The sequence below is a fragment of the Phyllobates terribilis genome, unplaced genomic scaffold, assembly GCF_046119375.1.
Source record: "Phyllobates terribilis strain yellow unplaced genomic scaffold, ASM4611937v1 Scaffold_7__3_contigs__length_470593459, whole genome shotgun sequence".
Taxonomy (NCBI): Eukaryota; Metazoa; Chordata; class Amphibia; order Anura; family Dendrobatidae; genus Phyllobates; species Phyllobates terribilis.
The window spans coordinates 431,863,967-431,921,563 of NW_027362767.1; the positions used below are offsets into that span (position 1 = coordinate 431,863,967).

The window sequence follows — 57,597 nt, forward strand, 5'->3', positions numbered from 1 at the left end:
AAGTAAAATCCTGGCCACCTGGGAGGAAGACTGTCGCAGGGATACTAACCCGGCTGAAGGACACCTTTGATACCCGCACCTCAGCCGAGATTAAGCTTAGATTCTACGGGTGCAAGCAGCGAGCGCATGAGAGTATAAGGGACTATGCACTAAACCTACAAGAGGCCCTGAGGGCCATTAAGCAGACCGACCCTGATGGAGTGGGAAACGAGGACAGGCTGTTGACCGAACAGTTTATAGAGGGACTGTATTGTAATACCCACCGAACCCAGTTGCGGGCAATGGCCTTACAGGATCCCCATCTGGGCTTTGCACAGTTCAAGGACAGAGCCATCCGGGTGCTCCGAGAACCGGCACCGGGTGGCGTTGTGACCCACAGGCGCCCTGCTATCACTTACCACCAGGAGGCAGCGCCCTTGTCGGCAGGGCCTGTGGGAGCTGATGCGCAGGCTTTGGACAATGACCCGGCTCCAGACCTACACCATCAGGTCCAAGAGCTAGCTAAGAGCGTTGCTGCGTTAACCCGAACTGTGCAGTCTTTACAGGTTTCCACCCCAGGGAAGATCCAGCTGGCATCCGGACCGGAGGACATCCCGTGGCGTCGACCAAGGAGGACCCCACCGGCCAGAGGAAGACCCAGTGACCGATACAGCGAGGACGGACGACCCATCTGCCGCCGCTGCAATCAACCCGGACATATGGCAAGGTACTGTTCTTTAAACGGGCACAACCTGGGGTAGAGGGCCAACCCCCAGGAAAAAGATCACCAGGCCCATCGAACTGGCGCGACAGATATGTGGGAGGACGTCCAGTCTTGCCTGTGGTACTGGATGGCATTCCCATGAGTGCCCTACTGGACACCGGGTCACAGGTCACCACCATCCCGTACGTGCTCTTTAAGCAGTACTGGAATGACTCGGATATTACCCGCTACCCTGACGACGACTTGAGTATCATCGCCAGCAATGGCCAGCCCGTGCCACAGATCGGATTTAAAGAGGTGACCATCAAAATCGGTAGAGTCGAACTGGCAGCACAGGGACTGATCATTGTAGATATTGACAAGCATGAGAGTCACCCAAAAATAACTCTAGGAACTAATGTAATTGAAAATTGTCTTGCAGAGGTGATTTTCCTTTTACAGCAGGTTGCCAAGAACGCCAGCTCCGGCGAGCAGCGGGTGCTCCAGAAAGAGATCCGGGCACTGATGCGACGGCAACAGGTGGAACTCTCCGGCGGTGAGATTGGTAGCGTAAGAATGTGTGACCCTTTTCCTATTGCCATGCCCCCAAAAAGTGAAATGATGATTTGGTGCCGGGCAGCTATTGGTCTGAGAGGTAGAGATTACCAGGCAATGGTAGAACCAGTTTACTCGGACAGTAGGCCCACCATTTTGACAGCACGGGGGGTGGTTGATGTACGCCATGGGAGGGTGCCCGTTCGCATAATAAATATCGGGGAGAGGGAAGTGTACCTGCCCCGGTATGCCACGCTAGCCAAATTATATACCATTAACCAAAATTCTATACAATCTGTGGAACCCTTGCCTCCATCTCACCCGGAGGAAGGTAACGGCTCTAAGAAAAACATGGAGGACTGGTGTCAGCAACTACATCTGGGTACTGACTCCACTCCCGCACACCAGAAACAAGGAGTCTATCGGGTGGTTCAGGAGTACGAGAGAGTGTTCAGTAAACACCCGTTAGACTTCGGGCGAGTCAAGGGGGTAGAACACCACATCCCCACGGGAGACCATCCTCCTATAAAAGAGAGGTATCGACCCGTACCCCCTGCCCACTACCAACACGCCAAGGGGATGCTTAGAGACATGAAGGAGGCTGGGGTGATCAGGGATAGCTGTAGCCCCTGGGCAGCTCCACTAGTCTTAGTCCGAAAGAAAGACAACACCATGAGGATGTGTGTAGATTACCGGAAAATCAATCGTATCACACACAAGGATGCGTACCCCTTACCAAGGATAGAGGAGTCATTGGCTGCTTTAAGATCTGCTAACTTCTTCTCTACCTTGGATCTCACTAGCGGGTACTGGCAGGTTCCTGTAGCAGAGGCGGACCGGGAGAAGACCGCATTCACCACCCCGATGGGACTTAGCGAGTTCACCTGCATGCCGTTCGGACTCTGCAACGCACCGGGAACCTTCCAACGACTAATGGAGTGTTGTCTGGGCCACAGAAACTTCGAGACGGTCCTGTTGTACCTGGACGATGTCATCGTATATTCCAAGACGTATGAGGACCACCTGAAACACCTGGCGGAAGTGTTCGAAGCTCTGGCAAGTTACGGCCTAAAGGTGAAACCCTCCAAGTGTCACCTCCTGAAACCAAAGGTGCAGTACCTGGGACACGTGGTGAGCGCTGACGGAGTGGCTCCCGACCCTGATAAGATCACCGCAATTAAGGAATGGCCAAGCCCCTCCAGCGTAAAAGAAGTGCGGCAGTTCCTCGGGTTGGTAGGCTACTACCGAAGGTTTATTCCCGGTTTCACCAAAAAGGCAGCACCTATGCAGGACCTCCTGATAGGCCAGTCCCGGAAGGCCAAGAACCAGAAGCCGCCCTTCAAATGGGAGGAGCTGGAAGAAGAGTCCTTCCGCCAGCTGAAGATGGCCCTCACGGGGGACGAAATCCTGGCGTACCCGGATTATAGCCAGCCCTTTATCCTCTACACCGACGCCAGTAACATCGGGCTAGGAGCCGTACTGTCCCAGATCCAGCAGGGGAAGGAACGAGTAATCGCCTACGCCAGCCGAAAACTGCGACCCACCGAAAGGAACCCCGAGAATTACAGCTCATTTAAGCTAGAGTTCCTGGCCGTAGTATGGGCAGTCACCGAGCGCTTTAAGCATTACCTCGCTTCTTCCCGGTTCACCGTGTACACGGATAACAACCCGTTGACACACCTGGACACGGCAAGACTCGGTGCCCTGGAGCAGAGGTGGATGGCCCGTCTGTCCAACTACGAGTTCACAATCAAATACCGGGCAGGACGCTCCAATACCAACGCGGACGCCTTGTCCAGGATGCCCAACCTGCCGGACGGAGGAGAAGATCCAGAGGGACTGGAAGAAGTTGAACTCCCTGCGTTCCACCGTCATGGGACTATCCAGTATTCCCACCGGGTAAGGAGTAAGCAGGCTGCTACGTTGAACCCCTTACCCCACTACAACTGGGCGGAAACGCAAGACAGCGACCCTGCCGTCCGACTGGTGAAGGAGATGCTGACTCGCCCGGAGGCTTGCCTTGAACCAGACGCTCCGGAGGAAGCCAAACAACTATGGGCAGAGAGGAGTCGACTGTTCCTTTACAAGGGGAAGTTGTGCCGCAGAATGGTTAACTCCCGGACGCATGAACTACTCTGGCAAGTAGTGGTGCCACGAAGAGACGCAGCCATGGTGATGGAGGCCTACCACGACGGAGCTGGACACTTCGGGTGGAAGAAGCTGGAGTTCCTGCTGCGCGAGCGATTCCACTGGGTAGGCATGAGGGGAACCATTGAGAAGTGGTGCAGAGACTGTGGCCCGTGCAACCTAAGAAGGAAGGACCGTGCCAGCCAGAAGACTCCCCTGCAGTCCATCGTCACCCGGCAACCGTTGGAACTGGTAGCCTTGGATCATGTAAAACTGACCCCAAGCAGAAGTGGCTACGTCTACGCGTTAACCATCGTGGATCATTACTCCCGGTTTCTGGTTGTCGTCCCCGTCAAGGACTTAACGGCTCAAACAGCAGCTAGAGCCTTCCAGCAGCACTTTTGCCGTCCACACGGGTACCCGGACCAAGTGCTGACGGACCAGGGACCTGCCTTTGAAGCGGAGGTCTTCCAGGAATTCTGCAATCTGTATGGCTGCCGGAAGATAAGGACGACACCCTACCATCCGCAAACTAATGGACTTTGTGAGAAAATGAACCAGGTGGTAATGGATCTTCTAAAAACGTTGCCCCTGGAAGAACGCAGTCTGTGGCCTGAGAAGTTGCCCGATCTGGTGGACCTATACAACCACATCCCGGTAGGTTCCACCAACTGTACCCCGGCTTACCTAATGAGGGCAAGACCTGGTAAGTTACCTGTTGACCTGGAAATGGGAGTCCTGACACCCGAGGACACTTCACCAGAAACAGACTGGGACACAGAGAGGCAGCAGCAGTACCGGAGAGTACAGGAGAGCGTGGAGCGAAGTCTCTGTCAGGCTAGGGAAAGACAAGAGAAAACTTACAACCAGTATGCTCCCGCTGTTCCCCTGGTACCCGGAGAGCAGGTCTTGAAGAGGAAGAGACGGCTCCACAAGTTGGACGACCAGTGGGAGAAGGACCCGTACACCATACTGCCCTCAAGCCACGAGAACCCGAAGGTTTGTACCATCAGTAAAGACGGAGGGGAAACCACAGCCATTGTATCCCGGGACCACCTGAAAATGTGTCCCGAACAACTGAGGAACCCTGAAGAGGAACAAGAAGACCATCGACCCGTAGAGGAAAGGGAAGATATGGTTAGTACTGTGCTCGGGGACTTCCCTCGGTCTTGGACTCAAGTTAATGGTGCAGTTGTGGTACCCGTACTCACCTTCCTCCAACCAGCATCCCAAGCACCTACGGAGCAACAGGTAGAGCTGGAAGAACAGCCGGTCCAGGAGGCAGAAGACCCCACACCAGCAGACCAGGAGGATCAACCCTCTGCTTGCAGTGAGCCTGCCATATCCCTAGTGAGCCAAAGAGCCGGTAGACAGCTGCCCAGTTTACCCTTGACAGCTCCTACACCCTGTAGTTCAGGGCTAGACAGTCAGCTCCGTAGGTCCACTAGGGCCACTAGAGGCCAGTTACCCGCACGTTGGAGGATTTGAAGTGTATAAATTGTTTTATTTATGTTTACCTGTGTATTGTTGCTTGTGTATAATTTTGTGTTTCTAGTTATTTGTAGGAGTCCTTGGTGGATTTACCGGGAAACCCTTGTACATAGTTGGAGCGTAACCCAGGATGGACTAAAGACTGTTAAGGACTCGGGGCAGGACAAACCCCTACCTGGTTACGTCTCCCTGTTTTGGTGAAATGGACACCTTGCTTTTCTTCAAAGACTGCACCCGGTTACGGACATGCCGTGACCACCTTTATGTGTTTCTTCTTATTGTACTGTTATTGTTGTTATATCTTGTTATGTTTTTCTAAAATATGTTTAGTCCCGGAGTACTAAATTTCACTAGGGGGGAATGTGGCACCCCAGGGGTCTGGTTTTCCACAGTAATGTAATGTTATGTCTGAGAGCAGGTGGGAGGTCCTTTGGTCAGGGATCCTGTGCATGCCACACCTCCTGCCCAGTCTTGGGAGGGGAAGAACTTCCCCTGTATAAACCCTGGGCTGAGGCAGGGTTAGTCAGTCAAGGAGAGTAGAGACAGAGAAGCAGCATAGGAAGAAACAGCAGAAGCTCAGTGGGAGCAATATTACTACGAGTCAGGGGCTGGCAGCTGCAGAGCTCGCCCTGACTGAGAAGCTTTCTTACCGGACCCGGCGTCCGAGGCTGTGGGGACTAACTCTTACCCAGCAGCAGAAGCCGACCGGCAGGGGATTTCAGGTCCTCAGGCCCAGAAACCCGAAGGCACGGTCACACGCGTGGGACCAGCACCGCCATCGTGGAGCGGAAGCCATTAGAAGGCCCCGAGTCACCGGCCATACGGGTGAGCACCACACGGTACACTCAGGGACGTGGGCTACTTATATCCGCTTCTAGCAAGGTAGCCAGAAGAGTACAGTCAGTTTGGGAGGCCTACAACTCCGCCTGGCCAGGGGAGATCCCATCTGCTCAAGGACTGACCAGGCCCCGTTCACTAGCAAGTACTCCGGGAGGGTCTATCGTTGTTACCAGTAAAGACCCTGAATTACACCGCACCGTCTCTGAGTGGTTCCTGCTACCCCCATCATCCACATCTGCTGCCCTGAGGCCATACCCCTCCCGTTGGGGGTTATACCATCTACGCTGCACCATCCATCCACCGGCCTCAGCGGACTGTCCTGCAGCGGCAGCTCCATAGCTGCATTCAACGGGTGGCGTAGTCGTCCTGCATCTACCGCTGTTACATCGCCGCTCAGTTTGACTCCCTGGGCACGGACCGGGTCACCGCCACGAGACTACAACCCTCAAGAGATCCGGCTCCGGGTAAGCTCCCGCGTGCGCAACGCAGCGCGACACAGGCCCAGGGGCGCGTCACACACACCACAGAAGGATCTAACTGGTAAGAGTGGTGAATCCTTTCCTGTCATAGATTGTACTGGCCCATCCTATGTCAGGTATGGAACAGCCAAAAGAACGAAACCCTCTGTAAGCTGCACTGGCTGTTCTGGTCACAATTACTTTTAGACTAGACTTTCAGGCCTTGTTCACTTTAGTATCTGAGCTTCTACCATCTATTAAGAGGTGCAGAAGGCTCATATGTCCTTATCTACTGTGCAAATGGAAACCTGAAGACAAGACTGGTCCAGAACTGGTGCAAATCTAGGAATGGTCAGTTGTATGTAGGGTGCTGCTATTGGTGCTGAGAAAATAGACAGTGCCGGACTATTAAGCTTCCTTCACCACGGCTTCCACACTTGATAGATATGATGGACATGACAAATCACATCGACACGTAACGGATATGGCAAGTTATTACATTAAATTATGTTATTACAGGAGAAGTGAGGACCCTGACCGTAAGGGCTCACAGTCTACGAGGGATGGGTGAGGATACAGTAGGTGAGGGTAGAGCTGGTCGTGCAGCGGTATGCTGGAACGAGGGTTAACACAGGTTATAGGCTTGTCGAAAGAGGTGGGTCTTCAGGTTCCTTTTGAAGGTTTCCACGGTATGCGAGAGTCTGATGTGTTGGGGTAGAGAGTTTCAGAGTAGGGGGGATGCACGGGATTAATCTTGTTTGATATTGTGGGAAGAGGAAATAAGAGGGGAGTAGAGAAGGAGATCTTGTGAGGATCGGAGGTTGCGTATAGGTAAGTACCGGGAGACTGGGTCACAGATGTATGGAGGAGACATGTTGTGGATAGCTTTCTATGTCATGGTTAGGGTTTTGAACTGGAGTCTCTGGGCAATGGGGAGCCAGTGAAGGGATTGACAGAGAGGCTGGGGTATAGCGGGGGAACAGGTTGATTAGTCAGGCAGCTGCGTTTGTGATAGATTGGAGGGGTGCGAGAGTGTTGGAAGGGAGGCCACAGAGCAGGAGGCTGCAGTAGTCGAGACGGGAGATGATGAGGGCATGTACTAGTGTTTTTGCAGATTCGTGGTTGAGAAATGTGCAGATCCTGGAAGCATTTTTGAGTTGGAGTCAGCAGGAAGAGGAAAAGGCTTAAATATGTGGTTTAAAGGAGAGAGTAGAGTCCAGGGTTACCCAAAGCCAGCGAGCTTGCGGGACTGGGGAGAGTGGGCAGCCATTGACTTTGATGGATAGGTTTGTTGGGGGAGGTTGAGTGAGATGGTGGAAAGATGATGAATTCTGTTTTGTCCATGTTAAGTTTTAGCAAAGAAGAAAGATGAAATAGCAGACAGACATTGTGGGATTCTCGTTATTAAGGACGTGATATCAGGTGCACAGAGGTAGATCTGTGTGTCATCAGCATAGGGATGATACTGAAAGCTGTGAGAATCTATCTCCGAGGCCTAAGGTGTAGATAGAGAAGAGCAGGGTGTCGTAAAACGGAACCTTGGGGGACACCGACAGATTGAGGGCGAGATGAGGAGGTGGTGTGTGAGTGGGAGACACTGAATGTCCGGTCTGTTAGGTATGAGGAGATCCAGGATAGGGCCAAGTCTGTGATGCCAAGAGATGAGAGAATCTGTAGTAAGAGGGAATGGTCTACTGTGTCAAAAACAGAGGACAGGTCCAGGAGGAGGAGGTGTCACTTGGCTTTGGCGGTTAGTAGGTCAATGGTGACTTTAGTCAGGGAAATTTCAGTGGAATGATGCAATTGTGCAGTTGAAAGCCAGATTGTAAGATGTCAAAGAGGGAGCAAGAAGAGAAGTATGAGGACAGTTCAAGAAGGACGTGTTATTCCCGTAGTTTAGAGGCATAGGGGAGAAGTGATCTGGGGCGATAGCTAGGCACAGAAGATGGGTCAAGGGAGTTTTTTTTGAGGATAGGTGTGATCGAGGCATGTTTGAAGCATGAGGGGAAGACACCAGTTGTTAGTGATAGGTTGAAGCGATGGGTTAGTGTTGGGATGAAGACTGTGGTGAGGTTTGGGATGAGGTGGGACAAGATCGGTTCAAGTGCACAGGTGGTGAGGTGTGAACTTGAGACTAGAGAGGAAAGTTAATCTTCTGTAATGGCTGAGTAAGTATGAGGAGGGTCTGTGGAGGCTGTAGGCCAAAGCTTTCTCTGATGTTATCAATCTTCTGCTTGAAGAATGAGGCAAAGTCTTCAGATGAGATGAGACGGAGGAGGTGCTTGTGTGGCGCCCCTGAGGGTTCAGTCGCCACAGAGGTACTGCACCTCACCCAGAGGTGTGGTGTCTCCCTTCTCTCAGGTAAGGATGGAGTGAAGCACAGAACCCCAAAACACCTGCATCCAACACTACACTACTTCAGGCCGGCTGCAGGGGCAAGACGCAATGTATGTTTCGGCTGAGCACTGACCCCGGCTGGAGTGGGGGGAACCCAAAGGTAGGGGAAACCAGTTGTGGGTGTGGGTGGAGGAAGTAGACAGAGGAAGCACTTTTCATAGGAGTATAAATAGGGAAGCCATCTTAGGGTGGCAGTTCAGTTGAGTGGTGGAGTAGTCGTGTCAGTTCTAGGGAGCTGTTCAGAAGAACAGCTCGGGACTGTTCAGAGGAACAGTCCGGGAGCAGAGTCTCATTAGGAGATCTGCTCCGCAGTTAGGGCCAAGTGTGAAGGCCCCGGAGGTGAGCAGGTAGTAAGCTCCGTTCTACAGAAAGGATCACAGGGGGTACGGCGCGTGCAGGACGGCACCCGTACGCCCCGCATCTGTCAGAAGACAGAGGGATTGCTGCGGCATTCTAATCCCCCAGGAGGGTCAAGTAGGTCCCGGATCCGACGTACACGAAGAAATCTAGAGCACCCGAGCGGGATTGAGAGTGGGCAGCGCAGAGCAGGAGGGAGAAGGACCAGAGTAAAGACGATCAAAATAGGAACACGAGAAAGTGGTTTTCTGCCAGGTATTCCCAAGTTGCCTGAGGAAGGATTGAACCTCTACCCGGTGAACGCAGCGCGACGTGGGAGGCCTTTGCCTTCACCGTGCACCTGTGAAGTGTCTAAAGAACTGTGAATAAAATCTTGGATGACTGCACCGCATGCCTCCGTCCATTCTTTCAGCGGCACCATTGTTCCCCCTGCACTAAAACGCCCAGCGCAACCACCATTTACCTACACTGCCCTGAGGCCTGCTCCACCTGTGGGGAGCCGTCCCATCACTAGCTACCCTAACATCTGCCTCAGAGGACTGCTGCTGGTGGCGTCACGAAAAACCCCATATAAGAGTAAACCCCCCTTTTTGTTGACCGCCCTGGGCCACAGACCGGGCCAGCCACCGTGATATCCCCCGGCAACCAGAGGCCCGGCTGCCGAGTACCCCACGGCCTGGGGGCGCGTCGCTTGGTCCTTCTCACAAAAGGAGGAATTTTTAATTTTATTATTCAATGCTTGTTGTTACTGTTATCAGCCACCTCTGCAGTGTAGCATAATGACTGTGTATGTGTAGAGCTTCCAAGCTTTTTATAACAGAGCTTGTAAGCACTGATGTAAAGCTGTCTGGATCACTGATGTGCGTGATCCAACTACTTTTAGTATCCCTGCGCTCCTATTATGCTCCTGCAGGATCACAGTGCACAGTTCATTCCAGCGCCTCATCCATGCCGCTGGTGTGAACTGTCAATCTTCAGGAGTGCACCGCCCCCGACAAACCCAGGAAACAGGAGAGCGGTGTGCTCCCAAAGATGAAACTTTACAACAAACCTTTCATTATATATTTCTGTTACAACATATCTCTCAGCTGGAATTACACGCACAGATTTCTGACCAATTGAGAAATATCAGCCACAAAGATTTGGCTACGATATGATGAACATGTTTTTCTAAATTAAAAACACTTGTTAGTAAAGGTCCACACTCTTAGGAGACCTTTGCCCATATAAATGTATTTTATCCTAGGTCATTAGGACAGTATTGTAGTAAGAGACACAATTGTAGCATCAACCAATAATGAGATGCTGTGACTGAGAATTTCTAAGCCTGAATGATAACTGTTCGAACCGGAGGAGCAGATTTCCTCTGCTTGGAGCACATGGTTTTTCAGTGCCACAACAGCAAAGACGATCATTGACAGATCATTGTTGTCACTGTCTATAGATTGCTTTAAGGAGATGTCCATTTAAATAAGAAATAATATATAAAAATATATATTATAGATTTGTATATTTATATATTATATTTTACACTGTGTTGCTTCTATAAATAAAGATACAAATAAACTCTTGATGTCCATCAATCTCCTGATGACACCCCTGCCTTTGGTCCTTCCGCTTCACTTCCAGCCTTGTCCTTGACACGACAATGTTTCCTATTTTGACACGTGACCAGTTCTGTGTGAAAGGGGAAGGACAGTGACACAAATATAAAAGGCACAAATAATAATACATTACAGATGTATAGACATAGTGGACACATACACAGGAGCACATATAAATTATATACCTAACAGCAGTAAAATAGGGCAGAGAGAAAAAAAATGTGCCTTAAGTTATAGACACATGCATGGGATCTGCAGCTCTAGACTGCAGGTCACAGGGCCCTGGAACGTGCAGGGTGGACAGGGGAGGGGGGTGATATTTAAATTAAGTAGGTAGGCGGGCACCAAGCCTAGGAAAATGGAGTTTATAAAAAGATATATCAAAGCAAGCAGACCTCTAATTTGGGCCATACATATATCTATAGATTTACATTTCTATCACCTGTATGCCCATATTAGTGGTCTGAAAAGTCCCAGGGGGTGACAGATTCTCATTAAAGTCTCAGCAGCGCATTGTCCTGTGTAAACGTGCTACCAAGAACCTTGGCAGCCTATGCACACTGGGAGATCTGTTACTGATCTATTACAGATCGCTCAGTGCACATCATATACTACGGATTTACTGTCTAAACAGGCTATTAAACTACTGATATTAATCGGTAAAGGTTTACAAATTGGCGGTCATTTAGTCCCACCCATCAGTCCATCTATTCTAAATGGACCCTTATTAATATCTCTGATAGTATAGGTTGTTATTAGAGATCTACCATCTAAATTATCAAATTAGTGTAATTAGTCTGAAATCTGTCAGTAGATTCCCCGTAGAGTGGATCCACTGCACTGAATTGTGCGGCCATTACTGCCTGATGCAGAGGTCACATTTGTAAAATGCTGTTATCCTTTTAAATAAAGTTTTCATAAATTTAAAAAGTTGCCAAAACTTTTTGTTACATAATCACATGCAGGGACATTAATGTAAGTTAAAATATATCACAAATGTTATCAATAAATATTAAAAGCAAAATGCGATGAAGGGCTTTTCTGCTTGTAGAAAAACTGGTGTTAAAATGATTAAATACTGTTAAAAAAAACTAAAAAACCTCCCCGGGTCCAGCGCAAGCTCTCTGCCACTGCTCCAGCCTCTGTGTTTTGGCTGCAGAGATAATGCCATGTCGACAGTGCACATCACCGCTGCAGCCAACCACTGCCCATGCCTTCTCTATGTGATGATGTCAGCCATTATGAAAAACAGCGGTGCTGGATGGCCGAAGACAGGAACGGTGGAGGGAGGGGAGGGCCGAGGAGAGGCGAATATAAGATTGTCATTCTTAAAGATGTCCTCATATAGACCAGAGCTGTGGCTGTGAAGGAGCTGATACCGGGCATGCGCTGTGACGAGCGGCTCCGGCCACGCACAGTGAAGCTGGGAACTTCACTGCACATACACGGGAGCCGCTCGTCACAGCGCATGCGCAGTGAAGCTGGAAAGTACATAGCCTAACTGCGCATGCGCGGGGGCCTGACGCCGGACATGTAAAACTGCGCATGTGCCCCCCTAATATCAGCGCTCGCCGGGAGCAAAATTCAAATATGTGGACGGCGCCAGCAGTGACTGAATGCAGCGCTCGCCCTGACTAAATATGAGGATCACACCCCTATGACTGATAACAAGCAGGTGGGATATTAGTGTATAAAATGTTATAAACTCATTATATTACCACCAATTTTAATGAAAAAAGCTTGTTAGTGATGCACATTGCATCAGTAACAAAGCAATGGGGGCGGTGTAGATAGTAGACAGGACATGACAGGTTCCCTTTAAAAGGCATTGTCCCATCAGACATCTCCATTAGGACATATGGTTGTCATACAAGGAAGCCCTATGGAGAATGGACGGCCTCAAACCACTCATATCCCCAGCAATCAATCATAGGGAAGCTGGCAGCAAGTATTTCCCTGCAGCGCCATCACAGGTGAATGTAGGCATTACACTCATTCAGCCAGCATGGTTGTTAGCAGAATACAGGGTAGGTCCTCCATGGAAGCCGTGTGTGACTTCTCTCCTCTCTCCCTAAGGGATGAGGATCCTGAACCGAGGACAGTCCTTCTATTATTGGGTTTTCTAATCTCGCCGCCCCCTTTCATATGAATTGGCAGCGGGTTATCCTACATTTCCCTGCACACCCCGCTGCTCCAGACGCACTATGCTGCCGAAATTGTCCCCATTTATCCAGGGTTTAATCATATAGACGTGTGAAGTATCCAGCAATAAGACTGACCGTGGAGTTACAAGAGCAAGAAGGTGGAAAAGATTCAGTATAAATTGCATTTTATTCATTGATATTTCTGCTGTTTGTGCACCGAGGAGTCCAGTGCCCGGTCCTATCAGGGACTGACAGTCTACCGGTATTATTGTCTACACCACAATTCACACATATTAGAAATAAATTTAACACTTCACAATTTAAACTAGAATGATCAACATAACTTACCAGATACTAGGAGTGTATGGACAAGCACAAGAAGCGACACAAACATGGAATAGAAAATATACATTTTATTAACAAAAGATTAAAAACATGTAAAACAGGAAGGAGGCACTAAAAACAAAAACTAAGGAGCTCATAGAAAGTATATTATGTGTACTGGGCCATAAATCACATGGTTGATGAGCAGCCCATTCAGAATACAGTAAATATCTACTAGTCTCAAAATGCACTATAATATCGAGAATGTGCCAAAAGCCACAAAACCTCAAAATAATGAGGAAAAGGGACGTACAATTGATGTAAAAACTAACAATACTATAGGTAAAGTGCATTAGTGCAATAAGTAAATGCTGAAAGTGATATAGGTCTGTAATGTGCTCTAGTGCAGGAAGGATTAGGACTAAGCAAAAATGCTTTATATCCTAAAGTGCAAGTTCTTTATCAGCAGATACTTATTTTTTAGAACACAGAATAATGGTTATGTAGAAAGAATATTCCAATATCTCAATCTCATTAATAGAACGGAGATAGTGAGTTGCTGTTCCTTTAAGAACTGGTTGCAACAACAACAAGCATGGCTATATATACAGTGTAATGGGCAAATCCACACTTATAATGTGTGGCATTCATTAAGCTAAACTCTAAGCTTGTTGTTACCAGCCATATAAATAAATACTGTATATAGGAAGCTAGAAATGATTAATCAGTTATTTACCTTGTGTGTGACAAAACGCTATACTGTATCTGGGGTAAAGTGGCTCCTCTGAGCAGCCCCGACGCACACGATTCACCCAAGCTTCTTCTGGGGTGTGTCTAATAAGGGAGGTGGGGGGCGGTGTGACCTTAAATATCCAAATGGCCCAATAAGAATGCGATGTCACCGGTGTGTGATTATTGCGGCGCATGCGCCCGCTGATCTAGCCGCATTATGAATATGGATACAGGGTCGCGGTCACGTGCCCGATGATGCTCACCTCCGGTCACGATAGGCGGAGAAGAGGCGTATCCGGCATTTCTGACCGTGAACACGGAGTCCTTATGCGACCGCAGCCAGCGTATGCGCACAATCTAACACCGGATTTGTAAATGGGAAGCAATGTATTTGTGGCGCCCGTGAGGGTTCGGTCGCCACAGAGGTACTGCATCTCACCCAGAGGTGTGGTATCTCACTCTCAGGTAAGGAAGGAGTACAGCTCAGGACCCTAACACCTGCATCCAACACATACCCGCAGTGGGGGTAGGACGAGATTACTCCTAAGGGAGAGCACAGTCCCGGGTCCCTAGCTGGGGGGCAGGAACTATGTAGTGGGTGCAGGTGGAGGAAGTAGCTTAGGGGAGCACATGAGAGGGAGGTATAAATAGAGAAGCCATCTTGTTTAGAGAGATCAGTCCAGATCAGAACAGTCTACAGTGAGAGGAGTGGAGCAGGGCTCTGTAGGAGCTCTGCTCAGGCAGAGGGCCTGAGGAGAGGCCCAGGACTGAAGAAAGAGGAGAGGGAGCAGGAAGGGCTCCAGGAACGGAAGAAGGGACCCCAGGGGTACGGGCAGTGCTGGAGGCCACCCGTACGCCCGAATCTACCGGGAGGTGGAGGGGTCAGGCCACACAAAGGGGACTGGTCCCTCAACTAGCAGAAAACTTTATGACTCAACTAGAAACCGGAGGCTGCAGTATTTCAAGTCCTGCAGCCAACAGTCCATATCAGTCTCACCAAGAAGGTAGCTATAGAGGACCCAGGGGACGGAACAGACGTCGCCCGACAAGGCCCGCAGGTACCGGATTGGGACACTTGGTATGAGGTGCAGGGAGACGGCCAGAGAGAGGACACAGAAGGGGGTCCTGCTAAGTACTCCGGAGATATCTGAGGGTGGACTGAACCCCTCCCTGAGCACGACGAGGGAAGTTACTTTGACACCTGTAACTTGGACTGCAATAACCGTGAGTAAAGACCCTGAGGACTGCACCCCCCTGTCTCTGTGATTATTATCTGCGCCATCACCCCCGCACTACAACGCCTAGCACAACCGATAACATCTACACTGCCCTGGAGCTAAGCTCTTCCTGTGGAGAGCTGAACCAACTCTGCTGCAGTAACATCAGCCTCAGAGGACTGCTCCGCAGCGGCGGCTCCCTTGGCCGCATTCCACAGGTGGCGTCACGAACTTTATACAATCACTATAAATCCCCTATCAATAACCCCTTTTTATTGACCGCCCTGGGTCACGGACCGGGTCACTGCCACTGTGACATCCCCCAGCATCTACCCGCCCGGCACCGGGTACCCCACGGCCCAGGGGGCGCATCATATTTGTAGCTTATATATTGGGAAAGGAGAAAAAGAGGTGCCGTGTCTATCATCTTATATATCTGACATCTATCTATTGATTAAATAAACTGATGAAAAGTATGTCCTTTGTACTGTGAAATGTTAATGTGAGAAAACACTAACTATAAGTAATCAGTGAATGGGGGTTGTGTATAAGGGACTGCAGGGGATATGTGAATGGGCGGGAATATAATGGTGAATGTAAAGGAGTGTGTACGTGGCTTATGGCAGACTCTATCACGTTTGTCACAGAAAAAAATATTTTTTATAGTCTGGCTAGCAACAGAATTTTTATTTTTTTTACTCTGAAGACAGCTGAAGTTCACCGCCACTAAAGGACTAGGTGGCTTTTAGCAGAGTGTATGACGTTTGCGACAGATAAAAATATTTTTTTGTAGTCTGGCTAGCTCAGAAAAAATATATATTTTTACTCTGAAAACAGCTTAATTTCACCGCCACTAAAGGACTAGGTGGCTTTATAGCAGACTGTATCACGTTTGTGGGAGAAAAAAAATATTTTTTGGACTGTGGCTAGCGACAGAAAAAAAAAATATATTTTTACTATGCATACAGCTGAATTTCACCCACAAAAAATGACAAAGTAGGCTACGATAGCTTGCCTTATAACATTAGCAAATGAAAAATAAAGAGTTTTGTGCTCTGCACTCAGGAACTCTGCAGAGTCTGCATACAGCTGAATTTCAACCCCTCTAAATGAACAGGTGGGCTAGTAGGGCTTGATAACTTGTTGTATCACATTAGCAAGAGAAAAAATAGATTAAAGGGATACTGGTACATAGAGCACAATACAAGCAGTGCACAGCACAGTTCTATGCCATGGGCCCTGTATGTCTGATCCTGAGTAATTGCACAAAAAAAAAAAATGTGTTGCAGGTCGATTTCACAGGCCCAGAGCAGAGGACTTATCTAATCTATCTAGCTAATATCTCTCATTAAACAGGAGCAGCATCTGTGACCAGTGACATGCATAAAAAATGGTGCTGAGGGAACATGACTGCTCTTTATATAGAGAAGACATGTGCTTTCAGCAGCCAATGGCAGAAGCCCTTGTGTCTGGACAGTGTGGATGCTTCCTGCGCTGTGATTGGCTAACAGCGCTTTGCTCATTGAAAGTTACAGTAAAGAAAAAATTTACAAGTGCGCCACTCAAATGACCTCTTCTGAGCTCTCCCCAGCCCCTCCACTCATCTAACGCATCCCCCCGCTCATCACACACAAGCACTATGCTAGCCAAACTGTTAAAAACACTGTAGTTGCCCCGCAATCCTTTTCCTGCACTTATCCGCCGAACAGTGCCAATTTTCCAGAACTTAAGTAAAAATGCTCGCCTCACAAATCCGAATGTACCATATTCATGTCGAATTTAACTTTTGAGATCGGATTTTGAACATATTCGCTCATCACTAATTACCAGGAGCATTGTTATACGAGGCAGCACTTCCCGGCCGATGTCTTATCCCCCCGTGATCAGTATGTGACCGCGTCTTACACCAGTTTCACATCACGTTCTTGTATGTGAATAAATTGTAAAAATTATAATAGGAAAAACCTCGTTCAAATCGGTTTCTATTTTGATTTATTTTATCTCCTTTACAAAATTCCGATGAAACAACAAGTCGGCGTTCACAACATTGCATCTATGAAGCAGAGCGGATCGTCCTCTTACATTTACATCATTCTTTTTCTCAACTGTTTTTTCATGTACTTTTTTTAAAAGAAAAGAGTCACATGATCTCCTGACTCCTTCTTATGTCTTTAAAAAAAAAGACGGATGCGTTTTAAGAAAATAAACATGTTAAAAAAACAGATCTACTTGCATCAAAATCCATCCGTTGTCATCACTTTTACAACAAATCATTTTTTTGTGTTTACAATATAAAAACGTTGAGCTTTCAAAAGTTTCAAAGCTGTGGTGTGAACCAAGCCCTACAGCTCCCACATCTCCCCAGCTCGCACTTTCACTTTCTCCGATGTCTCACCTCTCCGGCCTCTATCTGCCCGGTAACTGCTGACCACATACAGATTCATTCTCCTATTGGAGGAAGCTGCACCTCCCATCCAATCAGAGCTGAGCTCCGCCCCCCGGTGCACAGTGCCTGTGATACTGTTACATTGTGTTTGTCTCATGTGATACTTGCTTTCTTCTCCTCGGGGTTCCCCCATATATCAGAGGCAGGAGGAGGAGGAGGATGTCCCCCCTCATTGTGCTGCTCCTCTATGTGTCTGCGGTGGGTTCTGGTGAGTATGGAGGCGACCGGTGATTGGACCTTATATTACATGTTATTACGTCTTATTTATGTCGTGTGTCGTCCTGTAGATTATATATCAGTGTGGTGTCGTCTATGAGATGCAAAAATCCAGGAAAGCTGCAGGTCGTGTGCGATAGTGTGAACACAACACAAGTGTGTAATAGAGCGAGACGGCGACTGTTGTGTGACCTCTGCTGTTATAATAGACGACACCTGTAATAAGTTATAATGTGCCGGTCACTACACAGAGGAGCGTACATTACACCCTGTACACGGAGGAGCGTACATTACACCCTGTACACAGAGGAGCGTACGTTACACCCTGTATACGGAGGAGCGAACGTTACACCCTGTACACTGAGGAGCGTACATTACACCCTGTACACGGAGGAGCGTACATTACACCCTGTACACGGAGGAGCGTACATTACACCCTGTACACAGAGGAGCGTACATTACACCCTGTACACTGAGGAGCGTACATTACACCCTGTACACGGAGGAGCGTACATTACACCCTGTACACGGAGGAGCGAACATTACACCCTGTACACTGAGGAGCGTACATTACACCCTGTACACTGAGGAGCGTACATTACACCCTGTACACTGAGGAGCGTACGTTACACCCTGTACACGGAGGAGCGTACATTACAGCCTGTACACGGAGGAGCGTACGTTACAGCCTGTACACGGAGGAGCGTACATTACACCCTGTACACGGAGGAGCGTACATTACACCCTGTACACAGAGGAGCGTACATTACACCCTGTACACGGAGGAGAGTACATTACACCCTGTACACGGAGGAGTGTACATTACACCCTGTACACGGAGGAGCGTACATTACACCCTATACACGGAGGAGCGTACATTACACCCTGTACACGGAGGAGCGTACGTTACACCCTGTACACGGAGGAGCGAACATTACACCCTGTACACTGAGGAGCGTACATTACACCCTGTACACGGATGAGCGTACATTACACCCTATACACGGAGGAGCGTACATTACACCCTGTACACGGAGGAGCGTACGTTACACCCTGTACACGGAGGAGCGAACATTACACCCTGTACACTGAGGAGCGTACATTACACCCTGTACACGGATGAGCGTACATTACACCCTGTACACAGATGAGCGTACATTACACCCTGTACACGGAGGAGCGTACATTACACCCTGTACACGGAGGAGCGTACATTACACCCTGTACACTGAGGAGCGTACATTACACCCTGTACACTGAGGAGCGTACATTACACCCTGTACACTGAGGAGCGTACATTACACCCTGTACACTGAGGAGCGTACATTACACCCTGTACACTGAGGAGCGTACATTACACCCTGTACACTGAGGAGCATACATTACACCCTGTACACTGAGGAGCGTACATTACACCCTGTACACTGAGGAGCGTACATTACACCCTGTACACTGAGGAGCGTACATTACACCCTGTACACTGAGGAGCGTACATTACACCCTGTACACGGAGGAGCGTACATTACACCCTGTACACGGAGGAGCGTACATTACACCCTGTACACGGAGGAGCGTACATTACACCCTGTACAGAGGAGCGTACATTACACCCTGTACACTGAGGAGCGTACATTACACCCTGTACACTGAGGAGCGTACATTACACCCTGTACACTGAGGAGCGTACATTACACCCTGTACACGGAGGAGCGTACGTTACACCCTGTACACTGAGGAGCGTACGTTACACCCTGTACACTGAGGAGCGTACGTTACACCTTGTACACTGAGGAGCGTACATTACACCCTGTACACAGAGGAGCGTACATTACACCCTGTACACGGAGGAGCGTACATTACACCCTGTACACGGAGGAGCGTACATTACACCCTGTACACGGAGGAGCGTACATTACACCCTGTACACAGAGGAGCGTACATTACACCCTGTACACAGAGGAGCGTACATTACACCCTGTACACGGAGGAGCGTACATTACACCCTGTACAGAGGAGCGTACATTACACCCTGTACACGGAGGAGCGTACATTACACCCTGTACACTGAGGAGCGTACATTACACCCTGTACACGGAGGAGCGTACATTACACCCTGTACAGAGGAGCGTACATTACACCCTGTACACGGAGGAGCGTACATTACACCCTGTACACGGAGGAGCGTACATTACACCCTGTACAGAGGAGCGTACATTACACCCTGTACACTGAGGAGCGTACATTACACCCTGTACACGGAGGAGCGTACATTACACCCTGTACAGAGGAGCGTACATTACACCCTGTACACGGTGGAGCGTACATTACACCCTGTACAAGGAGGAGCGTACATTACACCCTGTACACTGAGGAGCGTACATTACACCCTGTACACGGAGGAGCGTACATTATACCCTGTACACGGAGGAGCGTACATTACACCCTGTACACGGAGGAGCGTACATTACACCCTGTACACGGGGGAGCGTACGTTACACCCTGTACACGGGGGAGCGTACGTTACACCCTGTACACGGGGGAGCGTACGTTACACCCTGTACACGGGGGAGCGTACGTTACACCCTGTACACGGGGGAGCGTACGTTACACCCTGTACACGGGGGAGCGTACGTTACACCCTGTACACGGGGGAGCGTACGTTACACCCTGTACACGGGGGAGCGTACGTTACACCCTGTACACGGGGGAGCGTACGTTACACCCTGTACACGGGGGAGCGTACGTTACACCCTGTACACGGGGGAGCGTACGTTACACCCTGTACACGGGGGAGCGTACGTTACACCCTGTACACTGAGGAGCGTACATTACACCCTGTACACTGAGGAGCGTACATTACACCCTGTACACTGAGGAGCGTACATTACACCATATCTGCGCTGCAGGGATTTATAAATGAGAATGCTACATACACACACATGTATACATCGAGCACCTACACACGTACAGTACAGACCAAAAGTTTGGACACACCTTCTCATTTAAAGATTTTTCTGTATTTTCATGACTATGAACATTGTACATTCACACTGAAGGCATCAAAACTATGAATTAACACATGTGGAATTATATACTTAACAAAAAAGTGTGAAACAACTGAAAATATGTCTTATATTCTAGGTTCTTCAAAGTAGCCACCTTTTGCTTTGATGACTGCTTTGCACACTCTTGGCATTCTCTTGATGAGCTTCAAGAGGTAGTCACCGGAAATCGTCTTCCAACAATCTTGAAGGAGTTCCCAGAGATGCTTAGCACTTGTTGGCCCTTTTGCCTTCACCCTGCGGTCCAGCTCACCCCAAACCATCTCGATTGGGTTCAGGTCTGGTGACTGTGGAGGCCAGGTCATCTGGCGTAGCACCCCATCACTCTCCTTCTTGGTCAAATAGCCCTTACACAGCCTGGAGGTGTGTTTGGGGTCATTGTCCTGTTGAAAAATAAATGATGGTCCAACTAAACGCAAACCAGATGGAATAGCATGCCGCTGCAAGATGCTGTGGTAGCCATGCTGGTTCAGTATGCCTTCAATTTTGAATAAATCCCCAACAGTGTCACCAGCAAAGCACCCCCACACCATCACACCTCCTCCTCCATGCTTCACGGTGGGAACCAGGCATGTAGAGTCCATCCGTTCACCTTTTCTGCGTCGCACAAAGACACGGTGGTTGGAACCAAAGATCTCAAATTTGGACTCATCAGACCAAAGCACAGATTTCCACTGGTCTAATGTCCATTCCTTGTGTTCTTTAGCCCAAACAAGTCTCTTCTGCATGTTGTCTGTCCTTAGCAGTGGTTTCCTAGCAGCTATTTTACCATGAAGGCCTGCTGCACAAAGTCTCCTCTTAACAGTTGTTGAAGAGATGTGTCTGCTGCTAGAACTCTGTGTGGCATTGACCTGGTCTCTAATCTGAGCTGCTGTTAACCCTCGATTTCTGAGGCTGGTTACTCGGATAAACTTGTCCTCAGAAGCAGAGGTGAATCTTGGTCTTCCTTTCCTGGGGCGGTCCTCATGTGAGCCAGTTTCTTTGTAGCGCTTGATGGTTTTTGCAACTGCACTTGGGGACACTTTCAAAGTTTGCCCAATTTTTCGGACTGACTGACCTTCATTTCTTAAAGTAATGATGGCCACTCGTTTTTCTTTACTTAGAATTTGTATTATGGCAAAAAAAAAGCAGCTAACAGTCTATTCAGTAGGACTATCAGCTGTGTATCCACCAGACATCTGCACAACACAACTGATGGTCCCAACCCCATTTATAAGGCAAGAAATTCCACTTATTAAACCTGACAGGGCACACCTGTGAAGTGAAAACCATTTCCGGTGACTACCTCTTGAAGCTCATCAAGAGAATGCCAAGAGTGTGCAAAGCAGTCATCAAAGCAAAAGGTGGCTACTTTGAAGAACCTAGAATATAAGACATATTTTCAGTTGTTTCACACTTTTTTGTTAAGTATATAATTCCACATGTGTTAATTCATAGTTTTGATGCCTTCAGTGTGAATGTACAATTTTCATAGTCATGAAAATACAGAAAAATCTTTACATGAGAAGGTGTGTCCAAACTTTTGGTCTGTACTGTATATATATATATATATATATATATATATCTTTTACATTTTAAAAATTACTAAAAAAAAAAAAATGGGCTGATGCAAAAGTTTGGGCACCCTGCACGGTTAGCACCCTCTAACTCTTGGATCTTTTTTTTTTTTACAGAGCATAAAAAGATTGACAGTGCAATGTGTTATTTATTTAACAAGCTGTTTCTTCCCACCAATTATTATTATTATTTATTATTATAGTACCATTTATTCCATGGCGCTTCACAGGTGAAAAAGGGGTATACACACAAGAACAATTACAATAACCTTGAACAAAACAATACGTTTACCCATAGCCATTTATGAAAAGGTCGCTTTGAGCTTACTAAAGCTGTATAACCAAAGAAATGGATTACTATCTGCGTACGACCTGGCTGAGATACATGCTACATTTATAAGACTAATACAGCCTGTTCGGAGTGATGGAAAACCAAAAACACCGGATAATTTAGAATATTTTATTAAACAATACTAATACAAATATTCAATAATCAAGAGAAAAGTATGGCGTAAAGAGAGAAGGATGACTAAAAACAGATATAGGGAATAATGGAAAAGATCACCATATTACAAAGAGAGAGTGCCAATCCCTCATGATCAGATAGCTCCTGAAACACATATAATTTAATACCCCTGCAGAGGTATCATACAAGCTTATCCTGTTACAACATAATATCATATACAGCTGGGTTTGAGTTAAAGTGCTTGAAAGAGGTTGGATACAGTCCTAGGAGGCCTCAGAGTGTTACACATGTCTTTATAGGACAATTGGAGGCTTTGGAGCATTTTTGTTCTATACAAAATCGATTCAGTCCAAATAACATTTTTAGGACAAATTGAGCCCAAAGTGAATATCAAGAAATTAACTAATCGCTAGCCAGAACAGTTTAATTTATCTGTCAATTTAGCTTTTTGAGAAATTGTTTTTTTTGCGGGATGAGTTGTAGTTTTCATTGCCACAATTTTTTGGGGGAGCCAAGATTAATAAAACTCAGTTATGCTAGCGTAGTTTTATTAAGGAGTTCACTATGCCAGGATACATGATGTGATAGTGGTATTGTTCGAGTCTTTATAGGTGTGGCGATACCAAATAGGTGTAGACGTTTTTTTTTTCATCCCAATATAAAACAACATAGGAACACACCAAAAAATTTTTAAATGGATAGAATGTCTTGAACACAACATAAGCTGTATTTCTGTGATACACAGACCTGTCTTGTGATTATTATTCAGGCAGTACACACATACTAAATATGAGGATTTCCCTGTAGTAGATTTTAATATAACCGATGTTGTATGTGACACTCTCCATTTCTCTCTTAGACAGTCATTCTTTGACTTATTACACCAATGGAGTCTCAGCCCCGGGATATGGACTGCCTGAGTATTCCATAGCTGGATATCTGGATGATCAGCAGACTGAGATATACACTAGTGATGCTCGGAGTCGTGTCCCCGTGGCTCAATGGATGAAGGAGAATGAGAAACACGAGTACTGGGAGAGATGGACACATTTTTCTAAGGGAGATGAGGCTCTATTTAAACATGAAGTAAAGCTATGGAAGAAGATATTCAATCACACCGGAGGTGAGGTGCACAATATCCTACATATTCATCAATGTACTGTATACATTTCACTGCGTTTATAAATATGATTCTGCAATACCCAGAGGAACAACCATAGCGGATCACACTAGCATCCTATTCCCAAAACTCTGTTTAAGGTGTTTGTACTCTGTTAGCTCACAGGGAATTTAAGTAAAAGAAGGTGGCTTCAGCATCCAATAATAATCAACTTGCATTAATCTGGCATCACAAATACAGAAACAGTAGCGACGTTTTGAGCCCTAGTATAGATCCGGGCGCTTCATCATCCCACATTTGCCATTCGTGCATCTACATGAGATCAAAGCTTGATGCTGTCTCCACAACACTACGAAAGAAAAGTTGTAGAATTCTGGAAATCACAGGGTGGATAGACATGTTAATGATATGTAAATTATAAAAAAAAAAGGAAACTAAATTATCCAAACATCTCAATATAGTCAGTCTGGAGTCTGAGCCATATCCAGAAATTCCAGCAGTCGGATTACACTGATGAAGGCCTAAATTGGCCGGAACATTTGTTGCTTCCTTGGACTGCATTAAAATTTTGTTCCAAAGTTACCATTTTTGAAAGCCGAGGTTTTTCTGATACAAGTTCAGGTTTGGACACTACTCGAGCACCTTTCCGGTAGTGCAGCTCTCTCTCTGATTATATCCATAAATCCCGGCACCTCCAGCCTTAGCTGCTGTCACTGAGGTTATTAATGGTCATCTGAGGAAGGTTCTACCGCTAAATGTACAAATCATCAAGATCCTCTGCTGGCAGCTCCTGTGTAATCACTGACCAATGACATCCACATGTGCTCAATGGGAGACAAGTCTGGAGACGCTGCAGCCATGGGAGCAGGTATAGACCACTACATTGCCACCCCAAATCCTTTGGTAATCTTCAGATTTTATGATGCCTTGCACACAGTCGAGGCTCCCAGTGCCAGAGGCAGCAAAGCAAACCCAAAACAGCTTTGACCCTCCACCATATCTGACTGTAGGTACTGTGCTCACTTCTTTGTAGGCCTTATTCCATTTTCGGTAAACAATAGAATGATGTGCTTTACTAAAAAGCTCTATCTTGGTCTCATCTGTCCACAAGACGCTTTCCCAAAAGGATTTTGGCTTACTCACGTACATTTTGGCAAACTGCAGTCTAGCTTTTTTACGTCTCTGTGTCAGTAGTGCGGTCCTTGTGGGTCTCCTGCTATAGCGTTTAAATTCATTCAAATGTCTACGGATAGTACGTGCTTGACACTGATGCCCCCTGAGCCTGCAGGACAGCTTGAATTTCTTTGGAACTTGATTGGGGCTGCTTATCCACCATCCGCACTATCCTGCGTTGCAACCTTTCACACACAATGCAAAGATTGAGTCATCATCCCTTTTTATCTGAATCCAGGTGTGATTTTCATATAGCCCACACCTGTTACTTGCCACATGTGAGTTTGAACGAGCATCACATGCTTGAAACAAAGTTGTTTATTCACAATTTTGGAAAGGTGTGAACAATTTTGGCCAGCCCATTTTTGGGGTTTTGTGTGAAATTATGTCCTATATGCCCTTTTTCTAATTTGTTTTTGTATTTTTCCATTACATACAAAGGAAATAAACATGTGTATAACAAAGCAAGTGTAATTGCAATAATTTTCTGGGAGAAATACTTCATTTTTTGAAACAATTTCAAGGATGCTAACACTTTCGGCCATGACTGTATGCATATAACCCACTTGTAGATACATATAAATATTCTATGTAATATGTTTCTCTTGGCCAGATTTCCATTTTCTGCAGGTGATGACCAGCTGTGAGCTGCGAGATGATGGCAGCACCATAGGTTATAAGCAGTACAGATATGATGGAGAAGAGTTTGTGTATTTTGACACAACAACAGGAACATTTATCCCTTCTATGGCTGAGGCTCGTATCATCACTCAGAAATGGAACAGACAGGATCTCAGAATGAGGGAAATAACCAAGATCTATATGGAGAATGAATGCACAGAGAGGCTGAAGAGATTCATTGAATACAGGAAAGAAGATCTGGAGAGGAGAGGTAACACAATACCTATAAATCACCGTAATGGCTCATGCGGAAGTCCGTGCAACACAGTCTGAACATGGATCATGATACATGCAGTGGCCGTGGGTCTCCCGACATGAATTTGACAACCTGATGAGCATATATCTATGCACCCATCGCCCCTTCCCCCGTACCACTGACGCCCCCCCCAGGGCCATGGGGTACTCGGCAGCCGGACCTCTGGTTGCCGGGGGATATCACGGTGGCTGGCCCAGTCCGTGACCCAGGGCGGTCAGTGCAAAAGGGGGGGGGGGGGTACTTTTATATGGGTTTTTTGGGTTTGTTCGTGACGCCACCAGGGCAGTGAAGGATGTGGAAGTTGCGCTGGACGTTGTAGTGCAGTGAGGGAAAGATGGCACAGATAAAGAATGGACGGAGGCAGTGCGGTGCAGTCATCCGAGTATTTACTCACAATTTTTATGACAGTTCCACAGGTACACTGTACGGGTGCTAGCCTCCCACGTTGCGCTGCGTTCACCAGGCAAGGGTTCAGCACTTCCTCGGGCAGATTAGGAGTACCGGACAGAACCCCACTTTCTTGTGTTCCTAGCTAGACCGACTTCACGCTGGGTCTTTCTCCCTCCTGTCCTGCGCTGCCCACTCTCAATCTCGCTCGGGTGCTCTGAAGTCCCTCCTGTGCGTCGGAGTTCCCGGACCTGCTTGACCCTCCTGGGGATTAGAATGCGGCTTCGGCAACTGACTATATAAGCCAGAAGCCTCCGGTTTTTCCAGCCGAGACTTGAAGTACACGACTGGGCCAGGGGCCGGTCCCCTTCTTGCGGCCTACGATCCCTCTGTCTTCTGGCAGATTCGGGGCGTACGGGTGCCTTCCTGCACTCGCCTTACCCCCTAGGATCCCTTCTTAGAACGGAGCCTACTCCTCTGCTCCCCTCCTGGGCCTCTATCTCTAGACCCCTACTTGTGGAGAAGAGCTCCTACTGAGACTCTGCTCCCGGACTGATCTCCAACTACTAGTCTTACTGCTCTGCCACCCTAAGATGGCTTCCCTTTTTATACTCCTACCAAAGTGCTCCCCCTAACTACTTCCTCCACCCACACCCACTACTGGTTCCCCCCTACCTTTGGGTTCCCCCCCACTCCAGCCAGGGTCAGGGCTCAGCAGGAACATACATTGCGTCTTGCCCTTCCAGCCGGCCTGGAGCAGTGTAGTGTTGGATGCAGGTGTTGGGGTTCTGGGCAGCACTCCCTCCTTACCTGAGAGAAGGACACACCACACCTCTGGGTGAGGTGCAGTACCTCTGTGGCGACTGAACCCTCAGGGGCGCCACATTCCCCTCTGGTAAAGCACAGCACGTCCGCGGGCTGGAACAGAGTAAAGACAGGGTATATTTGACATGCAAATTTTTAGAATGCATTCGCATATAAGATGATAAAACATTTCTTCCCTTTATGGGAGGCACTTCACTTTAACATTACAGGTAACATTTATCACACATTATAAAACATTTTTCATAAACATTTCTCGTAGCAGGTTACAGTTCATGCTGTAACCGGGTGTCCATTTTACTTTAAAACAGGTGCAACAAGTAGCAGCATGAGGGACCTGTCCGCAAACCCTCAACGTAGGCCCTGGGCGTTGCTGCAGGGCATAAGTGATCCTGGAGTAAGACCACGGCTTTAGCCACGCCAAACGGGTTTTTGTTCTGTGGTCATGGTTACAAATATAAAACTAATAGGGTGCACTTTAAGAAGTGCGGAACTATTTACAATATAAGTTTCTGGCCGTTCACTGTCCCCAGCCCGGACTCTATATACCCTGACGGGTAATCCTATAAACACACACTCCAAGCCATATAAATACACACAGTAAATTAAACATTATTAAACTTTCACACTGTACCCTCACGGGTGATTATTTACAGTTTCAGTCCCACTTGCTAAACCAATAGTGGGGTCCCCGCCTGGGGTACGGCTGATTTTTACGTGACCCAGCCGGGTCATACGGTATGTCCTGCGGGGGTGTGTCCTTGATGATGCCGTTCACATGCAGGGCGTACCACCCGCGTTCCCCGTGGTGACGTGTGTAGGTGACCTTGTCACCGGGGTAGAGATTCCGATCGGGATGGCCCTCTTTCAGCTCGTGCTCAACATCCCGCCGGTTAACAAAGATGTCCCTTGCAAAGTTGGGATCTCTTATAAAGCCCCACCCAGCCTTCAGATCAAACTTTACCACGACTCCCTCGTCGCGGGGGCTGGGGTGGGCTGACTCCGCCTGGCGAACTTGGGCCTTTGTGGCCTTGTCCCAGGCCTCCAGGTGTTCACAGCGCGCCCGCCGAGCACGCCGCTCCTTCTCCAGCTGCCGGAGCTCCCGCCTGCAGAACTCCTTCCTCTGCAGGGCTTCGGCCTGGGTCTCCCGCGGGAACCCCATCAGGTCCCTCCCTGGTTGTCTCAGCAAAACTCCACTCCGCCGGAATAGGCAACCGGTGGTGCTGGTATCGGAAGTAGCATGCTCGGCTGCTGTTTCTCGATCCAGGCGGACCAATCGAAGACCGGCGCGCGTACACCCACTCGGGTGCCGGAGGTGGAGGCGCCGGGAAGGAACCAAGTAGAAGGCTCCCTGTTTCCGTGCCCGGGAGTGAAGGTTTCGGGAGGGCACTAAGTGGAGGCTCCTCAGGGTCATCGCCCCGGGGGTGGAGGTTCCGGGCTGAGCAGCTGCTCCAGGGAGGGCATGGCGGTATACGGGGAGTGCTGATGAAAGAGGCCCAGGAGCAGGTCGGCGCTTGCAGCGCCCGGGGCAGGGGATTCTTTCCTACCTGCTCCTGTGCTGCATCCGGCCTCCTGGTACTCAGCGGGCTCCGCCAGGGCTGGGGTGCCGCTGCTGACATCAGGTGCTGCTTTCCGCCATGCTGCCAACTTTTCTAGCAGCTCGCTCCTCCACTTCACGACCGCAGCCTGATGGGCCTGTTCCACCTGTTGGCTTAGTCCCAGAATCTCACTCTGGAGGAACTACACGTCCTCCGGGAATATTTTACCGGCCTCTCCCTCCAGGGTGAGGGGTGTCGCTTGCCACTCTAGCAGGCCAGAGGGGGAGGCTTGGTCCTGGCGTCCGTCCATTCCGGCTGCCTGGTGCGGTCTGTCTAGACTGGTTAAGACCACACCCTATCTCCATTCCTTTTCTCCTCCTCCTCTCTTCTTTCGGGGGCGGTCCCATGGCAATCTGCTGTCGGTCACTCCCTGTGACGGCCTCCCTGCCTTGACGGACACATCTATGCGGACAGTCACTGTTGCAAGGGGCAGGGTTGGCTTTTGGCGCTATTCCAGGACCCGGCCCACGATGGGAGGTTTCATTTTGTTGTCTTTGAGCACGCACATAATGGCGCCCGTTCTTCTGGGGCGGGCACCACATTCAGTAACATAACACAGTTCTCTAGGCACACTTCACCCGCCGATAACGGGCTGGTCACGTATCCTGTTCGTGACGCCAGACTTGACGCGCCACCTGGGCCGTGGGGTACTCGGCAGCCGGGCCTCTGGTTGCCGGGGGATATCAAGGTGGCTGGCCCAGTCCGTGACCCAGGGCGGTCAGTGCAAAAGGGGGGGGGGGGGGGGGGTTACTTTTATATGGGGTTTTTGGGTTTGTTTGTGACGCCACCTGTGGATTGCGGCCAAAAGGAGCCGCCGCTGTGGAGCAGTCCTCTGGAGCTGGTGTTACGGCAGCAGTGGTGGTGTGGCTCTCCACAGGTAGAGCAAGCTCCAGGGCAGTGAAGGATGTGGAAGTTGCGCTGGGCATTGTAGTGCAGTGAGGGAAAGATGGCGCAGATAAAGAATGGACGGAGGCAGTGCGGTGCAGTCATCCGAGTCTTTACTCACAGTTTTTATGACAGTTCCACTGGTGCACTGTACGGGTGCTAGCCTCCCACGTTGGGCTGCGTTCACCAGGCAAGGGTTCAGCACTTCCTCAGGCAGATTAGGAGTACCGGACAGAACCCCACTTTCTTGTGTTCCTAGCTAGACCGACTTCACGCTGGGTCTTTCTCCCTCCTGTCCTGCGCTGCCCACTCTCAATCCCGCTCGGGTGCTCTGAAGTCCCTCCTGTGCGTCGGAGTTCCCGGACCTGCTTGACCCTCCTGGGGATTAGAATGCGGCTTCGGCAACTGACTATATAAGCCAGAAGCCTCCGGTTTTTCCAGCCGAGACTTGAAGTACACGACTGGGCCAGGGGCCGGTCCCCTTCTTGCGGCCTACGATCCCTCTGTCTTCTGGCAGATTCTGGGCATACGGGTGCCTTCCTGCACTCGCCGTACCCCCTAGGATCCCTTCTTAGAACGGAGCCTACTCCTCTGCTCCCCTCCTGGGCCTCTATCTCTAGGCCCCTACTTGTGGAGAAGAGCTCCTACTGAGACTCTGCTCCCGGACTGTTCTCCAACTACTAGTCTTACTGCTCTGCCACCCTAAGATGGCTTCCCTTTTTATACTCCTACCAAAGTGCTCCCCCCTAACTACTTCCTCCATCCACACCCACTACTGGTTCCCCCTACCTTTGGGTTCCCCCCACTCCAGCCAGGGTCAGGGCTCAGCAGGAACATACATTGTGTCTTGCCCCTCCAGCCGGCCTGGAGCAGTGTAGTGTTGGATGCAGGTGTTGCAGTTCCTGGCAGCACTCCCATCTTACCTGAGAGAAGGAGACACCACACCTCTGGGTGAGGTGCAGTACCTCTGTGGCGACTGAACCCTCAGGGGCGCCACACCACGACTGTGGGGTGCCGATGGGTTGTTGACAGCTAGAGATCTGCTGAAGACCCCTGTGCCTGTTATTACGGTACTTCTGTAATGATCAGCATATAGCTGGACTTCATAAGAGACTCTGATTTTTACTATATACTGCAATACTGTGGTATACAGTATATCACATACACTGTATATCGCAAGTTCAAGTTCCTTAAATGAAATTTTTTTTTCAAACTATAGAAAATAAATAAAAATTCAAAAAAACTTTCCCTCCATGCAAAATAAAGTTAAAAAAAATACACCTACTGTATGTGGTATTGCTGTATCTGTAAAATTCCAATGTATCAAAACATAAAATTAATTAACCTGATTGGTTAATGTCATAAAGAGAAAAAAAATCAAAATGTCAGAATTGCGTTTTTTTTTCTGCAACGCCCTAAAAAATGCAGTAAGAAGTGATCAAAACATCATATTTACCCCAAATAGTATCCATTAAAAATGAGCTTACCACACAAAAGAAGAAGAAGCCCTCACACGGCTCCATTAATGGAAAAATGAAACTGTCACGTGTCAGATAATTTCAGAATTTTTTTCACTTAAAAAAAACAAACAAATTATACATGTCATATATGTCGCCATAATTGTACTGAACTGGAAAATAATATTGCCGGGCGATTTGCACTGCGCCATGAATGCTGTAAAAACAAAAGCAAAAAAGCAATTGTAGAAATGAGGGTTTTTTTCTGCAATTTTAATGCACTTGAATTTTTTCCCCAGCTTCCAGTACATTGAATGGTGTTATTCAAAATTACAACTCATCCCCCAAAAAACAATCTCTCATATGCTATGAGAATGGAAAAATAAAAAAAAGTTATGGCTCTTGGAAGGAGGGAAGTAAAAAATGAAAACAAAAAAAATATGGAAAATTGCCATGATGGGAAGGGGTTAAATTAGGTTTTTATGTTAAAAGTATTTTATAACATTTCTGGCAATGTTTTTTTTCTTTATATCACAATCTGTATTGCAGTAAAAATCTAGAAATTTTGCAAATTTCACCCTGGCCACTGAAGTTATTCTAGAAGCATATCTAATAAAAGTCCCAAATAATGCCTTTAAGTACTTGCACCCTCCCTTGTTATTTTAAGCATCTAACCATTACAAATATCTGTACAGTTCAGGAGGACAATGTTTATAGTACAGAGGCAGGAGTTGCGACCAACAGGTTCATAAGTCGCCCATACACATTAGATTTATGCCATCTGCACCCACCGATATCATAGAATCATAGAATGGTAGAGTTGGAAGGGACCTCCTGGGTCATCTGGTCCAACCCCCTGCTCAAAGCAGGATTCACTAAATCATCTCAGACAGATGTCTGTCCAGCCTCTGTTTGAAGACGTCCATTGAAGGGGAACTCACCACCTCTCGTGGCCGCCTGTTCCACTCATTGATCACTCTCACTGTCAAAAAGTTTTTTCTAATATCTAATCTGTGTCTCCTCCCATTTAGTTTCATCCCATTGCTTCTAGTCTTTCCTTGTGCAAAAGAGAATAAAGATGATCCTTCTACAATGTGACAGCCCTTGACATATTTGTAGACAGCTATTAAGTCTCCTCTCAGTCTTCTTTTTTGCAAGCTAAACATTCCCAAATCCTGCAACCGTTCCTCATAGGACATGGTTTGCAGACCAGTCACTATTCTGGTCGCTCTTCTCTGAACTTGCTCCAGTTGTCTTTTTTAAAATGTGGTGCCCAAAACTGTACACAGTATTCCAGATGAGGTCTGACCAAAGAGGAGTAAAGACCGATAATGACTTCACGTGATCTAGACTGTATGCTTCTGTTAATACATCCCAGAATTGTATTTGCCTTTTTTGCTGCTGCATCACACTGTTGACTCATGTTCAGTCTATGATCTATTAGTATACCTAAGTCTTTTTCACATGTACTGTTGCTTAGCTCTATTCCTCCCATTCTGTATATGCTTTTTTCATTTTTATTGCCCAGATGTAGTACTTTGCATTTTTCCCTGTTAAAAACCATTCTGTTGGTTGCTGCCCACTGCTCCAGTTTATTTAGGTCTTTTTGAATCATCTCTCTCTCTTCTCTAGTATTAGCTATCCCTCCTAGCTTTGTGTCATCAGCAAATTTAATCAGTTTACCCTCAATTCCTTCATCTAAATCATTGATAAAGATGTTGAACAATACAGGTCCCAGGACGGAGCCCTGTGGTACCCCACTTGAGACATTCATCCAGCTGGATGTGAAGCCATTTACAATCACCCTTTGAGTCCGATCACTAAGCCAGTTATGAATCCACCTAACAGTTGCCTGGTCCATTGCATACTTGGTCATTTTTTCAATAAGGATGGTGTGAGATACTTTGTCAAATGCTTTGCTGAAGTCAAGATATACTATATCTACAGCATTTCCCTGATCCACCCAGTCAGTGATTCTGTCATAGAAGGAAATTAAGTTAGTCTGACATGACTTGTTAGTTATAAACCCATGCTGACTCTGGTTAATCACTTCATTCTTATCCAGGTACTTACATACATGTTGTTTAATAATTTGTTCAAAGATCTTTCCTGGTATAGAAGTCAGACTCACCGGCCTATAGTTCCCTGGGTCCACCTTCTTCCCCTTTTTGAAGATAGGAACAACATTTGCTCTTCTCCAGTCTTCTGGGACTTCTCCTGTTCTCCAAGAATTTTCAAAGATTATGGAGAGTGGTTCTAAAATTTCTTCTACGATCTCCTTCAGTACTCTGGGGTGTAATTCATCTGGACCTGGAGACTTGAACTCATTTATGTTAGCTAAATATTCCCTCACAATCTTTCTGTTTACAGATAACTTGGATTCTTCTATTCCTTTAAAAGGACAGTGAAGATCAGTTGATGTTACATTTTCTTTCTGAGAGAAAACAGATGCAAAATAGGAATTAAAAAGTTTGGCCTTCTCAACATCCTCTCTTACCATTTCTCCATTTTCATCCTGTAAAAATCCTATAGCATCTTTGACTTTTCTTTTACTTTTGACATACCCCCAAAATCCTTTTTTATTGCTTTTGACATCTCTTGCAAGCCTTAATTCATTGTCAGCTTTAGCTAACCTGATACATGCCCTGCAGGATCTGCAGACTGCATTATAATCTTCTTTAGATATGCCTCCCTCTTTCCATTTAATAAACATTTCTTTCTTTCTTTTTAGCATGTGTTTAAGTTCTGTGTTCATCCATCCTGGTTTCCTTAAATGCTTCCCATTCTTCCTACTTTTCGGGATTGTTAACGATTGTGCTTTGAGAATCTCATTTTTAAAAATTTCCCATCCTTCCTGGACATTTTTGTCCTTAAGGACATCCAGCCATTGGATCCCTCCTATTCTCTTTCTGAGTCTCTTAAAATCTGCCTTTCTAAAATCTAACCTTGAAGTTTGAGTCTTCACATGTCTTCCTCCTCTAGTTATCCAAAATTCTATAATAGCATGATCGCTGCCTCCTAGGGTCCCAGCCACTTTTACCTCCTCAACCATTTCCTCCTTGTTTATAAGGATTAGATCCAAAGTAGCAGATCCCCTTGTTTTCTCCCCTATCGACTGGTTCGGCCTACTGTGTAATATTTATGTTGATCTTGGACAATTCATTGTCTGAGCCATGGTGTAACTAGAGTCTAGTTGGCCCCAGTGCAAAATTTGGACTTATTAGTGAGATGTTTTAGCTCTTGTAGTGTTTAGCCCTTGTAGTGTTCTAAATCCCATAAAGACATACGTGTTGCCCCTCCCTCCATAATGTAATAATGTCCTAGAGCCTGTACTAATATCACCCATCCTGGGCTCCTTCCTGGTATAATGTCCTCCTTCCTGGGCCCCTTACTGGTATAATGTCCTTCATCCTGGGCCCTCTTCGGTAATAATGTCTTCTGGGCCTCTTTCAGTAATAATGTCAAATAATGTTCCAGTGCCTGGGTCCCTCCTGTAATAATGATTCCCATTCTGTTGCTGTTCTCTAACACATTTAAAAAAAAAAAGAGTCTTCTTACCTTCCTCTGCTCCCACGACACGTGGCTCCACCTTCAATAGCTGGCGAAGAGGCCGGCAGCTGACTTCGGCGTGCCTGCTATAGGCGGTGCATGACGTCACTGCTATGCGTTGCCTGTGACTGGCATGCTGACTTCAGCTGCTGGCCTCTGATTGGCCAGCGGCAGGTATTGAAGTGCTGGGACCCAGCAGGTCTCTGCGCCACAATATATGTCAGCTGAATGTGCATTCTCTGCAGGCCACCCTCTGCGCCCGCAATCGTCATGCTCTTGGTTGGGGACGTTAAGGATCTGGCATGTCTGATTATGGACTGTGAATTATTTTTGTTCTCTCTAAGATAAGATGCCAAAAGACATAAAACTTTGGTGCAACCTCAAGTTGATCCTTATTTTTTAAACTTTTCGAAGCTTTTACACCAGACTTCTGGATTCCAGATGAATCTGGCTCATATAGTGTCCTTTAGTGTCAATAAATGTGTATTATGTTCTCTCAATTATGAATACTGAGGCTATAATTTTACCCCATCCTTTTTGAATCACCCTGTATATGAAGGGGCAGTCTGTCTGGCTAATTTTATTAGCTATACAAATCCCCTGTCTATCATGGCTGATATAAGACATTATAAGGGATCTGGCATAGGTAATGTCAGCCAACTAACTTCCTTCATTTACATCAGGGATGTCAAACTTACACAGAGGGCCAAAATGAAAAACTTGGGCAAAGTAGCGGGCCAACCAGTATACAGTATAATGAGCCCAACATAGTCCTCCATACAGAAGAATGGCCACTCCATAGTCCTCCTTACAGAATAATGGGCCTTCATAGACCTCCATACAGAGTAATGGGCCTCCATAGTCCTCCATACAGAAGAATGGCCACTCCATAGTCCTCCTTACAGAATAATGGGCCTCCATAGTCCTCCTTACAGAATAATAGGCCCCACATAGTTATCCATACAGTATAATGGACCTCACAGAGTGCTCCTTGCAGTATAATGGGCCTCACATAGTCCTCCATTCAGAATAATAAGCCCCACATAGTCCTCCATACAGAACAATGGGCCCCACATAGTGCTCTATACACTATAATGGGGATCATATTGTCCTCCAAACAGAATAATGGCCCCACATAGTCCTCCATACAGTATAATTGCTCCACATATTCCTCCATACAGAATAATGGCGTCACATAGTCCTCCATACAGAATAATGGCCCCACATAGTCCTCCATACAGTATAATGGACCCCACATAGTCCTCCATACAGAATAATGGCCCCTCATAGTCCTCCTTACAGAATAATGGCTCCACATAGTCCTCCATACAGTATAATGGCCTCACATAGTGCTCTATACAGAATAATGGTCCCACATAGTCCTCCATACAGAATAATGGCCCCACATAGTCCTCCATACAGAATAATGGCCCAACATAGTCCTCCATACAGAATAATGGCCCAACATAGTCCTCCATACAGTATAATGGGCCCATATAGTCCTCCATACAGTATAATGGGCCCCACATAGTCCTCCATACAGAATAATGGCCCCACATAGTCCTCCATACAGTATAATGGACCCCACATAGTCCTCCTTACGGAATAATGGCCCCACATAGTGCTCTATACAGAATAATGGCCCCACATAGTCCTCCATACAGAATAATGGCCCCACATAGTCCTCCATACAGTATAATGGCCCCACATAGTGCTCTATACAGAATAATGGCCCTACATAGTCCTTTATACAGAATAATGGCCCCACATAGTCCTCCATACAGAATAATGGCCCCACATAGTCCTCCATACAGTATAATGGCCCCACATAGTGCTCTATACAGAATAACGGCCCCACATAGTGCTCCATACAGTATAATGGCCCCACATAGTGCTCTATACAGAATAATGGCCCCACATAGTCCTCCATACAGAATAATGGGCCCCACATAGTCCTCCATACAGAATAATGGCCCCACATAGTCCTCCATACAGAATAATGAGCCCCACATAGTCTTCCATACAGAATAATGGGCCTCACATAGTCCTCCATACAGTATGATGGCCCCACATAGTCCTCCATACAGAATAATGAGCCCCACATAGTCTTCCATACAGAATAATGGGCCTCACATAGTCCTCCATACAGTATGATGGCCCCACATAGTCCTCCATACAGAATAATGGCCCCACATTGTCCTTCATACAGAATAATGGCCTCACCATTGTGGTGGCGGTTCTGGTGTTGAGGGCCAAATATAACTGCCCTGTGGGCCAGATTTGGCCCACAGGCCGGAGTTTGACACGTGTTATTTATGACGCGCCCCCTGGGCCGTGGAGTACTCGGTAGCCGGTCCGGTCCTTTTCTATTGGGGTTGTCACGGTGGCAGTGACCCGGTCCGTGGCCCAGGGCGGTCAATAAAATAAAGTGAAGAGTCAATTGGGGCAATAAAGATTTGGGGATAATGTTCGTGACACCACCCGTGGTATGCGGCTATAGGGGGCCGCCGCTGCGGTGCAGATCCACTGGGGCTGATGATGACACAGCAGAGATAGTGCAGCTCTCCACGGGCAGAGCTAAGCTCCAGGGCAGTATATAGGACTTGATGAGGTAGACGTTGTTGGCAGGGACAGTGTAGTGCAGGGCCGGTGACGCAGCAATAAATTAAGGACACAATGGGGTGCAGTCTTCAGGCTTTACTCACAGTTCTTACGCAGTTCCAGATTATCACTGCAGCCGGTTATAACCGCCCACGTCATCCTGTGTTCTCCAAGTAAGGGATCCAGTCAACTCCCAGGCAGTTCAGGTACACTTAGTCGGGATCCCCTTCTTATGAGCCTCTCTGGCCGTCTCTCTGCGCTGGCTCTCGCCCTCCTGCCCTGCACCTCACAATCAGTGTTCCAAGCCAGTGGCCTCGGGCCTTGTCAGGCGACTTACTCTCAGTCCCCTGGACCCTATGTGGCCACCTTTTCGGCGATGTACTTGTGTATTTCGGCTGCAACACCTTAAAAATGCTGCGGCCTCCGGTTGGCTAGCTGAGCCTGGTTGTTCTCCACTAGTCTGGGGCCGGTCCCCTTCTGCAGCCTGGTCCCTCCACTCAACAGCGGTCGGGTGGATGAGGGTCCCACGGAGAGCATCCACGCTCCCGTGCCCCTGAGACCACCTCTGTCTCTTCTTCCTTCTTCTGGGCCCCTTACTCTGGGCCCCCTCCTGTCTGGACCTGTCACAAGCAGGACCTCCCTCCTGGGCTTACAGCCGTGACTGAACCCCTTCTAGAAGGTTCCCCTTCTTCTTATACCCTCTGCTAGGGTTCTCCTCTTTGTTGCTTCCTCCACCCACACCCACTACATGGTTCCATCTCCTTTGGCCCCCCCCCACCTCCAGCCAGGGACAGGGCTCAGCCGTGACCAAGAGCATCTTGCCCCGTCTGCAGGTCTGGAGTGGTGTAGTGCTGGATGCAAGTGTGTGGGTTCCGGGTAGTGTTTCTTCCTTACCTGGGAGTGGGGTGCCACAACTCTGGGTGAGGTGCAATACCTCTGTGGCAACTGGACCCGCAGGGGCGCCACATTTACATCATCCATACAGGGAAGAGAAGGAAGCTCTCTCTTATGTCAAAGCAAATGCAGAGGTAGAGATGCTGGGACTGACGTTGACAGCAGGACAACAGTGGAACTGTGATAATAATAATAGTTTATATTTTTATAGCGCCAACATATTCCGCAGCACTTTACAAATTTTAGGGGGGACATATACAGACAATACAGAATAAGCATATCTCATATCGAAAGGAGTGAGGGCCCTGCTCGCAAGCTTACAGTCTGAGGAAAATGGGGGAGACACAAAAGGTAAAAAGTACATATATTGTATAATGCAGCCTTGATATACTATATAGGATAAATAATACATGGACTGGTCGCCGGCCAGTATGTGTGCAGTCCTGACAGAGGCTATTAAGTGCATGGTTGGTATGAACCTGAAGTTGAAGAAGATTTTAATGTGGGGGAAAACTGGGACGGACAGAGTGTGTTTAGGCGATACACCAGTCTAAGGAAATGTGTTTTTAGGGTTTGCTTGAAACTGTGGGTATTGGGAATTAATCGAACTGTCCTAAGTAATGCATTCCAAAGAATTGGCGCAGCACGCGAGAAATCTTGGAGACGGGAGTGGGAAGTTCGGATTATGGAGGATTTTAGTTTTAAGTCATTTGCAGAACGGAGGGCACGTGTAGGGTGGTAGACTGAGACAAGAGAGGAGATGTAGGGGGGTACTGAAGCATGGAGCACTTTGTGGGTAAGCGTGATAAGTTTAAATTGAACTCAATATTGGATGGGCAACCAATGCAATGACTGGCACAGGGAAGAGGCATCGGTGTAGCGGTTGGCGAGGAATATGATCCTGGCTGCTGCGTTAAGGAGGGATTGGAGAAAGGAGTGTTTCGTAAGAGGGAGGTCGATTAGTAGAGCGTTGCAATAGTCAAGACGAGAATGAATAAGAGCTACAGTAAGAGTTTTTGCCGAGTCAAAGGTGAGAAAAGTCCTGATTCTTGAGATGTTTTTGAGGTGTAGATGACATGAACGAGCGAGTGATTTGATGTGAGGAGTGAAAGAAAGATCTGAATCAAAAATGACCCCAAGACAGCGGGCTTGTTGCTGGGGAGTAATGGTTGAGCCACAAACGGAAATGGCAATATCGGGCACAGGTAGGTTAGTGGAGGGAGGAAAGACGAGTAGTTCAGTTTTTGACAGATTCAGTTTTAGGTAGAGGGAGGACATAATGTTAGACACAGCAGAAAGACAATCACTGGTCTTTTGTAGTAATGCAGGGGTGATGTCCGGAGCAGAGGTGTATAATTGGGTGTCATCAGCATAGAGATGGTACTGAAAACCGAATCTGCTGATTGTTTGTCCAATAGGAGCGGTGTATAAGGAGAAAAGAAGGGGGCCTAGGACTGATCCTTGAGGAACCCCGACAGTAAGGGGAAGTAGGGAGGAGGAGGAGCCGGCAAAAGACACAGAGAAGGAGCGGTCAGAGAGATAGGAGGAGAACGAGGAGAAAACAGTGTCCTTGAGGCCGATAGAGCGGAGCATAGTGAGGAGGAGCTGGTGATCCACAGTGTCGAATGCTGCAGAGAGATCCAGGAGAATCAGCAGGGAGTAGTGACCATTAGATTTAGCTGTTAGTAAATCATTAGAGACTTTAGTGAGGGCAGTTTCAGTAGAATGTTAAGAGCGGAAACCAGATTGTAAAGGGTCAAGAAGAGAGTTGTCTGAGAGATAGCGGATGAGACGGGAGTGGACTAGGCGTTCCAGGAGTTTAGAGATAAAGGGAAGATTGGAAACAGGTCTGTAGTTGGCCGTGCAGTTCAGGTCAAGGGATGGTTTTTTAAGTAATGGTTGTATGCTGGCGTGTTTAAAAGAAGAGGGAAAGATACCGGATGAGAGGGAGAGGTTGAAAATTTTAGTTAGGTGAGTGGTGACAACTGGAGCAAGGGACTGAAGGAGATGTGAGGGAATAGGGTCACTGGTGCAGGTGGTAGGGCGAGAAGATGCAAGGAGCCTGATCACTTCATCTTCCGTGACTGGTTCGAAGTCAGAAAGTGAGCAAGATACAATGTGGCGGGGGAGAGCATGCATAACATTTGGGGATTGGGAGAAAATTTCCTGTCGGATATTGTCAATTTTTTTCTTTGAAATAATTGGCCAGATTGTCAGCGCTGAGGTCGGTGGTCGGGGCCTGTGTTGTTTGATTGAGGAGAGAATGAAACGTGTCAGAGTCGTTTAGGATTATTGGAAAGTGAGATGATGAGGTTGTTAAAGTATGTTTGTTTGCAGAGGTGAAGGGCAGAGTTATATGTTTTCAGCATAAATTTATAATGGAGGAAATCTTCGGGCAGATTTGATTTTCTCCACAGCCTTTCAGCGCACCTGGAGTACCTCTGGAGAAGACGTGTTTGAGGCGTGTGCCAGGGTTGTCGCCGTCTATGCTGAATTTTTCTTTGTGTAGGAGGTGCGGCTTCATCCAGGGCGCATAGCATTATTTTGTTATAATGCTTCAATGCAGAGTCTGGACATGAGAGGGAGGAGATTGGGGCCAATGATGATTGCAACCTTTTTATAAATTTCTGGCTGTTAATGGCGCGTAAATTTCTATAAGTGTGGACGGTGGGAGTGTCTTGAGTAGAGTCACAGTTCTTGACAGAGAATGAAAGAAGATTATGGTCAGAGAGTGGAAGGGGAGAGTTAGTAAAGTCATGTACTGAGCAAAGCCGGGAGAAGATCAGGTCCAATGTGTTCCCGTCTTCATGTGTAGGAGAATTAGCAAGCTGTGAAATGCCGAAGGAGGAGGTTAGTGATATAAAAAAGTGAGCGGCAGATGGGGAAAGAGAATCGCCAATTGGGATGTTAAAATCTCCGATGATTATCGTGGGGATGTCGCAGGATAGAAAATTTGGAAGCCAGGCAGCAAAGTGATCCAGGAATTGACGGGGGGGACCTGGAGGGCGATAGACAACCGCCACTCGCAGGGAGAAGGGTCGGTAGAGTCTGACTGTGTGGGCCTCAAAAGACGGGAAGATAAGGGAGGGTATAGGGGGGATAACCTGAAAAGTACATTTTGTTGAAAGAAGCAGATCAACACCTCCCCCTGATCTGTTGTCAGGTCGCGGGGTATGAGAGAAATGTAGGCCACCATAGGAGAGAGCTGCAGCGGCGGTAGTGTCCGACTGCTGGATCCAGGTTTCAGTGAGAGTCAGAAGGTTGAGGGAATTAGAGAGGAAAAAGTCATGGATGTAAGAGAGTTTATTACAAGCTGAGTGAGCATTCCAAAGGGCACAGTTGAATGAAACAGAAGATATGCAGGGAATATTAATGAGATTAGCAGGGTTTCTGAATGTAACAGGGAAAGAGTTAGTGTTATTATTACTGGAGGATCCTGGGTTGGGAGAAATATCACCTGCGACTAAGAGAAGGAAGATACAGAGAGTGAGCAGATGATTGAGTGATTTGTGAGAGCTTTTCCTGTGTTGTATGGTGGGAATGAATGGATCTGTGTGGTATAACATTGTGAAGAGAGCATGACAGCTGTACATAGGAGAAGAGAGGCGTGAGGGGTTAATATGGATGAAGTGTGCCGAATTTGTGGGAGAACGGTGAATGTGGATGATTGTAGCAGCCAGAATATAAATGGCATAGATACAAATGGTGAATACTGTTTGCCAAAAAGATGACCTGGAAGCAAGTTTGTTTAATTGTCTTGCATGTCTTACCTGTCTCCTGCCCTGTCCAACTGCCATTTTCTAACTGCCGCGGCACTTTGATAAATTATGGCACTTCGATAAAGTATGCATAAATGCTATATGCATAAATGCCCCCGCAATCCTTAAAATTCTTACCCCACATCAGTAAATAATGTTATCTGCAGTCAGACATATGCTTTTTCTTTTCTCCCTCTCAGTTCGGCCCCAGGTGAAGGTGTCCAGTCAGGAGAAAGGAGACACCATGAAGCTTCACTGCCAGGTGTATGGATTTTACCCCCGAGCTGTGGATGTGAAGTGGATGAACGGGGAGGACGAGGTTCACTCATATGAGACCACACACGTCCTCCCCAATCCTGACGGCACCTATCAGATCAGGGTCAGCGCAGAAGTGACCCCCAAAGAGGGTGACAGCTACTCCTGTTATGTGGATCACAGCAGCCTGGAGGAGCCGCTCCTCATAAAATGGGGTGAGTGTGATCTACGTAGTCCGTATGTCCAAAGGAAAACATAGTCTAGATACCTTCCTCTTCATGTTAAATAGGGTTTTCTCTTTTTTGGTGAAAACAGCCATTTTGGTCTTTATAGTTTATCTACTTATAAAGATATAATATTTTCTTATTTTATTGCTGCAGCCATTTTTGTAAAGCAGATAAAAGGAAGTGCAGCCATATTAGTTGTCACCCGTCAAACAACTTCTCGAAAACATATCATTTTACCTCTTTACATCATAGATGATATCATGTTCTCCTTGTTTTACCTTTTAGAATCACCACGAGCTTTCCTCCTGGCTGTGATCATCAGTGCGGTGGTCTCCATCATTCTTATTTTCACATCCATCATTGCTGGAGTTATTATAAACAAAAGTAAGTATCAGGAATAAAGGGCTCTCTGCTGCCGTCCACCACAAAATGGCGACCGCGACCAATCAGCAGAGCGTTGTTTAGATTTGGCGCCAATCTCGGTGATTGGTCGCGGCTGGCGTCCGTGACCAATCAGCAGAGCGTTGTTTAAATTTTGCACCAAAATCGCTGATTGGTCGGGGCCGGCCACCGCGACCAATCAGCAGAGCGGGGTTTAAATTTGCCGCCCATATCGATGATTGGTCGGGGCCGGCGGCCGCAACCAATCAGCGTCGTATTAGTGAGGACCGGGGAGCGGCGCTGCCTGTGCGGGTACTTCCGCTGCGAGCAGCTGGGAGATGAGCGGCTGCTCGCAGCAGAAGCATCCCGACCGGCGGCGCCGCTCCTCGGTCCTCCGATCACACTTGCCGTCGGAAGATCATAGCGGTGTTTAAATTAGGCGCCAATCTCGCTGATTGGTCGCGGCTGGCAACTGCGACCAATCAGCAGAGCGTTGTTTAAATTTGGCGCCAATCTTGCTGATTGGTTGCGGCTGGCAACTGCGACCAATCAGCAGAGCACTGTTTAAATTTGGCGCCAATCTCGCTGATTGGTCGCGGCTGGATCACCGATTTGGGCGCAACATTTAAATAGCGTCCGCGACCAATGAGCACAGCGGTGTTTAAATGTGGCGCTAAGATCGGTGATTGTTCGCTGCCGATATTTAAATGTGGCGGCCAAATCAGTGATTGGTCGCGGTCAGCGCCAGCGACCAATCAGCGATTTTTAACACAAATGTCCGGACCTTTGTAACACCATGCGGATACTATGGGGACATCAGCGGCTAGCGTGTCAAGGGAGGACCGTGGTGCGGCGCTGTGGGTCGGGATACTTCTGCTGTGAGCGCCCGCTCATGTCCTGGGTTCTCGCAGCGGAAGTATCCGCACAGGCAGCGCCGCTGACATCCATGCGCCTAGGGTGTGAAGGGAGGACCGGGGAGTGGCGCTGACATCCAATTGGTCGCGGCCGCTATTTAAATGTGCCACACAAATCGGTGATTGGTCGCGGTCTTGGCCCGCAACCAATCACTGATCTTGCCGCAAAAGTTAAACACTACTGTGCTGATTGGTCGCGGACGCTATTTAAATGTGGCGCCAAAATCGGTGATTGGTCGCGCCCGGCGTCGGCGACCAATCAGCACAGCGGTGTTTAAATGTGGAGCCAAGATCGCTGATTGGTCGCGGCCGATATTTAAATTTGGCGCCCAAATCGGTGATTGGTCGCGGGCAGCATCTGCGACCAATCAGCACAGTAGTGTTTAACTTTTGCGGCAAGATCAGTGATTGGTCGCGGTCTTCGGACCCGACCAATCATCGAATTGTCTTGGTGAGGACCGGGGAGCGGCGCTGCCTGTGCGGGTACTTCCGCTGCGAGAACCCGGGACATGAGCGGGCGCTCGCAGCAGAAGTATCCCGACCTTCAGCGCCGCTCCCCGGTCCTCCCCTCCTCATGGAGGTCAGCGGCGCCAGCGGTCGGGGTCCTTCCGCTGTTACCGGCCGGGAGATGAGCGCCTCGCGCCGGTCATCTCCTGGCTGCATCGCCGCTGAGCTCCGTCCCGCAGATGAGCCGCTAACGGCCGCCATCTTTTTTCAGAAATCCCGCGGCGCTGATTGGCCGCTGCCGGACCAATGAGCGACGCGGGATTTCCAGGACAGACAGAAAGACAGACAGACGGGATAAGACGATTATATATATATATATATATATATATATATATATATATATATATATATATATATATATATAAGGAATCAGGAGGTTTGTAAACTTTTTAGAATACAGTTATTATGTCTTCAGTTTTTTACAGCTAATCCCATCTCCTCTGCTTCATTTCAGAAAAGAAGAATTACACCGCAGCCGGCAGGGAGTAGATTTGACTATTTGTGATGTCAGAGGGGCCGTGTCAAGTATTACTGCTGTTAGAATTATATCCAAAAAGGTGTCATTTTTTATTTGTATTTACTGTACCTTTCGAATAGTCCAAGCTGCTCAGTACTGTGTGAGGTGGGATAAAAGCCAAGACATGCTAAGTCATGTGACAAGGCTCGTTAAAGGGTCAATATTGACTTTTAGGATTACTACTTCCTGTAGGTGGCGCTAGAGTTCTAGTTCTCTTCCTCTCTGAAGAGACAATTTGCAGCCTTCACTCCCACACACATTGTATCTTCAGTGGTCCCTGTTACCCTGTGTCACATAGGCCCACCATAGCCCTGGTTCCTCCAAGGCAGCCCTGACAGATCCCGTCCCCTACACAACTCTCTTGGTCTCAGTATAGCCATATTCAGCTTACTATCTTCTACCAAATAGTGGCCTGACATCAATGACTTCTTTTCTGTTGCCAACCTCTGCCTCCAGGCAGTAGTCACTGTCCTATGACCAATATCACTCCCTCCGGGCTTGGGGGTCACTGGTCCTATTCAATTAAGTACCAGGTCATGTTGCAGGCATTTCTCCAGGTAAATGGTGAACCATGACTCTCCCTAACTTCAGCGGCCCTGGCGGCATCAGCTGTCTCGGCCTCAGTAGCAGTACAGACTGGTCACCACTTGTCTCTTTCACCAGACAAGGCCCATACTATTGTTACACGCATGGTGCTAGGTTCAGATAGGGGCGAGACAGGTTACATGAATTCTTTGGAATCCTGGGGGAACCGTTACTCAGGGCGACCATAGACCATGTGCTGCAGTTTCTCTCAGGCACACAGGGGTATTGACCCTCAGGCACAGACACGTAGGTTGTTTCACTTGCTGACCAGACACACTTGACAAGAGTCCTCATAAACGGTAGAACAGTAGCATTTAATAAGAAGCCGCACAGCCAGTGCAAGTTAAGTCTTATGAGTAACAGGCTCCAGTGACATACAGTACAGTTTCCTTAGCAGCACAGCAGTTCACAGTCTTCCCAGTAGTACAGGACAGCACAGTTCTAATGCAAAGGCACATTAATGAACACAGCATTCTTTACAGCACAGTGAGATGGAGGAGGAGGGAGGGTTTGCTGAGGGAGATGATCCCTGTGACACCATTTCTTACAGCCCTTATCTTTCTGCCTGACAATACTCTACTCTGCTAGTTCAGGAACTCTACCTGACCTGTGCTTAGCTTCACTCCTGACTTGAATCCTTATCAGTTGCAGGGGGGCTTCTGTGAGATACAGAACACACACACCACCTTTCTCTTTGGCTCCAGCCAGACAGTAAACAACTTCCCCACAATCCCCCTGGGGCTCTGCTAAAACCCTCCCCTTCTCCTGTGACTGTGTTAACCCCTCTAGTTGCTGGATGCTTCTGGAGCACAACACTTCCTGTCTCATTACTGCTAATAGTTGCTGAATACTTTTAAAGCTACAGCACTACTTCTGCGTGTCACACTATCCCTCATCTGTCAGATGAGCTCCTCTGTCGCGCCATTCACCGCGTCATAAACACTCACCTCAGACATTTTCCTCATAAAAGTATAAATGCATTAAAAGTACGATGTGTCCAACATAACATCACCCAACGTAACATTTACAAGTCATGAACCTTTGCCCAGAATACCGAAAACATCTCCAGGGACTGTGAGCTCCGCACTTTACACGACAACATAGTGCTGGTGGATGAAAGGCGCCCTTTCCCATTACTGGAGTCCTAATGGCCGCCTCCCTTCACATCCACCATTCCATACTCCGCTCGCCTCTGTCTAACATTTAACCTTTGCACGGCTGACACTCAGTGGCGTCAGATGAAGTCATTTCCATACACGGCGTCATGTCGCTCTGCTGACACGTGTCTGCTCGGATCATTTATACAGTAATTTCCTCAGGATTCTCATTATACTGTCCTGAATGTCGGCAGCAATGGCGATTGTCTATTTTTTGCCATCATTCATGGATCCTTTGTTATAGCACTTCCACATTATTACTGGAACCGAAAGATCTGGACACTGACAAGTAGAACAATCGTGTGTTTCACAATGTGCCATTTTGAGCATTCACATAACGCTACCACTCACCAAAGAGAGACCCCCGACTGACAGGAAGGAGACGACGGCCTCTGTGATGTCTGACACTGCTGAGGTCAAATGAAAGCTGAGCTCTGATTGGCTGCTCTGGTAAAATGAAAGCTGAGCTCTGATTGGCTGCTCTGGTAAAATGAAAGCTGAGCTCTGATTGGCTGCTCTGGTAAAATACAAGCTGAACTTTGGTTGCTACGGGTAACAGACAGTTTTACTGTCAGACGGTTGTGATGAATGAGGCCGATATCATCCTGTACAGACCACACAAGGGGACACGGGGGCAGTTATCGCAGCCCACCCTGAATTATTAGGGAAACCCCTGTCAACGGTTATCAATTTCATTCTGCTTTTTTTTTTGTGTTATTTTGCATCTTTTCATCTTTTCGCAGCTTCAGACTCGTCCCCTGACTCTGATAAACCTGCATGAGTATCTAGATAAATGAATGTGGTCATAAAGACCCTCTTATGGTGATGAGAGGGGTCCAAAAATGTGAGAAAAAAATATTGATATAAGAAGAAGAGAGAAAAATGGCGTTGGGAGATCTGTGTAATGGTACAGAGTAGATAAAGTACCTGCCCCCTCAGGTCTCCCGGTTATCACTCTGAGCAGGTGACTGCCATTGCTACGAGCACAGTGGAGAATATTATGGTTTCCTGGCTACATTGAGCGTCAGGCTCCATTTACACATATTGAATTTAGGCACCAAATGACTGCAAATCGGCTACTTCAGATACACCCAGAGATCTGTAATATTTCTGTAATACGTTGTTCAGTGCTGTTCTCGGCAGCGCGCGTCCTGGTTACACAGGATGATGTGCTGCCGAGAGCAATGATTGTTTTTGTGCAGCACAAAAGATCCTTTTCTCTGATGAACAAGCGTTTTGCTGGTTTGTCCGGTGATCGGCCGTCTGTTTGGACTGCACAATTATCAGGAAACGAGTATTCCCAGGAACCGTTCACAATAAATGCATCTTAGGAGTCCGGGCTGAGGATCGTCAACAGGCAGATTGCAGCTCAGGAATCATCTATGTTTGTAGAACGTATTCAATGACCATATTACTAATGTGTAGGAAGGTCTCCTCTGTGCCATGGTGATAAATATATTATTGGTCTTAAGCCACTGTATTAGAAGATCAGTATAAATAACTCTATTTTTTTATCATTTTATTTCAAGGAGACGATACGAGATGCCATTACATCCATTAACATCAGCTGCACTGGATCCGTCTTTCAACTTGTTGATCTTCAGTTATGTCCGTTCAGGCTTGGAGATTACTCGCAAAATTAGGGAAACGTTCTAATTTGAAATATTTCAAGGAAAGGATTGTATGTGATATATATGGACTTATCAGCTTTATGGGGAAAGCTCAATCACTACAACCTTCAGAGTACTCATCATCACGCTGATGAAGTCTAGAGATGATGACCGGTTTATTCACTATTACAGAACTGATGCATGAATTTAGTGAGTTTGGCCTCATTCAGACATACGTTTTCATGGATAGAACATGTACCTATTATAGTATATGGACTTGTTCACATGCCCGTTTTTTACCGCCATCATGGATGAAAAGTATCCATAGAAGTCTATGAGTCTGTGAAAAACACGGACAGCAAGCAGACGACATCAATGTACAGTCAGTGATTAACATTGCAAAGAATAGGAGAAGCTTTATAATTCATTTATTTATTTTATTTATTCAAATGTAAAAATCACTATTGAAACTATGATGACACCCAAATCCAAAACAATGGGGACTCTCGAATCGAAAAAACCGGGGACCCTCAGATCTAAAACACTGAGGACCCTCAGATCTAAAACACTGAGGACACTCGGATCCAAAGCACTGAAGACACTTGGATCCAAAGCACTGAGGACATTTGAATCCAAAACACCAAGGACCCTTAAATCCAAAAATATGAGGACACTCAGATGCAAAGCACTGAGGACACTCTGATCCAAAGCACTGAGGACACTCTGATCCAAAGCACTGAAGACACTCGGATCCAAAGCACTGAGGACACTCGGATCCAAAGCACTGAGGACACTCGGATCCAAAGCACTGAGGACACTCGGATCCAAAGCACTGAGGACACTCGGATCCAAAGCACTGAGGACACTCAGATCCAAAATACTGAGGACACTCGTATCCAAAACACCAAGGACCCTTAAATCCAAAATACTGAAGACATTTGAATCCATAACACCATGAACACTCGGACCCAAAACACCGGGGACACTCAGATCCAAAACCCTGAGGACAGACAGATCCAAAACACAAAGGACACTCGGACTCAAAACACCAAGACGATTTTTTTGCAAACGTGAGCAAGCATGGACATCTGAATGAGGCCTTAGTGCAGCTTCATACTCTTACTTGTATGAATGATAACTGGGAGTTTGGCTTATTCAATATTAGTTGTAGAGTGTCTGTCTCTTCTATACGTCCTTTAAAAAGACCAATAGGTAAAATTTTACTTTTCACAATATTGTCACCTGGGATGTAATACACAGTAGCAGATACAATACTAATAGCACTGTATGTTAATACTGTGTATCTACAATATAATGTAATACAATGTTTTTAAAAACAGGTTTTTAAATGATTGAAAGCCGAATCTGTCAGATTTTTTTTTAGTTCTAATTAGAGATGAGCTGGCACTAAAATGCTTGGGTGCTCGTTACTTGGACTAAGCAATTCCTAATGCTCGGGTGCTCATTTCGAGTAACAAGTATAATGGGAGTCAATGGGAAATTCAAGCATTTTTCCGGCAGCCCCTATAAGGAGATCTGGGGGCCAGTGAAAATGTTCAAATGGATGGGAAAAGTGTTGAGTGGAAGCATGGGGAAGACCCCTGGAAGCATCTCTGACTCACAGATCGCTGCTGAGAACTATTTTGTCACACTTTACTCCTCTTTAACCCCTTAAGCCCCGCGGGTGGTTTGCACGTTAATGACCGGGCCAATTTTTACAATTCTGACCACTGTCACTTTATGAGGTAATTACTCTGGAACGCTTCAACGGATCCCCCTGATTCTGAGATTGTTTTTTCGTGACATATTGTACTTCATGATTGTGGAAAAATTTCTTCGATACCACTTGCGTTTATTTGTGAAAAAAATGGAAATTTGGCGAAAATTTTGAAAATTTTGCAATTTTCAAAATTTGAATTTTTAAGCCCTGAAATCAGAGCGATATGTCACACAAAAGAGTTAATAAATAACATTTCCCACATGTCTACTTTACATCAGCACAATTTTGGAACCAAAATTTTTTTTTTGTTAGGGAGCTATAAGGGTTAAAAGTTGACCAGCGATTTCTCATTTTTCCAACAAAATTTACAAAACCATTTTTTTAGGGACCACATCACATTTGAAGTCACTTTGAGAGGTCTTTATGACAGAAAATACCCAAAAGTGACACCATTCTAAAAACTGCACCCCTCAAGGTGCTCAAAACCACATTCAAGAACTTTATTAACCCTTCAGGTGCTTCACAGGAATTTTTTGAATGTGGAAGAAAAAAATGAACATTTAACTTTTTTCACAAAAATGTTACTTTAGACCCAATTTTTTTTTATTTTCACAGGGGTAACAAGAAAAAATGGACCCCAAAATTTGTTGTACAATTTCCCCTGGGCACGCAGATACCCAATATTTGGGGAAAAAACACTGTTTGGGCGCACGGCAAGGCTCGGAAGGGAAGGAGCGCCATTTGACTTTTTGATTGTAAAATTTGCTTGAATAATTAGCGGACGCCATGTTGTGTTTGGAGAGCCCATGTGTGCCCAAACTTTGGAGCTCCTCCACAAGTGACCCCATTTTGGAAACTAGACCCCCCAAGGCACCTTTCTAGATGCATAGTGAGCACTTGGAATCCCCAGGTGCTTCACAAATTGATTCGTAACAATGAAAAAGAGAAAAAAAAAAACACTTTTTCATTTTTATGAATCAATTTGTGAAGCACCTGAGGGTTCCAAGTGCTCACAATGCATCTAGATAGGTGCCTTGGGGGGGTCTAGTTTCCAAAATGGGGTCACTTGTGGGGGAGCTCCAATATTTGGGCACACAGCGGCTCTCTAAATGCAACATGGTGTCCGCTAACAAATTTAACGCAAAATTGGCTCAAATTGTTAGCGACACCATGTTGCGTTTGGAGAGCCGCTGTGTGCCCAAACATTGGAGCTCCCCCACAAGTGACCCCATTTTGGAAACTAGACCCCCCAAGGCACCTATCTAGATGCATAGTGAGCACTTGGAACCCCCAGGTGCTTCACAAATTGATTCGTAACAATGAAAAAGTGAAAAAAAAAACACTTTTTCATTTTTATGAATCAATTTGTGAAGCACCTGAGGGTTCCAAGTGCTCACAATGCATCTAGATAGGTGCCTTGGGGGGTCTAGTTTCCAAAATGGGGTCACTTGTGGGGGAGCTTCAATGTTTGGGCACACAGCGGCTCTCCAAACGCAACATGGTGTCGCTAACAATTTGAGCCGATTTTCCGTTAAATTTGTTAGAGGACACCATGTTGCATTTAGAGAGTCCCTGTGTGCCCAAACATTGGAGCTCCCCCACAAATGACCCCATTTTGGAAACTAGACCCCCAAGGCACCTATCTAGATGCATTGTGAGCACTTGGAACCCCCAGGTGCTTCACAAATTGATTCGTAACAATGAAAAAGTGAAAAATCATAAAAATGAAAAGTGTTTTTTTTTTCACTTTTTCATTGTTACGAATCAATTTGTGAAGCACCTGGGGGTTCCAAGTTCTCACTATGCATCTAGATAGGTGCCTTGGGGGGTCTAGTTTCCAAAATTGGGTCACTTGTGGGGGAGCTCCAATGTTTGGGCACACAGGGACTCTTCAAATGCAACATGGTATCCGCTAACAATTTGAGCCGACAATTTGTTAGCGGATACCATGTTGCATTTGAAGAGTCCCTGTGTGCCCAAACATTGGAGCTCCCCCACAAGTGACCCCATTTTGGAAACTAGACCCCCCAAGGCACCTATCTAGATGCATTATGAGCACTTGGAACCCCCAGGTGCTTCACAAATTGATTCGTAAAATTGAATAAGTGAAAAAAAAACACTTTTTCATTTTTATGGATCAATTTGTGAAGCACCTGGGGGTTCCAAGTGCTCACTATGCATCTAGATAGGTGCCTTGGGGGGTCTAGTTTCCAAAATGGGGTCACTTGTGGGGGAGCTCCAATGTTTAGACACACAGGATCTCTCCAAACGCGACATGGTTCTAATTTATTAGCGGACACCATGTTGCGTTTCGAGAGCCCCTGTGTGTCTAAACATTGGAGCTCCCCCACAAGTGACCCCATTTTGGAAACTAGACCCCCCAGGGAACTTATATAGATGTGTGGTGAGCCCATTGAACCCCCAGGTGCCTCTCAGAAAATCATAATGTTGACTTGTGAAAATAAAAAAAAAAACATTTTTTCCACAAAAATGCAAAAAAAAATATTTTCACAAGGGTACTAGGAGAAATTGCACCCCATAAGTTGTTGTGCAATTTCTCCTGAGTACTCATATACCCCATGTGTTGGGAAAAAACTACTGTTTGGGCGCATGTAAGGGCTCGGAAGGGAAGGAGTGACGCTTTTGAACGCAGACTTTGATGGAATGGTCTGCGGGCGTCATGTCATGTTCTCAGAGCCCTTGATGTGCCTAAACAGTGAAATGCCTAACAAGTGCCCCCTTTTTGGTAGTGTTAGTTGATTTTTGAATTTTGTAATGTAGTGTTATACATCAGTTGTGTAGGACAATCTGACGAACACTACACAACTGATGTATGACAACCTGACGAACACTACGTCAGCTGTGCAGTGTTCGTCAGGTTGTCATACTTCAGAAATTAATTCAGTAGTCCATCGAAGTATGGTACCTTTTGAAGCAGTCTTTCATACACAGGCCAGTTGTCACATTGATAAATGGTGTCCTTGCGTATTCCACTTTTATAACACACTCGGCACCTCTTTTGTGACTTTCCTTTTTTTCCGCTGTGAGGGATCTGCCCTGGGAAATGCTGGCCTGGTACAATTCTTGGTCCTTCAATTCCAGAAGTACTGGGGCCCTCTCTGTCACCGCTGCCAAATATCAGGGCCTTGATAACTGTTTCCTGAAACTGAAGGTACGACGCAGAAGTCTGGCCTGCACATTGTGACAGAAGGAAAGCATTGTGCATTGCCATCTGTACAATGTGCACGGCCAGCTTCTTGTACCACACTCTGGACTTTCTCAAAGCACTGTATGGCTGGAGGACTTGATCAGAGAGATCAACTCCCCCCATGTACTTGTTGTACCCCACTACACAGTCTGGTTTGACAACCTGTGTAGTGGAACCTTGTACAGTGCTGAGTGTGCTGCCATCACCATGTATGGTGGTCAAGAAAAGGACATCCCTTTTGTCCTTGTACTTGACCATCAACAGGTGGTCGCTACATTGGGCTCTGCTCTCACCCCTTTTGAGCAGCTGCCCAATTAGTGTCTTTGGGAGGCCTTTCTGAATTTTGTGGACAGTACTGGAAGAGCGGGATACTTGTATAAAAGTTATCCACGTAGAGGTGATAACCTTTATCAAGCAGTGGGTGCACCAAGTCCCACACAATTTTCCCACTCACTCCCAGAACAGGGGGGCATTCAGGGGGTTCAATCCGGGAGTCCTTCCCTTCATAAACTCTAAACTTGTGAGTGTATCCTGAGGTACTCTCACAAAGTTTATACAGCTTGATCCCATACCTTGCCCTCTTACTGGGCAGGTACTGCTGGAATCCAAGCTGCCCCTTAAAAGAAATTAAGGACTCATCCACACAAATGTCCCTTTGGGGCACGTACACTTCACCAAACTTGTTGTTGAAGTGTTCGATGACCGGCCGAACTATGAAAAGACGACCAAAGTTCGGGTCATCGCGTGCAGGACACCTTGCATTATCTTGGTAATGCAAGAACTTGTAGATGGCCTGAAAACGTGTCCGGGGCATGACCATTCGGAACACTGGAGTGTTATACAAAACGTCAACACTCCAGAATTGCCGAAGCTCGGGCTTCTTCAAGATCCCCATAAGAAGGACCAGGCCCCAAAACTTCATCATTTCTACTGCGTCTACAGGAGACCAGTTAGAAAATGATGAAGAGGGGTTTTGTTCTAAAAATTGATGAGCGTATAAATTAGTTTGGCCCACCATGAGGTTTATAAAATCCTCAGAGAAAAAGACTTTGAAAAAGTCTATTTCTGTGAGGCCGGTGGTGTCAAACTTGATTCCTGATTCCGCTACGAAATCAGGAATCAGCGGCTCATAATTTTCGGGGGGCGAAGTCCATATAGGCTCAGTAGTGGGGGGCGCTGGAACATCTCTCCTGCGACGACGGCGGGGCGGGCCAGCAGAACCTGAGGAAGAAGAGAAGGAGGAAGACGACGAGGAGTCGGAAAAACAAAGAAATGTGGGATCCTCACCCTCACTGTCAGTGTCGGAGGCAAGAATAGCGCAAGCCTCCTCCGCTGAATAATGAGTTTGGGATGAGCAGGACATTGTTTGTTATGTATGTGGTGCGTGTGTGTCAATTCTTTGAGAGTGTGTGTGTGTCAGTACTTTATTTAGAGTGTGTGGAAAAAGGAAATACTGTATGTGGTGCAAACAGCGAGCACGAGTGTGGATTGGTGAACTATGCCACCGATCAATACTCGGCGGCTGCTGGATGTGCGCACAAATGTGTGGGGAGTGGGAAGAGGGGAATTGGGTTGGATGAGGGGAGATCAGATTACTTACCAAAGTCCTCTCTGTTCTTTCAGGACCGGGAGCCCGTAGCAGGAGCCCGGCGCTGGTGACCGGGAGCCCGGAGCAGGAGACCGGGGGCCCAGAGCAGGAGACCGGGAGCCCGGAGCAGGAGACCGGGAGCCCGGAGCAGGAAGACGGGAGCCCGGAGAAGGAGACCGGGAGCCCGGAGCAGGAGACCGGGAGCCCGGAGCAGGAAGACGGGAGCCCGGAGCAGGAGACCGGAAGCCCGGAGCAGGAAGACGGGAGCCCAGAGCAGGAGACCGGGAGCCCGGAGCAGGAGACCGGTACTGGAGCTGGAGATCAGAAGCAAAAGAATTAACAGGGACACTGGGGTGAGGCGGATTGGGGTGGGAAGGGGGGTAAAAAGACAGGGGAGTGGGAAGAGGGGTAAAAAGACAGGGGAGTGGGAAGAGGGGGATTGGGGTGGATGAGGGGAGATCAGAGATGGACTTACCAAAGGGTCAGCAGGACTGGAACAGAAGACCCAGAGCAGGAGACCAGGAGCCCGGTGCAGGAGACCAGGAGCCCGGTGCAGGAGACCAGGAGGCCGGTGCAGGAGACCAGGAGGCCGGTGCAGGAGACCGGTACTGGAGCTGGAGATCAGAAGCAAAAGAATTAACAGGGACACTGGGGTGGGAAGGGGGGTTAAAAGACAGGGGAGTGGGAAGAGGGGTAAAAAGACGGGGGATTGGGGTGGATGAGGGGAGATCAGAGATGGACTTACCAAAGGGTCAGCAGGACTGGAACAGAAGACCCAGAGCAGGAGCCCGGAGCAGGAGACCAGGAGCCCGGAGCAGGAGACCAGGAGCCCGGTGCAGGAGACCAGGAGCCCGGTGCAAGAGACCAGGAGCCCGGTGCCGGAGACCAGGAGCCCGGTGCAGGAGCCCGGTGCAGGAGACCAGGAGACCGGTGCAGGAGCCCGGTGCAGGAGACCAGGAGCCCGGTGCAGGAGACCGGTACTGGAGCTGGAGATCAGAAGCAAAAGAATTAACAGGGACACTGGGGTGGGAAGGGGGGTTAAAAGACAGGGGAGTGGGAAGAGGGGTAAAAAGACAGGGGAGTGGGAAGAGGGGGATTGGGGTGAATGAGCGGAAATCAGAGATTGACTTACCAAAGGGTCAGCAGGACTGGAACAGAAGACCCAGAGCAGGAGACCGGGAGCCCGGCGCTGGTGACCAGGAGCCCGGCGCTGGTGACCGGGAGTGGAGCTGGAGACTCGGACCAGAGCTGGAGACCGCTGCAGGACGCAGAAAAAAAAGGTAAGGGGGGGTAAAAAGAGGGGGGAGGGGGGATTGGGGTGGATGAGGGGAGAACAGACTTACCAAAGTCTTCTCTGCAGGATCAGCAGCAGGCTCTGGAGCAGGAACCACAGCAGGTCAGGAGCAGAAGATCCAGGAGCTGGAGCAGAAGATCCAGGACGCTGGAACAGAAGATCCAGGAGCAGCGGCAGCAGCAGCGACTGGAACAGTGAGAAGATGGTCTTGTGGTGTCACAGAATATTCTGTGGCACTACAAGGCCCAGCACAGACACATCAGATGTGATCGCTCTGTAGAAATCCTCACCAAATGTGAGGGTCTGCAGGGCGGTCACAGGGTGATGATGGGGTGGTGACAGGTGGAGGTAATCTGATTGGAGCAATCATTGATGACATCGATCGCTCCAATCAGAGTACCTGAATACAGGTGACCAGGCGGTCACAGGGAGGTGTCACCCCTCTGTGACCCCCTGTGGTGCATGTTGTGCCCCAGCCATCTGATTGGTGACACTGATTGCACCAATCAGACATGGCTGGAGCAGAGCACGCACCACAGGGGGTCACAGAGAGGTGACACCTTCCTGTGACCGCCTGGTCACCTGTATTCAGGTACTCTGATTGGAGCGATCGATGTCATCATCGATCGCTCCAATCACAGCAGTCTGGGGGCTTGAATCACATTACAGGGGGTCATGGGGCGGTGACAGGCAGGTCACAAGCCGGTCACCGCCCCATGACCGCCCTGTCACCGCGCGGTCGCGCTACGATCGGTGCGATCGATGTGATCGGCGATCGCACCGATCATAGCAGTCCGGGGCCAGGGCTGGGGTGTCCTAGCAACAGTCTAGGATCGGTGCTCATAGGAGCACCGATCCTAGGCTGCAGATCACTGTTTCCGGCAATCAGATTTGAACAGCCAATCACAGCGATCGCTGGTGCGGGGGGGGCGGCGACAGCCCCCGGGATGATGACGCCATCTACCAGGAGGTAAGATGGCACCGTAACTTTAATGCTGTCACCGCGACTTAAGTCGCGGTGCCGCATTAAAGATATGACGTACTAATACGGGTCTGGCTCTTAAGTCCCAGGGTACAGACGCGTATTAGTACGTCAGATGTTATTAAGGGGTTAAGGACTGACAATAAAACATTCCAAATCGACGAGAAATTGCAGTTACCAGGAAAAGAAATGTTAAGAAACATCTTTTCCTGTATAATGACTTGTATATAAGGCAAAAATTTTAAATTATTTAAAAAAATTATAATTTAAGTAAACCAAAATTTATTTTTTATTAAAAAAAATTGAAATTTCAGTATAATTTATGACGGAAGGAAGAACTGCCAAATATTAGGGACTCAGATACATCCTGTACTAGACATAAAGGAGGGCCTCATACACATTCTACTCAAATTGTCAAGCAGACTCATAAAGGCTAAGCAAATCGCGCCAAAAATTAAAAGCAGGGTCATCCATTCACCCTTAAAGGCACCAGCTGTAGTGCCTCATTCAAATATTGTGAACAAAGTGTAGTTGCGGCACTCCTACACTCATAAAGGCTTTGCACAAAGTGCAAAGCCAACGAAAAAATTATAAGTAGCGTCCTCCATAGACCCTAGAAGACAATAGCTTGCAGGCCTCATTAAAATATAACATTAACAACACTTTTTGTGTTGCTTTCAACTGGTGGTGTCTAAAAGTCGGATCTAATCCAGGCTTTGTTCATTGTTATCAGAGTGAGCCTTTCAGCACTTTCTGTCTGTTATGACTCCCCTTCTGGCACTAAAAATCCATTCAGA

At 47.5% G+C, this 57,597-nt stretch overlaps 1 protein-coding gene across 1 annotated transcript; it reads left to right on the forward strand.

The window, feature by feature from the left end:
• The first annotated feature begins 17,450 nt into the window (after positions 1–17,450).
• Positions 17,451–49,761, forward strand: LOC141155252 (major histocompatibility complex class I-related gene protein-like). Its single transcript, XM_073642053.1, has 7 exons — positions 17,451–17,582; positions 23,534–23,797; positions 25,581–25,859; positions 42,056–42,325; positions 42,623–42,721; positions 44,594–44,696; positions 47,928–49,761. The coding sequence occupies exons 1-6, from the start codon at positions 17,534–17,536 to the stop codon at positions 44,626–44,628; spliced, it is 996 nt and encodes a 331-aa protein (XP_073498154.1). The 5' UTR covers positions 17,451–17,533; the 3' UTR covers positions 44,629–44,696; positions 47,928–49,761.
• The last annotated feature ends 7,836 nt before the right edge of the window (positions 49,762–57,597 follow it).

Excerpts from the sequence above, each read along its gene's own strand:
- LOC141155252 (XM_073642053.1), top strand. The coding sequence starts at position 17,534 with ATGTCCCCCCTCATTGTGCTGCTCCTCTATGTGTCTGCGGTGGGTTCT. Across the intron at positions 17,583-23,533 it reads TGTGTCTGCGGTGGGTTCTG|ACAGTCATTCTTTGACTTAT; the intron begins GTGAGTATGGAG and ends TTTCTCTCTTAG. Across the intron at positions 42,326-42,622 it reads GCCGCTCCTCATAAAATGGG|AATCACCACGAGCTTTCCTC; the intron begins GTGAGTGTGATC and ends TTTACCTTTTAG.